Raw genomic sequence first — 72,089 nt, forward strand, 5'->3', positions numbered from 1 at the left:
AGCTCGCCTTACAAGAAACACACTCTGCTTTTGAGAAAACAGCACTCTTCTACTCTACAGTGTTTCCAATAGAGCCAGAAGAGTCAGCTTGCTCAGAACAAAAGAACAGTGCTTCCTACAAACACGGGCCATATCTAGTTCACCTCTGCTTAGGAAACTGACAAGAACAGTAGTTTCTCTTGGGTCCAATACGCTGCACTTGCTGGGAACAGACGTGAGTGCTATTTGCACTGTGTATGGCCAATTGAACACAATAGTGAGTCCTCTTACCAGAAAACAACTCTTGCTGCTAGAAACAGAAACTGCATGTGATTCAACTCCGATTATGGAAGGGAATTCAACTCTAGTTGGCCTTAAAAGAAACACACTCTGCTTTTGTGAATGCAGCACTCTTCTACTCTACTGTGTTTCCTATAGAGCCACAACAGTCAGCTTGCTCAGAACAAAAGAACTGTGCTTCCTACACACACGGGCCATATTTATTTCAACTCTGCTTAGGAAAATGAGAAGAAGAGAAGCTTCACTTTCGTCTAATACACTGTCCTTGCTGGGAACAGACGCGAGTGCTATTTGTACTGTGTATTGCCAATTGAGCACAATAGTGACTCTCAGCAGAAAACAACTCTTGTTGCTAGGACCAGAAGCTACATGTGATTTAACTCCGTTTATGAAAGGGAATTCAACTCTAGCTCGCCTTACAAGAAACACACTCTGCTTTAGAGAAAGCGATACTCTTCTACTCTAATGTGTTTCCTATAGAGCCACAACAGTCAGCTTGCTCAGAACAAAAGAACTGTGCTTCCTACACACACGGGCCATATGTAGTTCAACTCAGATTAGGAAACGGACAAGAACAGTAGGCTCTCTTGCGTCCAATACACTGCACTTGCTGGGAACAGACACGAGTGCTATTTGCACTGTGTATGGCCAATTGAGCACAATAGTGACTCTCCTTACCAGAAAACAACTCTTGCTGCTAGGACCAGAAACTGCAAGTGATTCAACTCCGTTTATGTTACGGAATTCAACTCTAGCTGGCCTTACAAGAAACACACTCTGCTTTAGAGAAAGCGATACTCTTCTACTCTACTGTGTTTCCTATAGAGCCACAACAGTCAGCTTGCTCAGAACAAAGAACTTTGCTTCCTACACACACCGGCCATATCTATTTCAACTCTGCTTAGGAAAATGAGAAGAACAGTAGCTTCTCCTGCGTCCAATACACTGTACTTGCTGGGAACAGACGCGAGTGCTATTTGCACTGTGTATGGCCAATTGAGCACAATAGTGACTCTCCTTTGAAGAAAACAACTCTTGCTGCTAGGACCAGAAACTGCATGTGATTCAGCTCCGTTTATGAAAGGGAATTCAACTCTAGCTCGCCTTACAAGAAACACACTCTGCTTTAGAGAAAGCGATACTCTTCTACTCTAATGTGTTTCCTATAGAGCCACAACAGTCAGCTTGCTCAGAACAAAAGAACTGTGCTTCCTACACACACGGCCATATCTAGTTCAACTCTGCTTAGGAAACTGACAAGAACAGTAGCTTCTCTTGTGTCCAATACACTGCACTTGCTGGGAACAGACGTGAGTGCTATTTGCACTGTGTATGGCCAATTAAGCACAATAGTGAGTCCTCTTACCAGAAAACAACTCTTGCTGCTAGAAACAGAAACTGCATGTGATTCAACTCCGTTTATGGAAGGGAATTCAACTCTAGCTGGCCTTACAAGAAACACACTCTGCTTTTGAGAAAGCAGCACTCTTCTACTCTACTGTGTTTCCTATAGAGCCACAACAGTCATCTTGCTCACTCTTCGACTCTAGTGTGTTTCCTATAGAGCCACAACAGTCAGCTTGCTCAGAATAAAAGAACTCTGCTTCCTACACACACGGCCATTTCTAGTTCAACTCTGCTTAGGAAACTGACAAGAACAGTAGTTTCTCTTGCGTCCAATACACTGCACTTGCTGGGAACAGACGCGAGTGCTATTTGCACTGTGTATGTACAATTGAACACAATAGTGACTCTCCTTACCAGAAAAAAACTCTTGCTGCTAGGAGCAGAATCTCCATGTGATTCAACTCCGTTTATGAAAGGGAATTCAACTCTAGCTCGCCTTACAAGAAACACACTCTGCTTTAGAGAAAGCAGCACTCTTCTACTCTACTGTGTTTCCTATAGAGCCACAACAGTCAGCTTGCTCAGAACAAAAGAACTGTGCTTCCTACACACACGGGCCATATCTATTTCCACTCTACTTAGGAAACTGACAAGAACAGGAGTTTCTCTTGCTTCCAATACACTGCAATTGCTGGGAACAGACGCGAGTGCTATTTGCACTGTGTATGGCCAATTGAGCACAATAGTGACTCTCCTTACCAGAAAACAACTCTTGTTGCTAGGACCAGAAACTACATGTGATTTAACTCCGTTTATGAAAGGGAATTCAACTCTAGCTCGCCTTACAAGAAACACACTCTGCTTTAGAGAAAGCGATACTCTTCTACTCTAATGTGTTTCCTATAGAGCCACAACAATCAGCTTGCTCAGAACAAAAGAACTGTGCTTCCTACACACACGAGCCATATCTATTTCAACTCTGCTCAGGAAACTGACAAGAGCAGTAGCTTCTCTTGCGTCCAATACACTGCACTTGCTGGGAACAGACGCGAGTGCTATTTGCACTGTGTATGGCCAATTGAGCACAATAGTGAGTCCTCTTACCAGAAAACAACTCTTGGTGCTAGAAACAGAAACTGCATGTGATTCAACTCAGTTTATGGAAGGGAATACCAGTCTAGCTGGCCTTACAAGAAACACACTCTGCTTTTGAGAAAGCAGCACTCTTCTACTCTACTGTGTTTCCTATAGAGCCACAACAGTCAGCTTGCTCAGAACAAAAGAACTGTGCTTCCTACACACACGGGCCATATCTAGTTCAACTCTGCTTAGGAAACTGACAAGAACAGTAGCTTCTCTTGCGTCCAATACACTGCACTTGCTGTTGAACAGACGGGAGTGCTATTTGCACTGTGTATGGCCATTTGAACACAATAGTGACTCTCCTTACCAGAAAACAACTCTTGCTGCTAGGAGCAGAACCTCCATGTGATTCAACTCCGTTTATGAAAGGGAATTCAGCTCTAGCTCGCCTTACAAGAAACACACTCTGCTTTAGAGAAAGCAGCACTCTTCTACTCTACTGTGTTTCCTATAGAGCCACAACAGTCAGCTTGCTCAGAACAAAAGAACTGTGCTTCCTACACACACGGCCATATCTAGTTCAACTCTGCTTAGGAAACTGACAAGAACAGTAGCTTCTCTTGCGTCCAATACACTGCACTTGCTGGGAACAGACGCGAGTGCTATTTGCACTGTGTATGGCCAATTGAGCACAATAGTGACTCTCCTTTGAAGAAAACAACTCTTGGTGCTAGGACCAGAAACTGCATGTGATTCAGCTCCGTTTATGAAAGGGAATTCAACTCTAGCTCGCCTTACAAGAAACACACTCTGCTTTAGAGAAAGCGATACTCTTCTACTCTAATGTGTTTCCTATAGAGCCACAACAGTCAGCTTGCTCAGAACTAAAGAACTGTGCTTCCTACACACACGGCCATATCTAGTTCAACTCTGCTTAGGAAACTGACAAGAACAGTAGCTTCTCTTGCGTCCAATACCAGTGTATCTTGGTATCTTGCTGGGAACAGACGTGAGTGCTATTTGCACTGTGTTTGGCCAATTAAGCACAATAGTGAGTCCTCTTACCAGAAAACAACTCTTGCTGCTAGAAACAGAAACTGCATGTGACCAACTCCGTTTATGGAAGGGAATACCATTCTGCTGGCCTTACAAGAAACACACTCTGCTTCTGAGAAAGCAGCACTCTTCTACTCTACTGTGTTTCCTATAGAGCCACAACAGTCAGCTTGCTCACTCTTCTTCTCTAGTGTGTTTCCTATAGAGCCACAACAGTCAGCTTGCTCAGAACAAAAGAACTCTGCTTCCTACACACACGGCCATTTCTAGTTCAACTCTGCTTAGGAAACTGACAATAACAGTAGTTTCTCTTGCGTCCAATACACTGCACTTGCTGGGAACAGACGCGAGTGCTATTTGCACTGTGTATGTACAATTGAACACAATAGTGACTCTCCTTACCAGAAAAAAACTCTTGCTGCTAGGAGCAGAATCTCCATGTGATTCAACTCCGTTTATGAAAGGGAATTCAACTCTAGCTCGCCTTACAAGAAACACACTCTGCTTTAGAGAAAGCAGCAGTCTTCTACTCTACCTTGTTTCCTATAGAGCCACAACAGTCAGCTTGCTCCGAACAAAAGAACTGTGCTTCCTACACACACGGGCCATATCTATTTCCACTCTACTTAGGAAACTGACAAGAACAGGAGTTTCTCTTGCTTCCAATACACTGCACTTGCTGGGAACAGACGCGAGTGCTATTTGCACTGTGTATGGCCAATTGAGCACAATAGTGACTCTCCTTACCAGAAAACAACTCTTGCTGCTAGGACCAGAAACTGTAAGTGATTCAACTCCGTTTATGTTAGGGAATTCAACTCTAGCTCGCCTTAAAAGAAACACACTCTGCTTTAGAGAAAGCGATACTCTTCTACTCTAAGGTGTTTCATATAGAACCACAACAGTCAGCTTGCTCAGAACAAAAGAACTGTGCTTCCTACACACACGGGCCATATCTATTTCAACTCTGCTTAGGAAAATGAGAAGAACAGTAGCTTCTCTTGGGCCCAATACACTGCACTTGCTGGGAACAGACGCGAGTGCTATTTGTACTGTGTATGGCCAATTGAGCACAATAGTGACTCTCCTTAGCAGAAAACAACTCTTGCTGCTATGACCAGAAACTGCATGTGATTCAACTCCGTTTATGAAAAGGAATTCAACTCTAGCTCGCCTTACAAGAAACACACTCTGCTTTTGAGAAAACAGCACTCTTCTACTCTACAGTGTTTCCAATAGAGCCAGAAGAGTCAGCTTGCTCAGAACAAAAGAACAGTGCTTCCTACAAACACGGGCCATATCTAGTTCACCTCTGCTTAGGAAACTGACAAGAACAGTAGTTTCTCTTGGGTCCAATACGCTGCACTTGCTGGGCACAGACGTGAGTGCTATTTGCACTGTGTATGGCCAATTGAACACAATAGTGAGTCCTCTTACCAGAAAACAACTCTTGCTGCTAGAAACAGAAACTGCATGTGATTCAACTCCGATTATGGAAGGGAATTCAACTCTAGTTGGCCTTAAAAGAAACACACTCTGCTTTTGTGAATGCAGCACTCTTCTACTCTACTGTGTTTCCTATAGAGCCACAACAGTCAGCTTGCTCAGAACAAAAGAACTGTGCTTCCTACACACACGGGCCATATTTATTTCAACTCTGCTTAGGAAAATGAGAAGAAGAGAAGCTTCACTTTCGTCTAATACACTGTCCTTGCTGGGAACAGACGCGAGTGCTATTTGTACTGTGTATTGCCAATTGAGCACAATAGTGACTCTCAGCAGAAAACAACTCTTGTTGCTAGGACCAGAAGCTACATGTGATTTAACTCCGTTTATGAAAGGGAATTCAACTCTAGCTCGCCTTACAAGAAACACACTCTGCTTTAGAGAAAGCGATACTCTTCTACTCTAATGTGTTTCCTATAGAGCCACAACAGTCAGCTTGCTCAGAACAAAAGAACTGTGCTTCCTACACACACGGGCCATATGTAGTTCAACTCAGATTAGGAAACGGACAAGAACAGTAGGCTCTCTTGCGTCCAATACACTGCACTTGCTGGGAACAGACACGAGTGCTATTTGCACTGTGTATGGCCAATTGAGCACAATAGTGACTCTCCTTACCAGAAAACAACTCTTGCTGCTAGGACCAGAAACTGCAAGTGATTCAACTCCGTTTATGTTACGGAATTCAACTCTAGCTGGCCTTACAAGAAACACACTCTGCTTTAGAGAAAGCGATACTCTTCTACTCTACTGTGTTTCCTATAGAGCCACAACAGTCAGCTTGCTCAGAACAAAGAACTTTGCTTCCTACACACACCGGCCATATCTATTTCAACTCTGCTTAGGAAAATGAGAAGAACAGTAGCTTCTCCTGCGTCCAATACACTGTACTTGCTGGGAACAGACGCGAGTGCTATTTGCACTGTGTATGGCCAATTGAGCACAATAGTGACTCTCCTTTGAAGAAAACAACTCTTGCTGCTAGGACCAGAAACTGCATGTGATTCAGCTCCGTTTATGAAAGGGAATTCAACTCTAGCTCGCCTTACAAGAAACACACTCTGCTTTAGAGAAAGCGATACTCTTCTACTCTAATGTGTTTCCTATAGAGCCACAACAGTCAGCTTGCTCAGAACAAAAGAACTGTGCTTCCTACACACACGGCCATATCTAGTTCAACTCTGCTTAGGAAACTGACAAGAACAGTAGCTTCTCTTGTGTCCAATACACTGCACTTGCTGGGAACAGACGTGAGTGCTATTTGCACTGTGTATGGCCAATTAAGCACAATAGTGAGTCCTCTTACCAGAAAACAACTCTTGCTGCTAGAAACAGAAACTGCATGTGATTCAACTCCGTTTATGGAAGGGAATTCAACTCTAGCTGGCCTTACAAGAAACACACTCTGCTTTTGAGAAAGCAGCACTCTTCTACTCTACTGTGTTTCCTATAGAGCCACAACAGTCATCTTGCTCACTCTTCGACTCTAGTGTGTTTCCTATAGAGCCACAACAGTCAGCTTGCTCAGAATAAAAGAACTCTGCTTCCTACACACACGGCCATTTCTAGTTCAACTCTGCTTAGGAAACTGACAAGAACAGTAGTTTCTCTTGCGTCCAATACACTGCACTTGCTGGGAACAGACGCGAGTGCTATTTGCACTGTGTATGTACAATTGAACACAATAGTGACTCTCCTTACCAGAAAAAAACTCTTGCTGCTAGGAGCAGAATCTCCATGTGATTCAACTCCGTTTATGAAAGGGAATTCAACTCTAGCTCGCCTTACAAGAAACACACTCTGCTTTAGAGAAAGCAGCACTCTTCTACTCTACTGTGTTTCCTATAGAGCCACAACAGTCAGCTTGCTCAGAACAAAAGAACTGTGCTTCCTACACACACGGGCCATATCTATTTCCACTCTACTTAGGAAACTGACAAGAACAGGAGTTTCTCTTGCTTCCAATACACTGCAATTGCTGGGAACAGACGCGAGTGCTATTTGCACTGTGTATGGCCAATTGAGCACAATAGTGACTCTCCTTACCAGAAAACAACTCTTGCTGCTAGGACCAGAAACTGTAAGTGATTCAACTCCGTTTATGTTAGGGAATTCAACTCTAGCTCGCCTTACAAGAAACACACTCTGCTTTAGAGAAAGCGATACTCTTCTACTCTAAGGTGTTTCATATAGAACCACAACAGTCAGCTTGCTCAGAACAAAAGAACTGTGCTTCCTACACACACGGGCCATATCTATTTCAACTCTGCTTAGGAAAATGAGAAGAAGAGAAGCTTCTCTTTCGACTAATACACTGTCCTTGCTGGGAACAGACACGAGTGCTATTTGCACTGTGTATTGCCAATTGAGCACAATAGTGACTCTCAGCAGAAAACAACTCTTGTTGCTAGGACCAGAAACTACATGTGATTTAACTCCGTTTATGAAAGGGAATTCAACTCTAGCTCGCCTTACAAGAAACACACTCTGCTTTAGAGAAAGCGATACTCTTCTACTCTAATGTGTTTCCTATAGAGCCACAACAATCAGCTTGCTCAGAACAAAAGAACTGTGCTTCCTACACACACGAGCCATATCTATTTCAACTCTGCTCAGGAAACTGACAAGAGCAGTAGCTTCTCTTGCGTCCAATACACTGCACTTGCTGGGAACAGACGCGAGTGCTATTTGCACTGTGTATGGCCAATTGAGCACAATAGTGAGTCCTCTTACCAGAAAACAACTCTTGGTGCTAGAAACAGAAACTGCATGTGATTCAACTCAGTTTATGGAAGGGAATACCAGTCTAGCTGGCCTTACAAGAAACACACTCTGCTTTTGAGAAAGCAGCACTCTTCTACTCTACTGTGTTTCCTATAGAGCCACAACAGTCAGCTTGCTCAGAACAAAAGAACTGTGCTTCCTACACACACGGGCCATATCTAGTTCAACTCTGCTTAGGAAACTGACAAGAACAGTAGCTTCTCTTGCGTCCAATACACTGCACTTGCTGTTGAACAGACGGGAGTGCTATTTGCACTGTGTATGGCCATTTGAACACAATAGTGACTCTCCTTACCAGAAAACAACTCTTGCTGCTAGGAGCAGAACCTCCATGTGATTCAACTCCGTTTATGAAAGGGAATTCAGCTCTAGCTCGCCTTACAAGAAACACACTCTGCTTTAGAGAAAGCAGCACTCTTCTACTCTACTGTGTTTCCTATAGAGCCACAACAGTCAGCTTGCTCAGAACAAAAGAACTGTGCTTCCTACACACACGGCCATATCTAGTTCAACTCTGCTTAGGAAACTGACAAGAACAGTAGCTTCTCTTGCGTCCAATACACTGCACTTGCTGGGAACAGACGCGAGTGCTATTTGCACTGTGTATGTACAATTGAACACAATAGTGACTCTCCTTACCAGAAAAAAACTCTTGCTGCTAGGAGCAGAATCTCCATGTGATTCAACTCCGTTTATGAAAGGGAATTCAACTCTAGCTCGCCTTACAAGAAACACACTCTGCTTTAGAGAAAGCGATACTCTTCTACTCTACCTTGTTTCCTATAGAGCCACAACAGTCAGCTTGCTCAGAACAAAAGAACTGTGCTTCCTACACACACGGGCCATATCTATTTCCACTCTACTTAGGAAACTGACAAGAACAGGAGTTTCTCTTGCTTCCAATACACTGCAATTGCTGGGAACAGACGCGAGTGCTATTTGCACTGTGTATGGCCAATTGAGCACAATAGTGACTCTCCTTACCAGAAAACAACTCTTGCTGCTAGGACCAGAAACTGTAAGTGATTCAACTCCGTTTATGTTAGGGAATTCAACTCTAGCTCGCCTTAAAAGAAACACACTCTGCTTTAGAGAAAGCGATACTCTTCTACTCTAAGGTGTTTCATATAGAACCACAACAGTCAGCTTGCTCAGAACAAAAGAACTGTGCTTCCTACACACACGGGCCATATGTATTTCAACTCTGCTTAGGTCAATGAGAAGAACAGTAGCTTCTCTTGGGCCCAATACACTGCACTTGCTGGGAACAGACGCGAGTGCTATTTGCACTGTGTATGGCCAATTGAGCACAATAGTGACTCTCCTTAGCAGAAAACAACTCTTGCTGCTAGGACCAGAAACTGCATGTGATTCAAATCCGTTTATGAAAAGGAATTCAACTCTAGCTCGCCTTACAAGAAACACACTCTGCTTTTGAGAAAGCAGCACTCTTCTACTCTACAGTGTTTCCAATAGAGCCAGAAGAGTCAGCTTGCTCAGAACAAAAGAACAGTGCTTCCTACACACACGGGCCATATCTAGTTCACCTCTGCTTAGGAAACTGACAAGAACAGTAGTTTCTCTTGGGTCCAATACACTGCACTTGCTGGGAACAGACGTGAGTGCTAATTGCACTGTGTATGGCCAATTGAACACAATAGTGAGTCCTCTTACCAGAAAACAACTCTTGCTGCTAGAAACAGAAACTGCATGTGATTCAACTCCGATTATGGAAGGGAATTCAACTCTAGCTGGCCTTAAAAGAAACACACTCTGCTTTTGTGAAAGCAGCACTCTTCTACTCTACTGTGTTTCCTATAGAGCCAGAAGAGTCAGCTTGCTCAGAACAAAAGAACTGTGCTTCCTACACACACGGGCCATATCTATTTCAACTCTGCTTAGGAAAATGAGAAGAAGAGAAGCTTCTCTTTCGACTAATACACTGTCCTTGCTGGGAACAGACGTGAGTGCTATTTGCACTGTGTATTGCCAATTGAGCACAATAGTGACTCTCAGCAGAAAACAACTCTTGTTGCTAGGACCAGAAACTACATGTGATTTAACTCCGTTTATGAAAGGGAATTCAACTCTAGCTCGCCTTACAAGAAACACACTCTGCTTTAGAGAAAGCGATACTCTTCTACTCTAATGTGTTTCCTATAGAGCCACAACAGACAGCTTGCTCAGAACAAAAGAACTGTGCTTCCTACACACACGAGCCATATCTATTTCAACTCTGCTCAGGAAACTGACAAGAGCAGTAGCTTCTCTTGCGTCCAATACACTGCACTTGCTGGGAACAGACGCGAGTGCTATTTGCACTGTGTATGGCCAATTGAGCACAATAGTGAGTCCTCTTACCAGAAAACAACTCTTGCTGCTAGAAACAGAAACTGCATGTGATTCAACTCAGTTTATGGAAGGGAATACCAGTCTAGCTGGCCTTACAAGAAACACACTCTGCTTTTGAGAAAGCAGCACTCTTCTACTCTACTGTGTTTCCTATAGAGCCACAACAGTCAGCTTGCTCAGAACAAAAGAACTGTGCTTCCTACACACACGGGCCATATCTAGTTCAACTCTGCTTAGGAAACTGACAAGAACAGTAGCTTCTCTTGCGTCCAATACACTGCACTTGCTGTTGAACAGACGGGAGTGCTATTTGCACTGTGTATGGCCATTTGAACACAATAGTGACTCTCCTTACCAGAAAACAACTCTTGCTGCTAGGAGCAGAACCTCCATGTGATTCAACTCCGTTTATGAAAGGGAATTCAGCTCTAGCTCGCCTTACAAGAAACACACTCTGCTTTAGAGAAAGCAGCACTCTTCTACTCTACTGTGTTTCCTATAGAGCCACAACAGTCAGCTTGCTCAGAACAAAAGAACTGTTCTTCCTACACACACGGGCCATATCTCTTTCAACTCTGCTTAGGAAAGTGACAAGAACAGGAGTTTTTCTTGCGTCCAATACACTGCACTTGCTGGGAACAGACCCGAGTACTATTTGCACTGTGTATGGCCTTTTGAGCACAATAGTGAGTCCTCTTACCAGAAAACAACTCTTGCTGCTAGGAACAGAAACTGCATGTGATTCAACTCCGTTTATGGAAGGGAATACCAGCCTAGCTGGCCTTACAAGAAACACACTCTGCTTTAGAGAAAGCGCTACTCTTCTACTCTAATGTGTTTCCTATAGAGCCACAACAGTCAGCTTGCTCAGAACAAAAGAACTGTGCTTCCTACACACACGGCCATATCTAGTTCAACTCTGCTTAGGAAACTGACAAGAACAGTAGCTTCTCTTGCGTCCAATACACTGCACTTGCTGGGAACAGACGTGAGTACTATTTGCACTGTGTATGGCCAATTAAGCACAATAGTGAGTCCTCTTACCAGAAAACAACTCTTGCTGCTAGAAACAGAAACTGCATGTGACCAACTCCGTTTATGGAAGGGAATTCAACTCTAGCTGGCCTTACAAGAAACACACTCTGCTTCTGAGAAAGCAGCACTCTTCTACTCTACTGTGTTTCCTATAGAGCCACAACAGTCAGCTTGCTCACTCTTCTACTCTAGTGTGTTTCCTATAGAGCCACAACAGTCAGCTTGCTCAGAACAAAAGAACTCTGCTTCCTACACACACGGCCATTTCTATTTCAACTCTGCTTAGGAAACTGACAATAACAGTAGTTTCTCTTGCGTCCAATACACTGCACTTGCTGAGAACAGAATCGAGTGCTATTTGCACTGTGTATGGCCAATTGAGCACAGTAGTGATTCCCCTTATTGGAAAACAACTCTTGCTGCTAGGACCAGAAACTGCATGTGATTCAACTCCGTTTATGAAAAGGAATTCAACTCTAGTTCTATTTGCCCTAGATGAGCACAATAGTGACAATCCTTGCCAGAAAACAACTTTTGCTGCTAGGACCAGAAACTGCATGTGATTCAAATCCATTTATGAAAGGGAATTCAACTCCAGCTCGCCTTACAAGAAACACACTCTACTTTTGAGAAAGCAGCACTCTTCTTCTCTACTGTGATTCCTATAGAGCCAGAACAGTCAACATGCTCAGAACCAAAGAACTGTGCTTCCTACACAAAAGGGCCATATCTACTTCAACTCTGCTTAGTAATCTGACAAGAATAGTAGTTTCTCTTGCGTCCAATACACTGCACTTGCTGAGAACAGAATCGAGTGCTATTTGCACTGTGTATGGCCAATTGAGCACAGTAGTGATTCCCCTTATTGGAAAACAACTCTTGCTGCTAGGACCAGAAACTGCATGTGATTCAACTCCGTTTATGAAAGGGAATTCAACTCTAGCTCGCCTTACAAGAAAGTCACTCTGCTTTTGAGAAAGCAGCACTCTTCTACTCTACTGTGTTTCCTATAGAGCCAAAACAGTCAGCTTGCTCAGAACCAAAGAACTGCGCTTCCAACACACAAGGGCCATAACTAGTTCAACTATGCTTAGGAAACTGACAAGAACATTAGTTTCTCTTGCGTCCAATACACTGCACTTGCTGGGAAAAGACGCGAGTGCTATTTGCACTTGGTATGGCTAAATGAGCACAATAGTGACTCCCCTTACCAGAAAACAACTCTTGCTTTTAGGACCAGAAACTGCATGTGATTCAACTCCCTTATTGAAAGAGATTTCAACTCTAGCTCGCCTTACATGAAACACACGCTGCTTTTGAGAAAGCAGTACTCTTGTACTCTACTGTGTTTCCCATAGAGCCAGAACAGTCCGCTTGCTCAGAACCAAAAAACTGTGCTTCCTACACACACGGGTCATATCCAGTTCAACTCTGCTTAGGAAACTGAAAAGAACAGTCGCTTCTCTTGCGTCCAATACACTGCCCTTGCTGGGAACAGACATGAGTGCTATTTCCACTGTTTATGGCATATTGAGCACAATAGTGACTCTCCTTACTAGAAAACAATTCTTGCTGCTAGGACCCGAAACTGGATGTGATTCAACTCCGTTTATTAAAGGGAATTCAAATCTAGCTCGCCCTACAAGAAACACACTCTACTTTTGAGAAAGCAGCACTCTTCTACTCTCCTGTGTTTCCTAGAGAGCCAGAACAGTCAGCTTGCTCAGAACCAAAGAACTGTGCTTCCTACACACACGGGCCATATCTAGTTCATCTCTGCTTAGGAAACTGACAAGAACAGTAGCTTCTCTTGTGTCCAATACACTGCACTTGCTGGGAACAGACGCGAGAGCTATTTACACTGTGTATGGCCAATTGAGCACAGTAGTGATTCCCCTTACCTGAATACAACTCTTGCTGCTAGGACCAGAAAGAAACTGCATGTGATTCAACTCCGTTTATGAAAGGGAATTCAACTCTAGCTCGCCTTACAAGAAATTCACTCTGCTTTTGAGAAAGCAGCACTCTTCTACTCTACTGTGTTTCCTATAGAGCCAGAACAGACAGCTTGCTCAGAACCAAAGAACTGTGCTTCCTACACAAAAGGGCCATAACAAGTTCAACTCTGCTTAGGAAACTGACAAGAACATTAGTTTCTCTTGCGTAAAATACACTGCACTTGCTGGGAACAGACGTGAGTGCTATTTGCACTGGTAAGGCCAAATGAGCACAATAGTGACTCCCCTTACCAGAAAACAACTCTTGCTGCTAGATCCAGAAACTCCATGTGATTCAACTCCGTTTATGAAAGGGAATTCAACTCTAGCTCTATTTGCCATGGATGAGAACAATAGTGACACTCCTTACCAGAAAACAACTTTTGCTGCTAGGACCAGAAACTGCATGTGATTCAACTCCATTTATGAAAGGGAATTCAACTCTAGCTCTATTTGCCTGGATGAGCACAATAGTGACACTCCTTACCAGAAAACAACTTTTGCTGCTAGAACCACAAACTGCATGTGATTCAACTCCATTTATGAAAGGGAAATCAACTCTAGCTCGCCTTACAAGAAAGTCACTCTGCTTTTGAGAAAGCAGCACTCTTCTACTCTACTGTGTTTCCTATAGAGCCAAAACAGTCAGCTTGCTCAGAACCAAAGAACTGCGCTTCCAACACACAAGGGCCATAACTAGTTCAACTATGCTTAGGAAACTGACAAGAACATTAGTTTCTCTTGCGTCCAATACACTGCAGTTGCTGGGAAAAGACGCGAGTGCTATTTGCACTTGGTATGGCTAAATGAGCACAATAGTGACTCCCCTTACCAGAAAACAACTCTTGCTTTTAGGACCAGAAACTGCATGTGATTCAACTCCCTTATTGAAAGAGATTTCAACTCTAGCTCGCCTTACATGAAACACCCGCTGCTTTTGAGAAAGCAGTACTCTTGTACTCTACTGTGTTTCCCATAGAGCCAGAACAGTCCGCTTGCTCAGAACCAAAAAACTGTGCTTCCTACACACACGGGTCATATCCAGTTCAACTCTGCTTAGGAAACTGAAAAGAACAGTCGCTTCTCTTGCGTCCAATACACTGCCCTTGCTGGGAACAGACATGAGTGCTATTTCCACTGTTTATGGCATATTGAGCACAATAGTGACTCTCCTTACTAGAAAACAATTCTTGCTGCTAGGACCCGAAACTGGATGTGATTCAACTCCGTTTATTAAAGGGAATTCAAATCTAGCTCGCCCTACAAGAAACACACTCTGCTTTTGAGAAAGCAGCACTCTTCTACTCTACTGTGTTTCCTATAGAGACAGAACAGTCAGCTTGCTCAGAACCAAAGAACTGTGCTTCCTACACACAAGGGCCATATCTAGTTCAATTCTTTTAGGAAACTGACATGAACAGTAGCTTCTCTTGTGGGAAATACATTGCATTGCTGGGAACATTCGCGAGTGCTATTTGCACTGTGTATGGACAATTGAGCACAATAGAGACTCTCCTTACCAGAAAACAACTCTTGCTTTTAGGACCAGAAACTGCATGTGATTCAACTCCCTTATTGAAACAGATTTCAACTCTAGCTCGCCTTACATGAAACACACTCTGCTTTTGAGAAAGCAGCACTCTTCTACTCTACTGTGTTTCCTATAGAGCCAGAACAGTCAGCTTGCTCAGAACCAAAAAACTGTGCTTCCTACACACACGGGTCATATCCAGTTCAACTCTGCTTTGGAAACTGAAAAGAACAGTCGCTTCTCTTGCGTCCAATACACTGCCCTTGCTGGGAACAGACACGAGTGCTATTTGCACTGTTTATGACAGATTGAGCACAATAGTGACTCTCCTTACTAGAAAACAATTCTTGCTGCTAGGACCCGAAACTGCATGTGATTCAACTCCGTTTATGAAAAGGAATTCAAATCTAGCTCGCCCTACAAGAAACACACTCTGCTTTTGAAAAAGCAGCACTCTTCTACTCTACTGTGTTTCCTAGAGAGCCAGAACAGTCAGCTTGCTCAGAACCAAAGAACTGTGCTTCCTACACATAAGGGCCATAACTCGTTCAACTCTGCTTAGGAAACTGACAAGAACACTAGTTTCTCTTGCGTCCAATACACTGCACTTGCTGGGAACAGACGCGAGTGCTATTTGCACTGGGTATGGCCAAATGAGCACAATAGTGACAACCCTTACCAGAAAACAAATCTTGCTGCTAGGACCAGAAACTCCATGTGATTCAACTCCGTTTATGAAAGGGAATTCAACTCTAGCTCTATTTGCCCTGGATGAGCACAATAGTGACACTCCTTACCAGAAAACATCTTTTGCGGCTAGGACCAGAAACTGCATGTGATTCAACTCCATTTATGAAAGGGAATTCAACTCTAGCTCTATTTGCCCTGGATGAGCACAATAGTGACACTCCTTACCAGAAAAAACTTTTGCTGCTAGGACCAGAAACTGCATATTATTCAACTCCGTTTATGAAAGGGAATTCAAGTCTAGCTCGCCTTATAAGAAACACACTCTGCTTTTGAGAAAGCAGCACTCTTCTACTCTACTGTTTCCTCCTATATAGCCAGAACAGTCAGCTTGCTCAGAACCAAAAAACTGTGCTTCCTACACACACGGGGCATATCCAGTTCAACTCTGCTTAGGAAACTGAAAAGAACAGTCGCTTCTCTTGCGTCCAATACACTGCCCTTGCTGGGAACAGACACGAGTGCTATTTGCACTGTTTATGGCAGATTGAGCACAATAGTGAATCTCCTTACTAGAGAACAATTCTTGCTACTAGGACCCGAAAATGCATGTGATTCAACTCCGTTTATGAAAGGGAAATCAACTCTAGCTCGCCTTACAAGAAACACACTCTGCTTTTGAGAAAGCAGCACTCTTCTTCTCTACTGTGATTCCTATAGAGCCAGAACAGTCAACTTGCTGAGAACCAAAGAACTGTGCTTCCTACACAAAAGGGCTATATCTACTTCAACTCTGCTTAGGAAACTGACAAGAATAGTAGTTCCTCTTGTGTCCAATACACTGCACTTGCTGAGAACAGAATCGTGTGCTATTTGCACTGTGTATGGCCAATTGAGCACAGTAGTGACTCCCCTTACCTGAATACAACTCTTGCCGCTAGGACCAGAAAGAAACTGAATGTGATTCAACTCCGTTTATGAAAGGGAATTCAACTCTAGCTCACCTTACAATAAACTCACTCTGCTTTTGAGAAAGCAGCACTCTTCTACTCTACTGTGTTTCCTATAGAGCCAGAACACTCAGCTTGCTCAGAACCAAAGAACTGTGCTTCCTACACACAAGGGCCATAACTAGTTCAACTCTGCTTAGGAAACTGACAAGAACAGTAGTTTCTCTTGCGTCCAATACACTGCACATGCTGGGAACAGACGCGAGTGCTATTTACACTGGGTATGGCTAAATGAGCACAATAGTGACTCCCCTTACCAGAAAACAACTCTTGCTGCTAGGACCAGAAACTGCATGTGGTTCAACTCCGTTTATGAAAGGGAAATCAACTCTAGCATGCCTTATAAGAAACACACTCTGCTTTTGAGAAAGCAGCACTCTTCTACTCTACTGTGTTTCCTATAGAGACAGAACAGTCAGCTTGCTCAGAACAAAAGAAATGTGCTTCCTACACACAAGGGCCATATCTAGTTCAATTCTTTTAGGAAACTGACATGAACAGTAGCTTCTCTTGTGGGAAATACATTGCACTTGCTGGGAACATTCGCGAGTGCTATTTGCACTGTGTATGGACAATTGAGCACAATAGAGACTCTCCTTACCAGAAAACAACTCTTGCTTTTAGGACCAGAAACTGCATGTGACTCAACTCCCTTATTGAAAGAGATTTCAACTCTAGCTCGCCTTACATGAAACACACGCTGCTTTTGAGAAAGCAGCACTCTTCTACTCTACTGTGTTTCCTATAGAGCCAGAACAGTCAGCTTGCTCAGAACCAAAAAACTGTGCTTCCTACACACACGGGTCATATCCAGTTCAACTCTGCTTAGGAAACTGAAAAGAACAGTCGCTTCTCTTGCGTCCAATACACTGCCCTTGCTGGGAATAGACACGAGTGCTATTTGCACTGTTTATGGCCTATTGAGCACAATAGTGACTCTCCTTACTAGAAAACAATTCTTGCTGCTAGGACCCGAAACTGCATGTGATTCAACTCCGTTTATGAAAAGGAATTCAAATCTAGCTCGCCCTACAAGAAACACACTCTGCTTTTGAGAAAGCAGCACTCTTCTACTCTACTGTGTTTCCTAGAGAGCCAGAACAGTCAGCTTGCTCAGAACCAAAGAACTGTGCTTCCTACACACAAGGGTCATATCTAGTTCAACTCTGCTTAGGAAACTGAAAAGAACAGTCGCTTCTCTTGCGTCTAATGCACTGCCCTTGCTGGGAACAGACACGAGTGCTATTTGCACTGTTTATCGCCTATTGAGCACAATAGTGACTCTCCTTACTAGAAAACAATTCTTGCTGCTAGGACCCGAAACTGCATGTGATTCAACTCCGTTTATGAAAGGGAATTCAATTCTAGCTCGCCCTACAAGAAACACACTCTGCATTTGAGAAAGCAGCACTCTTCTACTCTACTGTGTTTCCTATAGAGCCAGAACATTCAGCTTGCTCAGAACCAAAGAACTGTGCTTCCTACACACACGGGCCATATCTAGTTCAACTCTGCTTAAGAAACAGACAAGAACAGTAGCTTCTTTGTGTCCAATACACTGCACTTGCTGGGAACACACGCGAGGGCTATTTACACTGTGTATGGCCAATTGAGCACAGTAGTGATTCCCCTTACCTGAAAACAACTCTTGCTGCTTAGACCAGAAAGAAACTGCATGTGATTCTACTCCGTTTATGAAAGGATATTCAACTCTAGCTCGCCTTTCAAGAAACTCACTCTGCTTTTGAGAAAGCAGCACTCTTCTACTCTACTGTGTTTCCTACAGAGCCAGAACAGTCAGCTTGCTCAGAACCAAAGAACTGTGCTTCCTACACATAAGGGCCATAACTACTTCAACTCTGCTTAGGAAACTGACAAGAACACTAGTTTCTCTTGCGTCCAATACACTGCACTTGCTGGGAACAGACGCGAGTGCTATTTGCACTGGGTATGGCCAAATGAGCACAATAGTGACAACCCTTACCAGAAAACAAATCTTGCTGCTAGGACCAGAAACTCCATGTGATTCAACTCCGTTTATGAAAGGGAATTCAACTCTAGCTCTATTTGCCCTGGATGAGCACAATAGTGACATTCCTTACCAGAAAACATCTTTTGCGGCTAGGACCAGAAACTGCATGTGATTCAACTCCATTTATGAAAGGGAATTCAACTCTAGCTCTATTTGCCCTGGATGAGCACAATAGCGACACTCCTTACCAGAAAAAAACTTTTGCTGCTAGGACCAGAAACTGCATGTTATTCAACTCCGTTTATGAAAGGGAATTCAAGTCTAGCTCGCCTTACAAGAAACACACTCTGCTTTTGAGAAAGCAGCACTCTTCTACTCTACTGTTTCCTATATAGCCAGAACAGTCAGCTTGCTCAGAACTAAAGAACTGTGCTTCCTACACAAAAGGTCCAAATTTTATTCAACTCTGCTTAGGAAGCTGACAAGAACAGTAGTTTCTCTTGCGTCCAGTACACTGCACTTGCTGGGAGCAGACGCGAGTGCTATTTGCACTGTATGGCCAATTGATTACAATAGTGAATCTCCTTACCAGAAAACAACTCTTGCTGCTAGGACCAGGAACTGCATGTGATTCAACTCCGTTTATGAAACTCTAGCTCGGCTTACAAGAAACACACTCTGCTTTTGAGAAATCAGCACACTTCTACTCTACTGTGTTTCCTATAGAGCCAGAAGAGTCAGCTTGCTCAGAACCAAAAAACTGTGCTTCCTACACACACGGGTCATATCTAGTTCAACTCTGCTTAGGAAACTGAAAAGAACAGTCGCTTCTCTTGCGTCCAATACAATGCCCTTGCTGGGAACAGACAGGAGTGCTATTTGCACTGTTTACGGCCTATTGAGCACAATAGTGACTCTCCTTACTAGAAAACAACTCTTGCTGCTAGGAAGAGAAACTGCATGTGATTCAACTCCGTTTATGAAAGGGAATTCAACTCTAGCTCGCCTTACAAGAAATACACTCTGCTTTTGAGAAAGCAGCACTCTTCTACTCTACTGTTTCCTATATAGCCAGAACAGTCAGCTTGCTCTGAACTAAAGAACTTTGCTTCCTACACACAAGGGCCATATCTAAGTCAACTCTGCATAGGAAACTGAAAAGAACAGTAATTTCTCTTGCGTCCAATACACTGCACTTGTTTGGAGCAGACGCGAGTGCTATTTGCACTGTGTATGGCCAATTGAGCACAATAGTGACTCTCCTTACCAGAAAACAACTCTTGCTGCTAGGACCAGAAACTGCATGTGATTCAACTCCGTTTATGAAAGGGAATTCAACTGTAGCTCGCCTTACAAGAAACTCACTCTGCTTTTGAGAAACAGCACTCTTCTACTCTACTGTGTTTCCTATAGAGCCAGAACAGTCAGCTTGCTCAGAACCAAAGAACTGTGCTTCCTACACACAAGGGCCATAACTAGTTCAACTCTGCTTAGGAAACTGAAAAGAACACTAGTTTCTCTTGCGTCCAATACACTGCACTTGCTGGGAACAGACGCGAGTGCTATTTGCACTGGGTATGGCCAAATGAGCACAATAGTGACTCCCCTTACCAGAAAACAACTCTTGCTGCTAGGACCAGAAACTCCATGTGATTCAACTCCGTTTATGAAAGGGAATTCAACTCTAGCTCTATTTGCCCTGGATGAGCACAATAGTGACACTCCTTACCAGAAAACAACTTTTGCTGCTAGGACCAGAAACTGCATGTAATTCAACTCCATTTATGAAAGGGAATTCAACTCTAGCTCTATTTGCCCTGGATGAGCACAATAGTGACACTCCTTACCAGAAAACAACTTTTGCTGCTAGGACCAGAAACTGCATGTGATTCAACTCCGTTTATGAAAGGGAAATGAACTCTAGCTCGCCTTACAAGAAACACACTCTGTTTTTGAGAAAGCAGCACTCATCTTCTCTACTGTGATTCCTATAGAGCCAGAACAGTCAGCTTGCTCAGAACAAAAGAACTGTGCTTCCTACACAAAAGGGCCATATCTATTTCAACTCTGCTTAGGAAACTGACAAGAATAGTAGTTTCTTATGCGTCCAATACACTGCACTTGCTGAGAACAGAATTGTGTGCTATTTGCACTGTGTATGGCCTATTGAGCACAGAAGTGATTCCCCTTACCATAAAACAACTCTTGCTGCTAGGAAGAAGAATCTGCATGTGATTCAACTCCGTTTATGAAACGGAAATCAACTCTAGGTGGCCTTAGAAGAAAAACCTCTGCTTTTGAGAAAGGAGCAATCTTCTACTCTACTGTGATTCCTATAGAGCCAGAACAGTCAGCTTGCTCAGAATCAAAGAACTGTGCTTCCTACACACAAGGGCCATAACTAGTTCAACTCTGCTTAGGAAACTGACAAGAACACTAGTTTCTCTTGCGTCCAATATACTGCACTTGCTGGGAACAGACGCGAGTGCTATTTGCACTGGGTATGGCCAAATGAGCACAATAGTGACTCCCCTTACCAGAAAACAACTCTTGCTGCTAGGACCAGAAACTCCATGTGATTCAACTCCGTTTATGAAAGGGAATTCAACTCTAGCTCTATTTGCCCTGGATGAGCACAATAGTGACACTCCTTACCAGAAAACAACTTTTGCTGCTAGGACCAGAAACTGCATGTGATTCAACTCCGTTTATGAAAGGGAAATCAACTCTAGCTGGCCTTACAAGAAACACACTCTGCTTTTGAGAAAGCAGAACACTTCTACTCTTCTGTGTTTCCTATAGAGCCAGAACAGTCCGCTTGCTCAGAACCAAAGAGCTCTGCTTCCTACACAAACGGGCCCTATGTAGTTCAACTCAGCTTAGGAAACGGACAAGAACAGAAGCTTCTCTTGCGTCCAATACACTGCTCTTGCTGGGAACAGACGCGAGTGCTGTTTGCACTGTGTATTGCTATTGAGCACAATAGTGACTCTCCTTACCAGAAAACAACTCTGGCTGCTTGGACCAGAAACTGCAAGTGATTCAACTCCGTTTATGTTAGGGAATTCAACTCTAGCTTGCCTTACAAGAAACACACTCTGCTTTTGAGAAAACAGCATTCTTCTACTCTACAGTGTTTCCTATAGAGCCACAACAGTCAGCTTGCTCAGAACAAAAGAACAGTGCTTCCTACACACACGGGCCATATCTATTTCAACTCTGCTTAGGAAACTGACATGAACAGCAGCTTCTCTTGTGTGAAATACATTGTACTTGCTGGGAACATTCGCGAGTGCTATTTGCACTGTGTATGGACAATTGAGCACAATAGAGACTCCCCTTACCAGAAAACAACTCTTGCTTTTAGGACCAGAAACTGCATGTGATTCAAATCCCTTATTGAAAGAGATTTCAACTCTAGCTCCCCTTACAGGAAACACACGCTGCTTTTGAGAAAGCAGCACTCTTCTACTCTACTGTGTTTCCTATAGAGCCAGAACAGTCAGCTTGCTCAGAACCAAAAAACTGTGCTTCCTACACAAACGGGACATATCCAGTTCAACTCTGCTTAGGAAACTGACAAGAACACTAGTTTCTCTTGCGTCCAATACCCTGCACTTGCTGGGAACAGACGCGAGTGCTATTTGCACTGGGTATGGCCAAATGAGCACAATAGTGACTGCCCTTACCAGAAAACAACTCTTGCTGCTAGAAACAGAATCTGCATGTGATTCAACTCCGTTTATGAAAGGATATTCAACTCTAGCTCGCCTTACAAGAAACTCACTCTGCTTTTGAGGAAGCAGCACTCTTCTACTCTACTGTGTTTCCTATAGAGCCAGAACAGTCAGCTTGCTCAGAACCAAAGAACTGTGCTTCCTACACACAAGAGCCATAACTAGTTCAACTCTGCTTAGGAAACTGAAAAGAACACTAGTTTCTCTTGCGTCCAATACACTGCACTTGCTGGGAACAGACGCGAGTGCTATTTGCACTGGGTATGGCCAATGAGCACAATAGTGACTCCCCTTACCAGAAAACAACTCTTGCTGCTAGGACCAGAAACTTCATGTGATTCAACTCCATTTATGAAAGGGAATTCAACTCTAGCTCTATTTGCCCTGGATGAGCACAATAGTGACACTCCTTACCAGAAAACAACTTTTGCTGCTAGGACAAGAAACTGCATGTGATTCAACTCCGTTTATGAAAGGGAAATGAACTGTAGCTCGCCTTACAAGAAACACACTCTGTTTTTGAGAAAGCAGCACTCATCTTCTCTACTGTGATTCCTATAGAGCCAGAACAGTCAACTTGCTCAGAACCAAAGAACTTTGCTTCCTACTCAAAAGGGCCATATCTACTTCAACTCTGCTTAGGAAACTGACAAGAATAGTAGTTTCTCTTGCGTCCAATACACTGCACTTGCTGAGAACAGAATTGTGTGCTATTTGCACTGTGTATGGCCTATTGAGCACAGTAGTGATTCCCCTTACCAAAAAACAACTCTTGCTGCTAGGAAGAAGAATCTGCATGTGATTCAACTCCGTTTATGAAACGGAAATCAACTCTAGCTGACCTTACAAGAAAAACCTCTGCTTTTGAGAAAGGAGCAATCTTCTACTCTACTGTGTTTCCTATAGAGCCAGAACAGTCAGCTTGCTCAGAATCAAAGAACTGTGCTTCCTACACACAAGGGCCATCACTAGTTCAACTCTGCTTAGGAAACTGACAAATACACTAGTTTCTCTTGCGTCTAATACACTGCACTTGCTGGGAACAGACGCGAGTGCTATTTGCACTGGGTATGGCCAAATGAGCACAATAGTGACTCCCCTTACCAGAAAACAACTCTTGATGCTAGGACCAGAAACTCCATGTGATTCAACTCCGTTTATGAAAGGGAATTCAACTCTAGCTCTATTTGCCCTGGATGAGCACAATAGTGACACTCCTTACCAGAAAACAACTTTTGATGCTAGGACCAGAACCTGCATGTGATTCAACTCCGTTTATGAAAGGGAAATCAACTCTAGCTCGCCTTACAACAAACACACTCTGCTTTTGAGAAAGCAGCACACTTCTACTCTACTGTGTTTCCTATACAGCCAGAACAGTCAGCTTGCTCAGAACAAAAAACTGTTCTTCCTACACAAACGGGCCCTATGTGGTTCAACTCAGCTTAGGAAACTGACAAGAACATTAGTTTTTCTTGCGTCCAATACAATGCACTTGCTGGGAACAGACGCGAGTGCTATTTGCACTGGGTATGGCTAAATGAGCACAAAAGTGACTCCCCTTACCAGAAAACAACTCTTTCTGCTAGGACCAAAAACTGCATGTGGTTCAACTCCGTTTATGAAAGGGAAATCAACTCTAGTTTGCCTTACAAGAAACACACTCTGCTTTTGAGAAAGCAGCACTCTTCTACTCTACTGTGTTTCCTATAGAGCCAGAACAGTCAGCTTGCTCAGAATCAAAGAACTGTGCTTCCTACACACACGGGCCATATCTAGTTCAATTCTTTTAGGAAACTGACATGAACAGTAGCTTCTCTTGTGTGAAATACATTGTACTTGCTGGGAATATTCGCGAGTGCTATTTGCACTGTGTATGGACAATTGAGCACAATAGAGACTCTCCTTACAAGAAAACAACTCATGCTTTTAGGACCAGAAACTGCATGTGATTCAACTCCCTTATTGAAAGAGATTTCAACTCTAGCTCGCCTTACATGAAACACACGCTGCTTTTGAGAAAGCAGCACTCTTCTACAATACTGTGTTTCCTATAGAGCCAGAACAGTCAGCTTGCTCAGAACCAAAAAACTGTGCTTCCTACACACACGGGTCATATCCAGTTCAACTCTTCTTAGGAAACTGAAAAGAACAGTCGCTTCTCTTGCGTCCAATACACTGCCCTTGCTGGGAACAGACACGAGTGCTATTTGCACTGTTTATGGCAGATTGAGCACAATAGTGAATCTCCTTACTAGAGAACAATTCTTGCTGCTAGGACCCGAAAATGCATGTGATTCAACTCCGTTTATGAAAGGGAATTCAAATCTAGCTCGCCCTACAAGAAACACACTCTGCTTTTGAGAAAGCAGCACTCTTCTACTCTACTGTGTTTCCTATAGAGCCACAACAGTCAGCTTGCTCAGAACCAAAGAACTGTGCTTCCTACACACACGGGTCATATCCAGTTCAACTCTGCTTAGGAAACTGAAAAGAACAGTCGCTTCTCTTGCGTCCAATACACTGCCCTTGCTGGGAACAGACACGAGTGCTATTTGCACTGTTTATCGCCTATTGAGCACAATAGTGACTCTCCTTACTAGAAAACAATTCTTGCTGCTAGGACCCGAAACTGCATGTGATTCAACTCCGTTTATGAAAGGGAATTCAACTCTAACACGCCCTACAAGAAACAGACTCTGCTTTTGAGAAAGCAGCACTCTTCTACTCTACTGTTTTTCCTAGAGAGCCAGAACTGTCAGCTTGCTCAGAACCAAAGAACTGTGCTTCCTACATATAAGGGCCATAACTACTTCAACTCTGCTTAGGAAACTGACAAGAACACTAGTTTCTCTTGCGTCCAATACACTGCACTTGCTGGGAACAGACGCGAGTGCTATTTGCACTGGGTATGGCCAAATGAGCACAATAGTGACAACCCTTACCAGAAAACAAATCTTGCTGCTAGGACCAGAAACTCCATGTGATTCAACTCCGTTTATGAAAGGGAATTCAACTCTAGCTCTATTTGCCCTGGATGAGCACAATAGTGACACTCCTTACCAGAAAACATCTTTTGCGGCTAGGACCAGAAACTGCATGTGATTCAACTCCATTTATGAAAGGGAATTCAACTCTAGCTCTATTTTCCCTGGATGAGCACAATAGTGACACTCCTTACCAGAAAAAAACTTTTGCTGCTAGGACCAGAAACTGCATATTATTCAACTCCATTTATGAAAGGGAATTCAAGTCTAGCTCGCCTTACAAGAAACACACTCTGCTTTTGAGAAAGCAGCACTCTTCTACTCTACTGTTTCCTATATAGCCAGAACAGTCAGCTTGCTCAGAACTAAAGAACTGTGCTTCCTACACAAAAGGTCCAAATTTTATTCAACTCTGCTTAGGAAGCTGACAAGAACAGTAGTTTCTCTTGCGTCCAGTACACTGCACTTGCTGGGAGCAGACGCGAGTGCTATTTGCACTGTATGGCCAATTGAGCACAATAGTGATTCTCCTTACCAGAAAACAACTCTTCCTGCTAGGACCAGAAACTGCATGTGATTCAACTCCGTTTATGAAACTCTAGCTCGGCTTACAAGAAACACACTCTGCTTTTGAGAAATCAGCACACTTCTACTCTATTGTGTTTCCTATAGATCCAGAACAGTCAGCTTGCTCAGAACCAAAAAACTGTGCTTCCTACACACACGGGTCATATCTAGTTCAACTCTGCTTAGGAAACTGAAAAGAACAGTCGCTTCTCTTGCGTCCAATACAATGCCCTTGCTGGGAACAGACAGGAGTGCTATTTGCACTGTTTATGGCCTATTGAGCACAATAGTGACTCTCCTTACTAGAAAACAACTCTTGCTGCTAGGAACAGAAACTGCATGTGATTCAACTCCTTTTGGAAAGGGAATTCAACTCTAGCTCTATTTACCCTGGATGAGCACAATAGTGACACTCCTTACCAGAAAACAACATTTGCTGCTAGGACCAGAAACTGCATGTGATTCAACTCCATTTATGAAAGGGAATTCAACTCTAGCTCGCCTTACAAGAAAGACACTCTGCTTTTGAGAAAGCAGCACTCTTCTACTCTACTGTTTCCTATATAGCCAGAACAGTCAGCTTGCTCTGAACTAAAGAACTGTGCTTCCTACACACAAGGGCCATATCTAAGTCAACTCTGCATAGGAAACTGACAGAACAGTAATTTCTCTTACGTCCAATACACTGCACTTGTTTGGAGCAGACGCGAGTGCTATTTGCACTGTGTATGGCCAATTGAGCACAATAGTGAATCTCCTTACCAGAAAACAACTCTTGCTGCTAGGACCAGAAACTGCATGTGATTCAACTCCGTTTATGAAAGGGAATTCAACTGTAGCTCGCCTTACAAGAAACTCACTGTGCTTTTGAGAAAGCAGCACTCTTCTACTCTACTGTGATTCCTATAGAGCCAGAACAGTCAGCTTGCTCAGAACCAAAGAACTGTGCTTCCTACACACAAGGGCCATAACTAGTTCAACTCTGCTTAGGAAACTGAAAAGAAGACTAGTTTCTCTTGCGTCCAATACACTGCACTTGCTGGGAACAGACGCGAGTGCTATTTGCACTGGGTATGGCCAAATGAGCACAATAGTGACTCCCCTTACCAGAAAACAACTCTTGCTGCTAGGACCAGAAACTCCATGTGATTCAACTCCGTTTATGAAAGGGAATTCAACTCTAGCTCTATTTGCCCTGGATGAGCACAATAGTGACACTCCTTACCAGAAAACAACTTTTGCTGCTAGGACCAGAAACTGCATGTGATTCAACTCCGTTTATGAAAGGGAAATCAACTCTAGCTCGCCTTAAAAGAAACACACTCTCCTTTTGAGAAAGCAGCACTCTTCTTCTCTACTGTGATTCCTATAGAGCCAGAACAGTCAACTTGCTGAGAACCAAAGAACTGTGCTTCCTACACAAAAGGGCTATATCTACTTCAACTCTGCTTAGGAAACTGACAAGAATAGTAGTTCCTCTTGTGTCCAATGCACTGCACTTGCTGAGAACAGAATCGTGTGCTATTTGCACTGTGTATGGCCAATTGAGCACAGTAGTGACTCCCCTTACCTGAATACAACTCTTGCTGCTAGGACCAGAAAGAAACTGAATGTGATTCAACTCCGTTTATGAAAGGGAATTCAACTCTAGCTCACCTTACAAGAAACTCACTCTGCTTTTGAGAAAGCAGCACTCTTCTACTCTACTGTGTTTCCTATAGAGCCAGAACACTCAGCTTGCTCAGAACCAAAGAACTGTGCTTCCTACACACAAGGGTCATAACTAGTTCAACTCTGCTTAGGAAACTGACAAGAACAGTAGTTTCTCTTGCGTCCAATACACTGCACTTGCTGGGAACAGACGCGAGTGCTATTTACACTGGGTATGGCTAAATGAGCACAATAGTGACTCCCCTTACCAGAAAACAACTCTTGCTGCTAGGACCAGAAACTGCATGTGGTTCAACTCCGTTTATGAAAGGGAAATCAACTCTAGCATGCCTTATAAGAAACACACTCTGCTTTTGAGAAAGCAGCACTCTTCTACTCTACTGTGTTTCCTATAGAGACAGAACAGTCAGCTTGCTCAGAACAAAAGAAATGTGCTTCCTACACACAAGGGCCATATCTAGTTCAATTCTTTTAGGAAACTGACATGAACAGTAGCTTCTCTTGTGGGAAATACATTGCACTTGCTGGGAACATTCGCGAGTGCTATTTGCACTGTGTATGGACAATTGAGCACAATAGAGACTCTCCTTACCAGAAAACAACTCTTGCTTTTAGGACCAGAAACTGCATGTGACTCAACTCCCTTATTGAAAGAGATTTCAACTCTAGCTCGCCTTACATGAAACACACGCTGCTTTTGAGAAAGCAGCACTCTTCTACTCTACTGTGTTTCCTATAGAGCCAGAACAGTCAGCTTGCTCAGAACCAAAAAACTGTGCTTCCTACACACACGGGTCATATCCAGTTCAACTCTGCTTAGGAAACTGAAAAGAACAGTCGCTTCTCTTGCGTCCAATACACTGCCCTTGCTGGGAATAGACACGAGTGCTATTTGCACTGTTTATGGCCTATTGAGCACAATAGTGACTCTCCTTACTAGAAAACAATTCTTGCTGCTAGGACCCGAAACTGCATGTGATTCAACTCCGTTTATGAAAAGGAATTCAAATCTAGCTCGCCCTACAAGAAACACACTCTGCTTTTGAGAAAGCAGCACTCTTCTACTCTACTGTGTTTCCTAGAGAGCCAGAACAGTCAGCTTGCTCAGAACCAAAGAACTGTGCTTCCTACACACAAGGGTCATATCTAGTTCAACTCTGCTTAGGAAACTGAAAAGAACAGTCGCTTCTCTTGCGTCTAATGCACTGCCCTTGCTGGGAACAGACACGAGTGCTATTTGCACTGTTTATCGCCTATTGAGCACAATAGTGACTCTCCTTACTAGAAAACAATTCTTGCTGCTAGGACCCGAAACTGCATGTGATTCAACTCCGTTTATGAAAGGGAATTCAATTCTAGCTCGCCCTACAAGAAACACACTCTGCATTTGAGAAAGCAGCACTCTTCTACTCTACTGTGTTTCCTATAGAGCCAGAACATTCAGCTTGCTCAGAACCAAAGAACTGTGCTTCCTACACACATGGGCCATATCTAGTTCAACTCTGCTTAAGAAACAGACAAGAACAGTAGCTTCTTTGTGTCCAATACACTGCACTTGCTGGGAACAGACGCGAGGGCTATTTACACTGTGTATGGCCAATTGAGCACAGTAGTGATTCCCCTTACCTGAAAACAACTCTTGCTGCTTGGACCAGAAAGAAACTGCATGTGATTCTACTCCGTTTATGAAAGGATATTCAACTCTAGCTCGCCTTTCAAGAAACTCACTCTGCTTTTGAGAAAGCAGCACTCTTCTACTCTACTGTGTTTCCTACAGAGCCAGAACAGTCAGCTTGCTCAGAACCAAAGAACTGTGCTTCCTACACATAAGGGCCATAACTACTTCAACTCTGCTTAGGAAACTGACAAGAACACTAGTTTCTCTTGCGTCCAATACACTGCACTTGCTGGGAACAGACGCGAGTGCTATTTGCACTGGGTATGGCCAAATGAGCACAATAGTGACAACCCTTACCAGAAAACAAATCTTGCTGCTAGGACCAGAAACTCCATGTGATTCAACTCCGTTTATGAAAGGGAATTCAACTCTAGCTCTATTTGCCCTGGATGAGCACAATAATGACATTCCTTACCAGAAAACATCTTTTGCGGCTAGGACCAGAAACTGCATGTGATTCAACTCCATTTATGAAAGGGAATTCAACTCTAGCTCTATTTGCCCTGGATGAGCACAATAGCGACACTCCTTACCAGAAAAAAACTTTTGCTGCTAGGACCAGAAACTGCATGTTATTCAACTCCGTTTATGAAAGGGAATTCAAGTCTAGCTCGCCTTACAAGAAACACACTCTGCTTTTGAGAAAGCAGCACTCTTCTACTCTACTGTTTCCTATATAGCCAGAACAGTCAGCTTGCTCAGAACTAAAGAACTGTGCTTCCTACACAAAAGGTCCAAATTTTATTCAACTCTGCTTAGGAAGCTGACAAGAACAGTAGTTTCTCTTGCGTCCACTACACTGCACTTGCTGGGAGCAGACGCGAGTGCTATTTGCACTGTATGGCCAATTGATCACAATAGTGAATCTCCTTACCAGAAAACAACTCTTGCTGCTAGGACCAGGAACTGCATGTGATTCAACTCCGTTTATGAAACTCTAGCTCGGCTTACAAGAAACACACTCTGCTTTTGAGAAATCAGCACACTTCTACTCTACTGTGTTTCCTATAGAGCCAGAAGAGTCAGCTTGCTCAGAACCAAAAAACTGTGCTTCCTACACACACGGGTCATATCTAGTTCAACTCTGCTTAGGAAACTGAAAAGAACAGTCGCTTCTCTTGCGTCCAATACAATGCCCTTGCTGGGAACAGACAGGAGTGCTATTTGCACTGTTTACGGCCTATTGAGCACAATAGTGACTCTCCTTACTAGAAAACAACTCTTGCTGCTAGGAAGAGAAACTGCATGTGATTCAACTCCGTTTATGAAAGGGAATTCAACTCTAGCTCGCCTTACAAGAAATACACTCTGCTTTTGAGAAAGCAGCACTCTTCTACTCTACTGTTTCCTATATAGCCAGAACAGTCAGCTTGCTCTGAACTAAAGAACTTTGCTTCCTACACACAAGGGCCATATCTAAGTCAACTCTGCATAGGAAACTGACAAGAACAGTAATTTCTCTTGCGTCCAATACACTGCACTTGTTTGGAGCAGACGCGAGTGCTATTTGCACTGTGTATGGCCAATTGAGCACAATAGTGACTCTCCTTACCAGAAAACAACTCTTGCTGCTAGGACCAGAAACTGCATGTGATTCAACTCCGTTTATGAAAGGGAATTCAACTGTAGCTCGCCTTACAAGAAACTCACTCTGCTTTTGAGAAACAGCACTCTTCTACTCTACTGTGTTTCCTATAGAGCCAGAACAGTCAGCTTGCTCAGAACCAAAGAACTGTGCTTCCTACACACAAGGGCCATAACTAGTTCAACTCTGCTTAGGAAACTGAAAAGAACACTAGTTTCTCTTGCGTCCAATACACTGCACTTGCTGGGAACAGACGCGAGTGCTATTTGCACTGGGTATGGCCAAATGAGCACAATAGTGACTCCCCTTACCAGAAAACAACTCTTGCTGCTAGGACCAGAAACTCCATGTGATTCAACTCCGTTTATGAAAGGGAATTCAACTCTAGCTCTATTTGCCCTGGATGAGCACAATAGTGACACTCCTTACCAGAAAACAACTTTTGCTGCTAGGACCAGAAACTGCATGTGATTCAACTCCATTTATGAAAGGGAATTCAACTCTAGCTCTATTTGCCCTGGATGAGCACAATAGTGACACTCCTTACCAGAAAACAACTTTTGCTGCTAGGACCAGAAACTGCATGTGATTCAACTCCGTTTATGAAAGGGAAATCAACTCTAGATCGCCTTACAAGAAACACACTCTGCTTTAGAGAAAGCAGCACTCTTCTTCTCTGCTGTGATTCCTATAGAGCCAGAACAGTCAACTTGCTCAGAACCAAAGAACTGTGCTTCCTACACAAAAGGGCCATATCTTCTTCAACTCTGCTTAGGAAAATGACAAGAATAGTAGTTTCTCTTGCGTCCAATACACTGCACTTGCTGAGAACAGAATCGTGTGCTATTTGCACTGTGTATGGCCAATTGAGCACAGTAGTGATTCCCCTTACCTGAAAACAACTCTTGCTGCTAGGACCAGAAACTGTATGTGATTCAACTCCGTTTATGAAAGGGAATTCAACTCTAGCTCGCCTTACAAGAAACTCACTCTGCTTTTGAGAAAGCAGCACTCTTCTACTCTACTGTGTTTCCTATAGAGCCAGAACAGTCAGCTTGCTCAGAACCAAAGAACTGTGCTTCCTACACACAAGGGTCATAACTAGTTCAACTCTGCTTAGGAAACTGACAAGAACATTAGTTTCTCTTGCGTCCAATACACTGCACTTCCTGGGAACAGACGCGAGTGCTATTTGCACTGGGTATGGCTAAATGAGCACAATAGTGACTCCCCTTACCAGAAAACAACTCTTGCTGCTAGGACCAGAAACACCATGTGGTTCAACTCCGTTTATGAAAGGGAAATCAACTCTAGCTTGCCTTACAAGAAATACACTCTGCTTTTGAGAAAGCAGCACTCTTCTACTCTACTGTGTTTCCTATAGAGACAGAACAGTCAGCTTGCTCAGAACCAAAGAACTGTGCTTCCTACACACACGGGCCATATCTAGTTAAATTCTTTTAGGAAACTGACATGAACAGTAGCTTCTCTTGTGTGAAATACATTGTACTTGCTGGGAACATTCGCGAGTGCTATTTGCACTGTGTATGTCCAATTGAGCACAATAGAGACTCTCCTTACCAGAAAACAACTCTTGCTTTAAGGACCAGAAACTGCATGTGATTCAACTCCGTTATTGAAAGAGATTTCAACTCTAGCTCGCCTTACATGAAACACACGCTGCTTTTGAGAAAGCAGCACTCTTCTACTCTACTGTGTTTCCTAAAGAGCCAGAACAGTCAGCTTGCTCAGAATCAAAAAACTGTGCTTCCTACACACACGGGTCATATCCAGTTCAACTCTGCTTAAGAAACTGAAAAGAACACTCGCTTATCTTGCGTCCAATACGCTGCCCTTGCTGGGAACAGACACGAGTGCTATTTGCACTGTTTATGGCCTATTGAGCACAATAGTGACTCTCCTTACTAGAAAACAATTCTTGCTGCTAGGACCCGAAACTGCATGTGATTCAACTCCGTTTATGACAGGGAATTCAAATCTAACTGGCCTACAAGAAACACACTCTGCTTTTGAGAAAGCAGCACTCTTCTACTCTACTGTGTTTCCTAGAGAGCCAGAACAGTCAGCTTGCTCAGAACCAAAGAACTGTGCTTCCTACAAACACGGGCCATATCTAGTTCAACTCTGCTTAGGAAATTGACAAGAACAGTAGCTTCTCTTGTGTCCAATACACTGCACTTGCTGGGAACAGACGCGAGAGCTATTTGCACTGTTTATTGCCTATTGAGCACAATAGTGACTATCCTTACTAGAAAACAACTCTTGCTGCTAGGACCAGAAAGAAACTGCATGTGATTCAACTCCGTTTATGAAAGGATATTCAACTCTAGCTCGCCTTACAAGAAACTCACTCTGCTTTTGAGGAAGCAGCACTCTTCTACTCTACTGTGTTTCCTATAGAGACAGAACAGTCAGCTTGCTCAGAACCAAAAAACTGTGCTTCCTACACACAAGGGTCATATCTAGTTCTACTCTGCTTAGGAAACTGAAAACAACAGTCGCTTCTCTTGCGTCCAATACAATGCCCTTGCAGGGAACAGACAGGAGTGCTATTTGCACTGTTTATGGCCTATTGAGCACAATAGTGACTCTCCTTACTAGAAAACAACTCTTGCTGCTAGGACCAGAAACTGCATGTTATTCAACTCCGTTTATGAAAGGGAATTCAACTCTAGCTCGCCTTACAAGAAACATACTCTGCTTTTGAGAAAGCAGCACTCTTCTACTCTACTGTTTCCTATATAGCCAGAACAGTCAGCTTGCTCAGAACTAAAGAACTGTGCTTCCTACACACAAGGGCCATATCTAAGTCAACTCTGCGTAGGAAACTGACAAGAACAGTAGTTTCTCTTGCGTCCAATACAATACACTTGCTGGGAACAGACGCGAGTGCTATTTGCAGTGTGTATGGCCTTTGGAGCACAGTAGTGACTCTCCTTACCAGAAAAGAACTCTTGCTGCTAGGACCAGAAACTGCATGTGATTCAACTCCGTTTATGAAAGGAAATTCAACTCTAGCTCTATTTTCACTTTAGGAGCACAATTGTGACTCTCATTACCAGAAAACAAGTCTTGCTGCTAGGACCAAAAACTGCATGTGATTCATCTCCTTTAGGAAAGGGAATTCAACTCTAGCTCGCCTTAAAAGAAACACACTCTGCTTTTGAGAAAGCAGCACTCTTCTACTCTACTGAGCTTCTATAGAGCCAGAAGAGTCAGCTGGCTCAGAACAAAAGAACTGTGCTTCCCACACACACGGGCCATATCTAGTTCAACTCTCCTTAGGAAACTGAGAAGAACAGTATCTTCTCTTGCGTCCAATACCATGCACTTGCTGGGAACAGACTCAAGTGCTCTTTGCACTGTGTATGGCCTATTGAGCACAATAGTGACTCTCCTTACCAGATAACAACTCTTGCTTTTAGGACCAGACTGCATGTGATTCAACTCCTTTTGGAAAGGGAATTCAACTCTAGCTCGCCTTACAAGAAACACACTCTGCTTTTGAGAAAGCAGCACTCTTCTACTCTACTGTGTTTCCTATAGAGCCAGAACAGTCAGCTTGCTCAGAACCAAAGAACTGTGCTTCCTACACACACGGACCATATCTAGTTCAACTCTGCTTAGGAAACTGACAAGAACAGTAGCTTCTCTTGCCTCAAATACACTGCAATTGCTGGGAACAGACGCGAGTGGTATTTGCACTGTGTATGGCCAATTGAGCACAATAGTGACTCTCCTTACCAGAAAACAACTCTTGCTGCTAGGACCAGAAACTGCAATTGATTCAACTCCTTTTATGAAAGCGAATTGAACTCTAGCTCGCCTTACAAGAAACACACTCTGCTTTTGAGAAAACAGCACTCTTCTACTCTACTGTGTTTCAAACTGAGAAAGAACAGTCAGCTTGCTCAGAACAAAAGAGCTGTGCTTCCTACAGACACGGGCCATATCTAGTTCAACTCTGCTTAGGAACGTGAGAAGAACAGTAGCTTCTCTTGCGTCCAATACACTGCACTGGCTGGGAGCCGACGCGAGTGCTATTTGCACTGTGTATGGCCAATTGAGCACAATAGTGACTCTCCTTAACAGAAAACAACTCTTCGTGCTAGGATCAGAAACTGCATGTGATTCAACTCCGTTTATGAAAGGGAAATCAACTCTAGCTTCCCTTACAAGAAACACACTCTGCTTTTGAGGAAGCAGCACTCTTCTACTCTACTCTGTTTCCTATAGAGAAAGAACAGTCAGCTTGCTCAGAACAAAATAACTGTGCTTCCTACACACACGGGCCATATCTAGTTCAACTCTGCTTAGGAAACTGACAAGAACAGTAGCTTCTCTTGCGTCCAATACACTGCACATGCTGGGAAAAGACGCGAGGGCTATTTACACTGTGTATGGCCATATGAGCACAATAGTGTCTCTCCTTACCAAAAAACAACTCTTGCTGCTAGGAAGAAGAATCTGCAGGTGATTCAACTCCGTTTATGAAACCGAAATCAACTCTAGCTGGCCTTAAAAGAAATATACTCTGCTTTTGAGAAGCAGCACTCTTCTACTCTACTGAGCTTCCTATAGAGCCAGAACAGTCAGCTTGCTCAGAACTAAAGAACTGTGCTTCCAACACACAAGGGCCATATCTAGTTCATCTCTGCTTAGGAAACTGACAAGAACACTAATTTCTCTTGCTTCCAATACAATACACTTGGTGGGAACAGACGCTAGTGCTATTTGCACTGTGTATGGCCATTGGAGCACAATAGTGACTCTCCTTACCAGAAAAGAACTCTTGCTGCTAGGACCAGAAACTGCATGTGATTCAACTCCGTTTATGAAAGGAAATTCAACACTAGCTCGCCTTACAAGAAACACACTCTGCTTTCGAGAAAGCAGCACTCTTCCACTCTATTGTGTTTCCTATAGAGAAAGAACAGTCAGCTTGCTCAGAACAAAAGAACTGTGCTTCCTACAAAAACGGGCCATATCTAGTTCAACTCTGCTTAGGAAACTGACAAGAACAGTAGCTTCTCTTGCGTCCAATACACTGCACTTGCTGGGAATAGAGGCCAGGGCTATTTACACTGTGTATGGCCAATTGAGCACAATAGTGTCTCTCTTTACCAAAAAACAACTCTTGCTGCTAGGAAGAAGAATCTGCATGTGATTCAACTCTGTTTATGAAAGGGAAATCAACTCTAGCTGGCCTTACAAGAAATATACTCTGCTTTTGAGAAAGCAGCACTCTTCTACTCTACTGAGCTTCCTATAGAGCCAGAATAGTCAGCTTGCTCAGAACTAAAGAACTGTGCTTCCTACACACAAGGGCCATATCTAGTTCATCTCTGCTTTGGAAACTGACAAGAACAGTAGTTTCTCTTGCGTCCAATACACTGCACTTGCTGGGAACAGACGCGAGTGCTATTTGCACAGTGTACGGTAAATTGAGCACAATAGTGACTCTCCTTCCCAGAAAACAACTCTTGCTGCTAGGACCAGAAACTGCACGTGATTCATCTCCGTTTATGAAAGGGAATTCAACTCTAGCTCGCCTTACAAGAAACACACTCTGCTTTTGAGAAAGCAGCACTCTTCTACTCTACTGTGTTTCCTATACAGCCAGAACAGTCAGCTTGCTCAGAACCAAAGAACTGTGCTTCCTACACACACGGGCCATATCTAGTTCAATTCTTTTAGGAAACTGACATGAACAGTAGCTTCTCTTGTGTGAAATACATTGTATTTGCTGAGAACATTCGTGAGTGCTAGTTGCACTGTGTATGGACAATTGATCACAATAGAGACTCTCCTTACCTGAAAACAACTCTTGATGCTTATACCAGAAACTGCAATTGATTCAACTCCTTTTATGAAAGCGAATTGAACTCTAGCTCGCGTTACAAGAAACACACTCTGCATTTGAGAAAACAGCACTCTTCTACTCTACTGTATTTCCAATAGAGAAAGAACAGTCAGCTTTCCCAGAACAAAAGAACTGTGCTTCCTACAGACACGGGCCATATCTAGTTCAACTCTGCTTAGGAAACTGATAAGAACAGTAGCTTCTTTTTTGTCCAATACACTGCACTTCCTGGGAGCAGACGCGAGTGCTATTTGCACTGTGTATGGCCAATTGAGCACAATAGTGACTCTCCTTACCAGAAAACAACTCTTGCTGCTAGGACCAGAAACTGCATGTGATTCAACTCCGTTTATGAAAGGGAAATCAACTCTAGCTTGCCTTTCAAGAAACACACTCTGCTTTTGAGAAAGCAGCACTCTTCTACTCTACTCTCTTTCCTATAGAGAAAGAACAGTCAGCTTGCTCAGAACAAAATAACTGTGCTTCCTACACACACGGGCCGTATCTAGTTCAACTCTGCTTAGGAAACTGACAAGAACAGTAGCTTCTCTTGCGTCCAATACACTGCACTTGCTGGGAACAGACGCGAGGGCTATTTAAACTGTGTATGGCCAATTGAGCACAATAGTGTCTCTCCTCACCAAAAAACAAATCGTGCTGCTAGGAAGAAGAATCTTCAGGTGATTCAACTCCGTTTATGAAACGGAAATCAACTCTAGATGGCCTTACTAGAAATATACTCTGCTTTTGAGAAAGCAGCACTCTTCTACTCTACTGAGCTTCCTATAGAGCCAGAACAGTCAGCTTGCTCAGAACTAAAGAACTGTGCTTCCTACACACAAGGGCCATATCTAGTTCATCTCTGCTTAGGAAACTGACAAGAACACTAATTTCTCTTGCGTCCAATACAATACACTTGGTGGGAACAGACGCGAGTGCTATTTGCACTGTGTATGGCCATTGGAGCACAATAGTGACTCTCCTTACCAGATAACAACTCTTGTTTTTAGGACCAGAAACTGCATGTGATTCAACTCCGTTTATGAAAGGAAATTCAACTCTAGCTCTATTTTCACTTTAGGAGCACAATTGTGACTCTCATTACCAGAAAACAAGTCTTGCTGCTAGGACCAGAAACTGCATGTGATTCAACTCCTTTAGGAAAGGGAATTCAACTCTAGCTCGCCTTAAAAGAAACACACTCTGCTTTTGAGAAAGCAGCACTCTTCTACTCTACTGAGCTTCCTATAGAGCCAGAAGAGTCAGCTGGCTCAGAACCAAAGAACTGTGCTTCCCACACACACGGGCCATATCTAGTTCAACTCTGCTTAGGAAACTGAGAAGAACAGTAGCTTCTCTTGCGTCCAATTCACTGCACTTGCTGGGAACAGACTCGAGTGCTCTTTGCACTGTGTATGGCCTATTGAGCACAATAGTGACTCTCCTTAACAGAAAACAACTCTTCGTGCTAGGACCAGAAACTGCATGTGATTCAACTCCTTTTATGAAAGCGAATTGAACTCTAGCTCGCCTTACAAGAAACACACTCTGCTTTTGAGAAAACAGCACTCTTCTACTCTACTGTGTTTCCTATAGAGCCAGAACAGTCAGCTTGCTCAGAACCAAAGAACTGTGCTTCCTACACACACGGGCCATATCCTGTTCAACTCTGCTTAGGAAACTGACAAGAACAGTAGCTTCTCTTGCGTCCAATACACTGCACTTGCTGGGAACAGACGCGAGGGCTATTTACACTGTGTATGGCCATATGAGCACAATAGTGTCTCTCCTTACCAAAAAACAACTCTTGCTGCTAGGAAGAAGAATCTGCAGGTGATTCAACTCCGTTTATGAAACGGAAATCAACTCTAGCTGGCCTTACAAGAAATATACTCTGCTTTTGAGAAGCAACACTCTTCTACTCTACTGAGCTTCCTATAGAGCCAGAACAGTCAGCTTACTCAGAACTAAAGAACTGTGCTTCCGACACACAAGGGCCATATCTAGTTCATCTCTGCTTAGGAAACTGACAAGAACACTAATTTCTCTTGCTTCCAATACAATACACTTGGTGGGAACAGACGCTAGTGCTATTTGCACTGTGTATGGCCTTTGGAGCACAATAGTGACTCTCCTTACCAGAAAAGATCTCTTGCTGCTAGGACCAGAAACTGCATGTGATTCAACTCCGTTTATGAAAGGAAATTCAACTCTAGCTCGCCTTACAAGAAACACACTCTGCTTTTGAGAAAGCAGCACTCTTCCACTCTACTGTGTTTCCTATAGAGAAAGAACAGTCAGCTTGCTCAGAACAAAAGAACTGTGCTTCCTACACACACGGGCCATATCTAGTTCAACTCTGCTTAGGAAACTGACAAGAACAGTAGCTTCTCTTGCGTCCAATACACTGCACTTGCTGGGAATAGAGGCGAGGGCTATTTACACTGTGTATGGCCAATTGAGCACAATAGTGTCTCTCTTTACCAAAAAACAACTCTTGCTGCTAGGAAGAAGAATCTGCATGTGATTCAACTCTGTTTATGAAAGGGAAATCAACTCTAACTGGCCTTACAAGAAATATACTCTGCTTTTGAGAAAGCAGAACTCTTCTACTCTACTGAGCTTCCTATAGAGCCAGAACAGTCAGCTTGCTCAGAACTAAAGAACTGTGCTTCCTGCACACAAGGGCCATATCTAGTTCATCTCTGCTTAGGAAACTGACAAGAACAGTAGTTTCTCTTGCGTCCAATACACTGCACTTGCTGGGAACAGACGCGAGTGCTATTTGCACTGTGTACGGTAAATTGAGCACAATAGTGACTCTCCTTCCCAGAAAACAACTCTTGCTGCTAGGACCAGAAACTGCACGTGATTCATCTCCGTTTATGAAAGGGAATTCAACTCTAGCTCGCCTTACAAGAAACACACTCTGCTTTTGAGAAAGCAGCACTCTTCTACTCTAGTGTTTTTCCTATAGAGCCAGAACAGTCAGCTTGCTCAGAACCAAAGAACTGTGCTTCCTACACACACGGGCCATATCTAGTTCAATTCTTTTAGGAAACTGACATGAACAGTAGCTTCTCTTGTGTGAAATACATTGTATTTGCTGAGAACATTTGCGAGTGCTAGTTGCACTGTGTATGGACAATTGATCACAATAGAGACTCTCCTTACCTGAAAACAACTCTTGCTGCTTATACCAGAAACTGCAATTGATTCAACTCCTTTTATGAAAGCGAATTGAACTCTAGCTCGCGTTACAAGAAACACACTCTGCTTTTGAGAAAACAGCACTCTTCTACTCTACTGTATTTCCAATAGAGAAAGAACAGTCAGCTTTCCCAGAACAAAAGAACTGTGCTTCCTACAGACACGGGCCATATCTAGTTCAACTCTGCTTAGGAAACTGATAAGAACAGTAGCTTCTATTCTGTCCAATATACACTGAACTTGCAGTGAACACACACGAGTGCTATTTGCACTGTGTATGGCAATGGGAGCTCACTAGTGAATCTCCTTAACAGAAAATATGTCTTGCTGCTAGGACCAGAAACTGCATGTGATTCAACTCCGTTTATGAAGGGGAAAACAACACTAGCTCGCCTGACAAAAAACACACTCTGCTTTTGAGAAAGGAGCACTCTTCTACTCTACTGTGTTTCCTATAGGTCCAGAACATTGTGATTGCTCAGAACTAAAGAACTGTGCTTCCTACACACTAGTGCCATTTCTATTTCAACTCTGCTTAGGAAACTGACAAGGACAGTAGCTTCTCTTCCCTCCAGTACACTCTCCTTCCTGGGAACAGACGCGAAAATTTTTGCACTGTGTTTGGCAATGGGAGCGCCCTAGTGACTCTCCTTACCAGAAAACAACTCTTGCTCTAGGACCGGAAATTGCATGTGATTCAACTCCTTTTATGAAGGGGAAAACAACACTAGCTCTCCTTACAAGAAACACACTCTGCTTTTGAGAAAGGAGCACTCTAATACTCTACTGGGTTTCATATAGGGCCAGAACAGTGATCTTGCTCAGAACAAAAAAACTGTGCTTCCTACACACATGGGACACTTGTAGTTCAACCCTGCTTGGACACTGACAAGAACAGTAGCTACTCTTCCCTCCAAAACACTGTCCTTGCTGGGAACAGACGCAAGTATGGCAATGGGAGCATAGTAGGGACTCTCCTTAACAGAAAACAACTCTTGCTGCTAGGACCAGAAACTGCACGTGATTCATCTCCGTTTATGAAAGGGAATTCAACTCTAGCTCGCCTTACAAGAAACACACTCTGCTTTTGAGAAAGCAGCACTCTTCTACTCTACTGTGTTTCCTATACAGCCAGAACAGTCAGCTTGCTCAGAACCAAAGAACTGTGCTTCCTACACACACGGGCCATATCTAGTTCAATTCTTTTAGGAAACTGACATGAACAGTAGCTTCTCTTGTGTGAAATACATTGTATTTGCTGAGAACATTCGTGAGTGCTAGTTGCACTGTGTATGGACAATTGATCACAATAGAGACTCTCCTTACCTGAAAACAACTCTTGATGCTTATACCAGAAACTGCAATTGATTCAACTCCTTTTATGAAAGCGAATTGAACTCTAGCTCGCGTTACAAGAAACACACTCTGCATTTGAGAAAACAGCACTCTTCTACTCTACTGTATTTCCAATAGAGAAAGAACAGTCAGCTTTCCCAGAACAAAAGAACTGTGCTTCCTACAGACACGGGCCATATCTAGTTCAACTCTGCTTAGGAAACTGATAAGAACAGTAGCTTCTTTTTTGTCCAATACACTGCACTTCCTGGGAGCAGACGCGAGTGCTATTTGCACTGTGTATGGCCAATTGAGCACAATAGTGACTCTCCTTACCAGAAAACAACTCTTGCTGCTAGGACCAGAAACTGCATGTGATTCAACTCCGTTTATGAAAGGGAAATCAACTCTAGCTTGCCTTTCAAGAAACACACTCTGCTTTTGAGAAAGCAGCACTCTTCTACTCTACTCTCTTTCCTATAGAGAAAGAACAGTCAGCTTGCTCAGAACAAAATAACTGTGCTTCCTACACACACGGGCCGTATCTAGTTCAACTCTGCTTAGGAAACTGACAAGAACAGTAGCTTCTCTTGCGTCCAATACACTGCACTTGCTGGGAACAGACGCGAGGGCTATTTAAACTGTGTATGGCCAATTGAGCACAATAGTGTCTCTCCTCACCAAAAAACAAATCGTGCTGCTAGGAAGAAGAATCTTCAGGTGATTCAACTCCGTTTATGAAACGGAAATCAACTCTAGATGGCCTTACTAGAAATATACTCTGCTTTTGAGAAAGCAGCACTCTTCTACTCTACTGAGCTTCCTATAGAGCCAGAACAGTCAGCTTGCTCAGAACTAAAGAACTGTGCTTCCTACACACAAGGGCCATATCTAGTTCATCTCTGCTTAGGAAACTGACAAGAACACTAATTTCTCTTGCGTCCAATACAATACACTTGGTGGGAACAGACGCGAGTGCTATTTGCACTGTGTATGGCCATTGGAGCACAATAGTGACTCTCCTTACCAGATAACAACTCTTGTTTTTAGGACCAGAAACTGCATGTGATTCAACTCCGTTTATGAAAGGAAATTCAACTCTAGCTCTATTTTCACTTTAGGAGCACAATTGTGACTCTCATTACCAGAAAACAAGTCTTGCTGCTAGGACCAGAAACTGCATGTGATTCAACTCCTTTAGGAAAGGGAATTCAACTCTAGCTCGCCTTAAAAGAAACACACTCTGCTTTTGAGAAAGCAGCACTCTTCTACTCTACTGAGCTTCCTATAGAGCCAGAAGAGTCAGCTGGCTCAGAACCAAAGAACTGTGCTTCCCACACACACGGGCCATATCTAGTTCAACTCTGCTTAGGAAACTGAGAAGAACAGTAGCTTCTCTTGCGTCCAATTCACTGCACTTGCTGGGAACAGACTCGAGTGCTCTTTGCACTGTGTATGGCCTATTGAGCACAATAGTGACTCTCCTTAACAGAAAACAACTCTTCGTGCTAGGACCAGAAACTGCATGTGATTCAACTCCTTTTATGAAAGCGAATTGAACTCTAGCTCGCCTTACAAGAAACACACTCTGCTTTTGAGAAAACAGCACTCTTCTACTCTACTGTGTTTCCTATAGAGCCAGAACAGTCAGCTTGCTCAGAACCAAAGAACTGTGCTTCCTACACACACGGGCCATATCCTGTTCAACTCTGCTTAGGAAACTGACAAGAACAGTAGCTTCTCTTGCGTCCAATACACTGCACTTGCTGGGAACAGACGCGAGGGCTATTTACACTGTGTATGGCCATATGAGCACAATAGTGTCTCTCCTTACCAAAAAACAACTCTTGCTGCTAGGAAGAAGAATCTGCAGGTGATTCAACTCCGTTTATGAAACGGAAATCAACTCTAGCTGGCCTTACAAGAAATATACTCTGCTTTTGAGAAGCAACACTCTTCTACTCTACTGAGCTTCCTATAGAGCCAGAACAGTCAGCTTACTCAGAACTAAAGAACTGTGCTTCCGACACACAAGGGCCATATCTAGTTCATCTCTGCTTAGGAAACTGACAAGAACACTAATTTCTCTTGCTTCCAATACAATACACTTGGTGGGAACAGACGCTAGTGCTATTTGCACTGTGTATGGCCTTTGGAGCACAATAGTGACTCTCCTTACCAGAAAAGATCTCTTGCTGCTAGGACCAGAAACTGCATGTGATTCAACTCCGTTTATGAAAGGAAATTCAACTCTAGCTCGCCTTACAAGAAACACACTCTGCTTTTGAGAAAGCAGCACTCTTCCACTCTACTGTGTTTCCTATAGAGAAAGAACAGTCAGCTTGCTCAGAACAAAAGAACTGTGCTTCCTACACACACGGGCCATATCTAGTTCAACTCTGCTTAGGAAACTGACAAGAACAGTAGCTTCTCTTGCGTCCAATACACTGCACTTGCTGGGAATAGAGGCGAGGGCTATTTACACTGTGTATGGCCAATTGAGCACAATAGTGTCTCTCTTTACCAAAAAACAACTCTTGCTGCTAGGAAGAAGAATCTGCATGTGATTCAACTCTGTTTATGAAAGGGAAATCAACTCTAACTGGCCTTACAAGAAATATACTCTGCTTTTGAGAAAGCAGAACTCTTCTACTCTACTGAGCTTCCTATAGAGCCAGAACAGTCAGCTTGCTCAGAACTAAAGAACTGTGCTTCCTGCACACAAGGGCCATATCTAGTTCATCTCTGCTTAGGAAACTGACAAGAACAGTAGTTTCTCTTGCGTCCAATACACTGCACTTGCTGGGAACAGACGCGAGTGCTATTTGCACTGTGTACGGTAAATTGAGCACAATAGTGACTCTCCTTCCCAGAAAACAACTCTTGCTGCTAGGACCAGAAACTGCACGTGATTCATCTCCGTTTATGAAAGGGAATTCAACTCTAGCTCGCCTTACAAGAAACACACTCTGCTTTTGAGAAAGCAGCACTCTTCTACTCTAGTGTTTTTCCTATAGAGCCAGAACAGTCAGCTTGCTCAGAACCAAAGAACTGTGCTTCCTACACACACGGGCCATATCTAGTTCAATTCTTTTAGGAAACTGACATGAACAGTAGCTTCTCTTGTGTGAAATACATTGTATTTGCTGAGAACATTTGCGAGTGCTAGTTGCACTGTGTATGGACAATTGATCACAATAGAGACTCTCCTTACCTGAAAACAACTCTTGCTGCTTATACCAGAAACTGCAATTGATTCAACTCCTTTTATGAAAGCGAATTGAACTCTAGCTCGCGTTACAAGAAACACACTCTGCTTTTGAGAAAACAGCACTCTTCTACTCTACTGTATTTCCAATAGAGAAAGAACAGTCAGCTTTCCCAGAACAAAAGAACTGTGCTTCCTACAGACACGGGCCATATCTAGTTCAACTCTGCTTAGGAAACTGATAAGAACAGTAGCTTCTATTCTGTCCAATATACACTGAACTTGCAGTGAACACACACGAGTGCTATTTGCACTGTGTATGGCAATGGGAGCTCACTAGTGAATCTCCTTAACAGAAAATATGTCTTGCTGCTAGGACCAGAAACTGCATGTGATTCAACTCCGTTTATGAAGGGGAAAACAACACTAGCTCGCCTGACAAAAAACACACTCTGCTTTTGAGAAAGGAGCACTCTTCTACTCTACTGTGTTTCCTATAGGTCCAGAACATTGTGATTGCTCAGAACTAAAGAACTGTGCTTCCTACACACTAGTGCCATTTCTATTTCAACTCTGCTTAGGAAACTGACAAGGACAGTAGCTTCTCTTCCCTCCAGTACACTCTCCTTCCTGGGAACAGACGCGAAAATTTTTGCACTGTGTTTGGCAATGGGAGCGCCCTAGTGACTCTCCTTACCAGAAAACAACTCTTGCTCTAGGACCGGAAATTGCATGTGATTCAACTCCTTTTATGAAGGGGAAAACAACACTAGCTCTCCTTACAAGAAACACACTCTGCTTTTGAGAAAGGAGCACTCTAATACTCTACTGGGTTTCATATAGGGCCAGAACAGTGATCTTGCTCAGAACAAAAAAACTGTGCTTCCTACACACATGGGACACTTGTAGTTCAACCCTGCTTGGACACTGACAAGAACAGTAGCTACTCTTCCCTCCAAAACACTGTCCTTGCTGGGAACAGACGCAAGTATGGCAATGGGAGCATAGTAGGGACTCTCCTTAACAGAAAACAACTCTTGCTGCTAGGACCAGAAACTGCATGTGAATCAACTATGCTTATGAAGGGGAATGTAACACTAGCTTGCCTTACAAGAAACACACTCTGCTTTTGAGAAAAGAGCACTCTTCTACTCTACTGGGTTTCCTAAAGGGCCAGAGCAGTGAGCTTGCTCAGAACAAAAGAACTGTGCTTCCTACACCCGGGCCACATCTGCTTAGAAAACTGACAAGAAGTAGCTTCTCTTCCCTCCAATATACTCTCCTTGCTGAGAACAGACGTGAGTGCTATTGGCACTGTGTATGGCAATGGGAGCGCACTAGTGACTCTCCTTACCAGAAAAAGAGTCTTGCTGCTAAGACCAAAAACTGCATGTGATTCAACTGCTTTTATGAAGGGGAAAGCAACACTAGCTCGCCTTACAAGAAACACACTCTGCTTTTGAGAAAGGAGCACTCTTCTACTCTACTGTGTTTCCTTTAGGGACAGAACACTGAGCTTCCTCAGAACAAAAGAACTGTGCTTCCTACACACAGTTCATATCTAGTTCAACTTTGCTTAGGAAACTGAAAAGATCAGTAGCATCTCTTCCGTCCAATACACTGTCCTTGCTGGGAACAAATGCGAGTGCTATTTGCACTGTGTATGGAAATGGGAGCGCAGTAGTGACTCTCCTTACAAGAAAATAACTCTTGCTTCTAGGACCAGAACCTGCATGTGATTCAACTCCGTTTATGAAGGGGAAAGCAAGAATAGCTCGCCTTACAAGAAACACACTCTGCTTTTGAGAAAGGAGCACTCTTCTACTCTACTGTGTTTCCTTTAGGCAAGAACAGTGAGTTTGCTCAGAACAAAAGAACTGTGCATCCTACACACACGGGCCATATCTACTTCAACTCTGCATAGGAAACTGACATGATAAGTAGCTTCTCGTCCCTCCAATACACTGTCCTTCCTGGGATCAGACGCGAGTGCTATTTGCACTGTGTATGTCAATGCGAGCGCACTAGTGACTCTCCTTACCAGAAAAAAACTCTTGCTGCTAGGTCCAAAAACTGCATGTGATTCAACTCCGTTTATGAATGGGAAAGCAACACTAGGTCACCTTACAAGAAACATAGTCTGTTTTTGAAAATGGAGCACTCTTCTACTCTACTGTGTTTCCTAGAGGGACAGAACAGTGAGCTTGCTCAGAACAAAAGAACTGTGCTTCCTACACACAGGTGTACATGGAGATTTTTCCTGTCCCACAGTCAGGACAAACCTCCTCACCTGCCAGTCCCACAGCCGTTCAAACCCGACCAAGTAAACACAGAGACTTATATTGGTTACAAACTGTATGGCCGTGTCAGGCTTCTTGCTAACTGTTCTTACAGCTTAAATTAATCCATTTCCATTATTCTATACCTTGCCACATGGCTGTGTCTTACCGGCATCGTCACATGCTGTTTGTCATCATGGCGGCGGGCAGTCTCTCTGTGACTCAGCCTTACACTTGCCAGCTTTATTCTCCTCCTTTTCCCGCATACACTTCCTGCCTAGCCAATGGCCAAAGAGAGTTTTATTTATTGACTAATTAGCAACACATTTGCCATACAGAACATCCCACAGCACACGGGCATATATATTTCAAATCTGCTTAGGAAACTGACAAGAACAGTAGATTCTCTTCTGTCCAATACAGTGAACTTGCTGTGAACAGACGTGAGTGCTATTTGCACTGTGTATGTCAATGGGAGCTCACTAGTTAATCTCCTTAAAAGAAAACATCTCTTGCTGCTAGGACCAGAAACTGCATGTGATTCAACTGCTTTTATGAAGGGGAAAGCAACACTAGCTCGCCTTACAAGAAACACACTCTGCTTTTGAGAAAGGAGCACTCTTCTACTCTACTGTGTTTCCTTTATTGCCAGAACAGTGAATTGTCTCAGAACAAAAGAACTGTGCTTCCTACACACACGGGCCATATCTAGTTCAACTCTACTTAGGAACCGACAAGAACAGTAGCTTCAATTCCCCAATACACTGGCCTTGCTGGGAACAAACGAGTGTGCTATTTGCACTGTGTTTGGCAATGGGAGCGCACTAGTGACACTCCTTAACAGAAAAAAACTCTTGCTGTTAGGACCAGAGACTGCATGTGATTCAACTCCGTTTATGAAGGGGAAAGCAACACTAGCTCCGCTTACAAAAAACACACTCTGCATTTGAGAAAGGAGCACTCTTCTACTCTACTGTGTTTCCTATAGGGCCGACTGTGTTTCCTTAAGTGCCAGAAGAGTGAGCTAACTCAGAACAAAAGAACTGTGCTTCCAACATATGGGCCATATCTAGTTCAACTTTGCTTTAGAAACTGACAAGAACAGTAGCTTCTCTTCCCTCCAATACACGGTCCTTGCTTGGAACAGACACGGGTGCTATTTGCACTGTGTATTGCAATGGGAGCACACTAGTAACTCTCCTTACCAGAAAACAACTATTGATGCTAGGACCAGAAACTGCATGTGATTCAACTCCTTTAATGAAGGGGAAAGCAACACTAGCTCGCCTTACAAGAAACACACTCTGCTTTTGAGAAAGGAGCACTCTTCTACTCTACTGTGTTTCCTTTATTGCCAGAACAGTGAGTTTCCTCAGAACAAAAGAACTGTCCTTCCTACACACACGGGCCATATCTAGTTCAACTCTGCTTAGGAAACTCACAGGAACAGTAGTTTCTCTCCCCTCCAATACACTGTGCTTGCTGGGAACAGAGGCGAGAGTTATTTGCACTATGTATGGCAATGGGAGCACACTAGTGACTCTCCTTACCAGAACACAACTCTTGAAGCTAGGACCAGAAACTGCATGTGATTCAACTCCGTGTATGATGGGGAAACAACACTAGCTCGCCTTATAAGAAACACACTGGGTTTTTGAGAAAGGAGCAGTCTTCTACTCTACTGTGCTCCTTTTGGGCCAGAACAGTGAGCTTGCTCAGAACAAAAGAACTGTGCTTCCTACACACATGGGCCATGTCTAGTTCAACTCTGCTTAGGAAACTCAGAAGAACTGTATCTTCTCCTCCCTCCAATATACTGTACTTGCTGGGAACAGACGCGAGTTCTATTTGCACTGTGTATGGCAATGGGAACACACTAGTGACTCTCCTTACCAGAAAAAAACTCTTCTGCTAGGACCAGAAACTGCACGTGATTCAACTCCGTTTATGAAGGGGAAACAAATACTAGCTCACCTTACAAAAAACACACTCGGCTTTTGATAAAGGAGCTCTCTTCTTCTCTATTGTGTTTCCTATAGGTCCAGAACACTGAGCTTTCTCTAAACAAAATATGTGCTTCCTACACACATGGGCCATATCTAGTTCAACTCTGCATAGGAAACTGAGAAGAACAGTATATTCTCTTCCCTCTGCAATGCACTGTACTTGCTGGGAACAGAAGCGAGTTCTATTTGCACTGTGTATGGAAATGGGAGCACACTAGTGACCCTCCTTACAAGAAAACAACTCTTGTTGCTAGGACCAGAAACTGCATGTGATTCAACTCTGTATTTGAAGGGGAAACAAACACTAGCTCGCCTTATAAGAAACACACTGTGTTTTTGAGAAAGGAGCACTCTTCTTCTCTACTGTGTTTCTTTTAGGCCAGAACAGTGAGCTTGCTCAAAACAAAAGAACTGTGCTTCCTACACACATGGGCCATGTCTAGTTCAACTCTGCTTAGGAAACTGAGAAGAACTGTATCTTCTCCTCCCTCCAATACACTGTACTTGCTGGGAACAGACACGAGTGCTATTTGCACTGTGTATGGCAATGGGAATACACTAGTGGCTCTCCTTACCAGAAAAAACCTTTTCTGCTAGGACCAGAAACTGCATGTGATTCAACTCCGTTTATGAAGGGAAACAAAAACTAGCTCGCCTTAAAAGAAACACACTCGGCTTTGAGAAAGGAGCACTCTACTACTCTACTGTTTTTCCTATACGGCCAGAACATGAGCTTGCTCAGAACAAAAAACTGTGCTTCCTACACATATGGGCCATATCTAGTTCAACTCTTCTTAGGAACCTGACAAGAACGGTATCCTTTCTTCCCTCCAATACACTGTCCTTCATGGGAACAGACACGAGTGCTTTTTTCACTGTGTATGGCAATGGGAGCATATTTGTGACTCTCTTTACCAGAACACAACTCTTGCAGCTAGGACCAGAACCTGCATGTGATTCAACTCCGTTTATGAAGGGAATAGAAAGAATAGCTCGAGTTTACAAGAAACGCACTCTGCTTTTGACAAAGGAGCACTCTGCTACTCTACTGGGTTTCCTATAGTGCCAGAGCAGTGAGCTTGCACAGAACAAAAGAACTGTGTTCCCTACACACACGGGCCATATCTAGTTCAACTCTGCTTAGGAAATGGACAAGAACAGTAGCTTCTCTTTCCTCCAATACACTGTCGTTGATGGGAATAAAAGCGAGAGCTATTTGCACTGTGTTTGGCAATGGGAGCGCACTAGTAACTCTCCTTACCAGAAAACAACTCTTGCTGCTAGGACCAGAAACTGCATGTGATTCAACTCCCTTCATGAAGGGGAAAGCAACACTAGCTCACCTTACAAGAAACACACTCTGCTTTTGAGAAAGGAGCACTCGTCTGCTCTACTGGTTTTCCTGTAGGGCTGGAACATTGAGATGGCTCAGAAATAAAGAACTGAGCTTCCTTCACACACGGGCCTTATCTAGTTCAACTCTGCCTAGGAAACTGACAAGAACAGTAGCTTCTCATCCCTCCAATACACTGTCTTGCTGGGAACAGATGCGAATGCTTTTAGCACTGTGTTTGGAAATGGGTGCACACTAGTGACTCTCCTTACCAGAAAACAACTCTTGCTGCTAGGACCAGAAACTGCATGTGATTCATCTCCATTTATGAAGGGAAAAGCAACACTAGCACCAGCTTACAGAAAACACACTCTGCTTTTGAAAATGGAGCCCTCTTCTACTTTACTGTGTTTCCTAGAGGATCAGAATAGTGAGCTTGCTCAGAACAAAAGAACTGTGCATCCTACACACAGGTGTAGATAGAGTTTTTCCTGACCCAAAGTCAGGACAAACCTCCTCATCTGCCAGTCCCACAGCCGTTCAAAAACGACCAAGTAAACACAGAGACTTATATTGGTTACAAATTGTATGGCCGTGTCAGGCTTCATGCTAACTGTTCTTACAGCTTAATTTAATCCATTTCCATTAATATATCCCTTGCCACATGGAATGGGGCTTACTGGCATCTTCACATGCTGTTTGTCATCCTGGCGCCTGGCAGTGTCTCTGTGACTCAGCCTTCCAATTGTCAGCTTTATCTTATCCTTTTCCCGCCTAAACTTCCATGCCTAGCCAATTGCCAAACAGAGTTTTATTTATTGACGAATTACCAACACATTTGCAATACAGAATATCCCAGAGCACACGGGCCATATCTATTTTACCTCTGCTTAGGAAACTGACAAGAACAGTAGCTTCTCTTCTGTCCAATACATGAACTTGCTCTGAAAGGATGCGAGTGCTATTTGCACTGTGTACAGCAATGGGAGCGCACTAGTGACTCTCCTTACCAGAAAAAGAGTCTTGATGCTAGGACCAGAAAATGCATGTGATTCAACTCACTTTATGAAGGGGAAAGCAACACTAGCTCACCTTAAAAGAAACACACTCTGCTTTTGAGAAAGGAGCACTCTTCTACACTACTGTATTTCATTTAGGGCAAGAAGAGTGAGTTTGCACAGAACAAAAGAACTGTGGTTCCTACACACACGGGCCATATCTAGTTCAACTCTGTATAGGAAACTGACAAGAAGAGTAGCTGCTCTTCCCTCCAATACACTGTCCTTGCTGCGAGGAGACGCGAGTGCTATTTGTACTGTGTATGGAAATGGGAGCGCACTAGTGACTCTCCTTACCAGAAAACAACTCTTTCTGGTAGGTCTAAAAACTGTATGTGATTCAGCTCTGTTTATGAAGGGGAAACAACACTAGCTTGCCTTACAAGAAACACACTCTGTTTTTGAAAAAGGAGTACTCTTCTACTCTACTGTGTTTCCTAGAGGGACAGAACAGTGAGCTTGCTCAGAACAAAAGAACTGTCCTTCCTACACACACGGTCCATATCTAGTTGAACTCTGCTTAGGACACTGACAAGAACAGCAGCTTCTCTTCCTGCCAATACACTGTCCTAGCTGGGAACAGACGCGAGTGCTATTAGTACTGTTTTTGGTAATGGGATCGCACTAGTGACTCTCCTTACCAGAAAACAACTCTTGCTGCTAGCACCAGAATCTGCATGGGATTCAACACCACTCAGGAGGGGGAAAGCAACACTAGATCGCCTTACAAGAAACACTCTGCTTTTGAGAAAGGAGCACTCTTCTACTCTACTGGGTTTTCTATAGGGCCAGAACAGTGAGCTTGCTCAGAACAAAAGAACTGTGCTTCCTACACACACGGGCCATATCTACTTCAACTCTGCTTAGGAAACTGACAAGAACAGTAGATTCCTTCCCTCCAATACACTGTCCTTGCTGGGAACAGACCTGAGTGCTATTTGAACTGTGTATGGCAATGGGAGCCCACTAGTGACTCTCCTTACCAGAAAACAAATCTTGCTGGTAGGTCCAAAACTTGCTCGTGATCCAACTCCGTTTATGAAGGGGAAAGCAACACTAGCTCGTCTTACAAGAAACACACTCTGCATTTGAAAATGGAGCACTCTTCTACTCTACTGTGTTTCCTAGAGGGCCAGAACAGTGAGCTTGCTCAGAACAAAAGAACTGTGCTTCCTACACACAGGTGTAGCTAGAGTTTTTTTCCTGTCCCACAGTCAGGACAAATCTCCTTCACCTGCCAATCCCACAGACGCTCAAACCTGACCAAGTAAACACAGGGACTTATACTGATTACAAAGTGTATAGCCGTGTCAGGCTTCTTGCTAACTGTTCTTACAGTTTAAATTAATCCATTTCCATTAATCTTTACCTTGCCACATGGCTCTTTCTTACCAGCATCTTTGCATGCTGTTTGTCATCCTGTGGACTGGCAGTGTCTCTGTGACTCAGCCTTCTACTTGTCAACTTTATTCTCCTCCTTGTCCCGCCTACACATCCTGCCTAGCCAATGGCCAATTACAGTTTTATTTATTGACTAATTACCAACACATTTGCCATACAAAACATCCCACAGCACACCGAACCATATCTAGTTCAAATCTGCTTAGGAAACTGACAAGAACACTAGCTTCTCTTCTGTCCAATACAGTGAACTTGCTGTGAACAGACGCAAGTGCTATTTGCACTGTGTATGGCAATGGGAGCTCACTAGTTAATCTCCTTAAAAGAAAACATCTCTTGATGCTAGGACGAGAAACTGCATGTGATTCAACTGCTTTTATGAAGGGGAAAGCAACACTAGCTCACCATACAACAAACACACTCTGCTTTTGAAAAGGAGCACTCTACTACTCTACTGGGTTTCCTAAGGGGCCAGAACAGTGAGCTTGCTCAGAAAAAAACAACTGTGCTTCCTACAGTCATGGGATATTTCTAGTTCAGCTCTGCTTGGAAACTGACAAGAACAGTAGCTTCTCTTCCCTCCAATATCTGTCCTTGCTGGGAAAAGACCCCAGTGCTGTTTGCATGGTGTATGGCAATGGGAGCACACTAGTGACTCTCCGTACCATAAAATATCTCTTGCTGCTAGGACCAGAAACTGCATGTGATTCAACTACGTTTATGAAGGGAAAGCAACACTAGCTCGCCTTACAAGAAACAAACTGTGCTTTTGAGAAAGGAGCACTCTTCTACTCTACTGTGTTTCCTTTAGGACCCGAACAGTGAGCTTCCTCAGAACATAAGAACTGTGATTCCTACACACACGCGCCATATCTAGTTCAACTTTGCTTAGGAAACTGACAAGAACAGTAGCTTCTCTTCCATCCAATACAATGTCCTTGTTGGGAACAGATAAGAGTGCTATTTTCACTGTTTATGTCAATGGGAGCACACAGGTGACTCTCCTTTCCAGAAAACAACTCTTGCTGCTAGGAACAGAACCTGCTAGTCATTCTATTCCGTTTATGAAGGGGAAAGAAAGAATATCTCGCCTTACATAAAACACACTCTGCTTTTGAGAAAGGAGAACTCTTGTACTCTACTGTGTTTCCTATAGGGCCAGGACAGTGAGCTTGCTCAGAACAAAGAACTGTGCTTCCTAAACACATGGTCCATATCTAGTTCAACTCTCCTTAGGAAACAGACAAGAACAGGAGCTTCTCTTCCCTCCAATACACTGTCATAGCTGGGAACAGACACCAGTGCTATTTGCACAGCTTATGGCAATGGGAACGCACTAGTGACTCTCTTTACCATAAAACAACTCTTGCTGCTAGGACCAGAAACTTCTTGTGATTCATGTCCATTTACGAAGTGCAAAGCAACACTAGGTCACCTACAAGAAATATACTCTGTTTTGAGAAAGGAGCACTCTTCTACTCTACTGGGTTTCCTGTAGGGCCAGAACAGTGAGCTGACTCAGAGAAAAATAACTGTGCTTCCTACACACACGGTCCATATCTAGTTGAACTCTGCTTAGGAAACTGACTAGAACAGTAGCTTCTCTTCCTGCCAATACACTGTCCTTGCTGGGAACAGACGCGAGTGCTATTAGTACTGTTTTTGGAAATGGGAGCCCACTAGTGACTCTTCTTATCAGAAAACAACTCTTGCTGCTAGCTCCAGAATCTGCATGGGATTCAACTCCATTCATGAGGGGGAAAGCAACACTAGATCACCTTACAAGATACACTGTGCTTTTGAGAAAGGAGCACTCTTCTACTCTACTGGGTTTCCTATAGGGCCAGAACAGTGAGCTTGCTCAGAACAAAAGAACTGTGCTTACGACACACAGGTGTAGCTAGAGTTTCTTTTCTGTACCACAGTCAGGACAAATCTCATTCACCTGCCAGTCCCACAGCCGTTCAAACCCCACCAAGTAAACACAGAGACTTATACTGGTTACAAATTGTATGGCCGTGTCAGGCTTCTTGCTAACTGTTCTTACAGCTTAAATTAATCCATTTCCATTAATCTTTACCTTGCCACGTGGCTCTTGCTTACCGGTATCTTCACATGCTGATTGTCATCCTGTCGGCTGACAGTGACTCTGTGACTCAGCCTTCAACTTGTCAGCTTTATTCTCCCCCTTGTCCCGCCTACACTTCCTGCCTAGCCAATGGCCAAAGAGAGTTTTATTTATTGACTAATTACCAACACATTTGCCATACAGAACATCCCAGAGCACACGGGCCATATCTAGTTCAACTCTGCTTAGGAAACTGACAAGAACTGTAGATTCACTTCTGTCCAATACAGTGAACTTGCTGTGAACAGACGTGAGTGCTATTTGCACTGTGTATGGCAATGGGATCTCACTAGTTAATTTCCTTAAAAGAAAACATCTCTTGCTGCTAGGACCAGAAACTGCATGAGATTCAACTGCTTTTATGAAGGGGAAAGGAACACTATCTCGCCATACAAGAAACACACTCTGCTTTTGAGAAAGGAGCACTCTTCTACTCTACTGTGTTTCCTTTAGGGCCAGAACAGTGAGCTTCCTCAGAACAAAAGAACTGTGCTTCTTACACACACGGGCCAGATCTTGTTCAACTCTGCTTAGGAAACTGACAAGAATAGTATCTTCTCTCCCCTCCAGTACACTCTCCTTGCTGGTAACAGACGCGTGTGCTATTTGCAATGTGTATGGCTATGGGAGCACACTAGTGACTCTCCTTACCAGAAAACAACTCTTGCTGCTAAGTCCAAACACTGCATGTGATTCAACTCCGTTTATGAAGGGGAAAGCAACAGTAGCTCGCCTTACAAGAAACACACTCTGATTTGGAGAAAGGAGCACTCTTCTACTCTACTGTGTTTCCTAGAGTGACAGAACAGTGACCTTGCTCAGAACAAAAGAACTGTGCTTCCTACACACAAGTGTAGCTAGAGTTTTTTCCTGTCCCACAGTCAGGACAAATCACTTTCACCTGCCAGTCCCACAGCCGCTCAAACCCGACCAAGTAAACACAGAGACTTACATTGGTTACAAACTATATGGCTGTGGCAGGCTTCTTGCTAACTGTTCTTACAGCTTACATTAATCCATTTCCATTAATCTATACCTTGCCACATGGCTCGTGGCTTACCGGCATCTTCACATGCTGTTTTTCATCCTGGCGGCTGGCTATGAATCTGTGACTTAGCCTTCCACTTGCCAGCTTTATTCTCCTCCTTCTCCCGCCTACCCTTCTGCCTAGCCAATTGACAAACAGAGTTTTGTTTATTGACTAATTACTAACACATTTGCCATACAGATCATCCCACAGCACATGGGCCATATCTATTTCAACTCTGCTTAGGAAACTGACTAGACCTGTAGCTTCTCTTCTGTCCAATACAGTGAACATGCTGTTAACAGACACGAGTGCTATTTTCACTGTGTATGGCAATGGGAGCTCACTAGGAATCTCCTTAAAAGAAAACAACTCTTGCTGCTAGGACCAGAAACTTCATGTGATTCAATTCCATTTATGAAGCACAAAGCAAAACTAGCTCACCTACAAGAAATATACTCTGCTTTTGAGAAAGGAGCACTCTTCAACTCTACTAGGTTTCCTGTAGGGCCAGAACAGTGAGCTGGCTCAGAAAAAAAGAACTGTGCCTCCCACACATGGGCCATATCTAGTTCAACTCTGCTTAGGAAACTGAGATGAACAGTAGCTTCTCTTATTGCCAATATACTGTCCTTCCTGAGAACAGACGCGAGTGCTATTAGCACTGTGTTTGGTAATGGGAGCACACTAGTGACTCTCCTTACCAGAAAACAACTCATGCTGCTAGGACCAGAATCTGCATGGGATTCAACTCCATTCATGATGGGGAAAGCAACACTAGATCGCCTTACATGATACACTCTGCTTTTGAGAAAGGAGCAATCTTCTACTCTACTGGGTTTCCTATAGGGCCAGAAGAGTGAGCTTGCTCAGAACAAAAGAACTGTGCTTCCTACACACACGGGCCATATCTACTTCAACTCTGCTTAGGAAACTGACAAGAACAGTAGCTTCTCTTCCCTCCAATACACTGTCCTTGCTGGATACAGAGGTGATTGGTTTTGCCCTGTGTATGTCAATGGGAGCACACTATTGACTCTCCTTACCAGAAAACATGTCTTGTTGCTAGGACCAGAAACTGCCTGTGATTCAACTCCGTTTATGAAGGGGAAAGCAACACTAGCTCGCCTTACAAGAAACACACTCTGCATTGAGAAAGGAGCACTCATCTACTCTACTGTGTTTCCTAGCGTGACAGAACACTGAGCTTCCTCAGAACAAAGAACTGTGCTTCCTACACACATGGGCCATATCTAGTTCAACTCTGCTTAGGAAACTGACAAGAACTGGAACTTCTGTTCCCTCCAATACACTGGCCTTGCTAGGAACATATGCGAGTGCTATTTGCACTGTGTATGGCAATGGGAGCGCACTCGTTACTCTCCTTACCAGAAAACATCTCTTGCTGGTAGGTCCAAAACCTGCATGTGATTCAACTCCGTTTATTAAGGGGAAAACAACACTAGCTCGACTTACAAGAAACACACTCTGCATTTGAAAATGGAGCACTCTTCTACTCTACTGTGTTTCCTAGAGGGCCAGAACAGTGAGTTTGCTCAGAACAAAAGAACTGTGCTTCCTACACACAGGTGTAGCTAGAGTTTCTTTCCTTTCCCGCAGTCAGGACAAATCTCTTTCACCTGCCAGTCCCACAGCCGTTCAAAACCCACCAAGTAAACAGAGACTTTTAATGGTTACAAAATGTATGGCTGTGTCAGGCTTCTTGCTAACTGTTCTTACAGCTTAAATTAATCCATTTCCATTCATCTTTACCTTGCCACGTGGCTCTTGTTTACCGGTATCTTCACATGCTGATTGTCATCCTGTCGGCTGACAGTGTCTCTGTGACTCAGCCTTCAACTTGCCAGCTTTATTCTCCCCCTTGCCCGCCTACACTTCCTGCCTAGCTAATGGCCAATGAGAGTTTTATTTATTGCTAATTACCAACACATTTGCCATACAGAACATCCCAGAACACACGGGCCATATCTAGTTCAACTCTGCTTAGGAAACTGACAAGAACAGTAGCTTCTCTTCTGTCCAATACAGTGAACTTGCTGTGAACATACGTGAGTGCTATTTGCACTGTGTATGGCAATGGGAGCTCACTAGTTAATCTCCTTAAAAGAAAACATCTCTTGCTGCTAGGACCAGAAACTGCAAGAGATTCAACTGCTTTTATGAGTGAGAAAGCAACACTCTCTCGCCATACAAGAAACACAATCTGTTTTTGAGAAAGGAGCACTCTTCTACTCTACTGTGTTTCCTTTAGGGCCAGAACAGTGAGCTTCCTCAGAACAAAAGAATTGTGCTTCTTACACACACGGGCCATATCTTGTTCAACTCTGCTTAGGAAACTGACAAGAATAGTATCTTCTCTCCCCTCCAATACACTCTCCTTGCTGGTAACAGACGCGAGTGCTATTTGCAATGTGTATGGCTATGGGAGGGCACTAGTTACTCTCCTTACCAGTAAACACCTCTTGCTCCTAGGACCAGAAACTGCATGTGATTCAACTCCGTTTATGAAGGGGAAAGCAACACTAGCTTGCCTTACAAGAAACACACTCTGCTTTTGAGAAAGGAGTACTCTTCTACCCTACAGGATTTCCTACAGGGCCAGAACAGTGATCTTGCTCAGAACAAAAGAACTGTGCTTCCTACACACAGGTGTAGCTAGAGTTTTCCTGCCTGTCCCACAGTCAGGACAAATCTCTTTCACCTTTCAGTCCCACAGCCGCTCAAACCCGACCAAGTAAACACAGAGACTTATATTGGTTACAAACTGTATGGCCGTGTCAGGCTTCTTGCTAACTGTTCTTACAGCTTAAATTAATCCATTTCCATTAATCTATACCTTGCCACAGGCTCGTGGCTTACCGGCAACTTTACATGCTTTTTGTCATCCTGTCAGCTGGCAGTGTCTCTGCGACTCAGCCTACCACTTGCCAGCTTTATTTTCCTCCTTGTTCCGCCTACACTTCCTGCCTAGCAAATGGCCAAACAGAGATTTATTTATTGACTATTTACCAACACATTTGCCATACAGAACATCCCACACCTCACGGGTCATACCTAGTTCAACTCTGGTTAGGAAACTGACAAGAACAGTAGCTTCTCTTCTGTCCAATACACTGAACTGGCTGTGAACAGACGTGAGTGCTATTTGCACTGTGTATGGCAATGGGAGTTCACTAGTGAATCTCCTTACCAGATAACAACTCTTGCTGCTATGACCAGAAACTGCATGTGATTCAACTTCGTTTATGATGGGGAAAGCAACACTAGCTCAATGCCGTTTGTGAAGGGGAAAGCAACACTAGCTCACCTTACAAGGAACACATTCTGCTTTTAAGAAAGGAGCACTCTTCTACTGTACTGGGTTTCCTATAGGGCCAGAACAGTAAGCTTGCTCAGAACAAAAGAACTCTGCATCCTACACACACGGGCCATATCTAGTTCAACTCTGCTTAGGAAACTGACAAGAACAGTACTTCTCTTCCCTCCAATACACTGTCAGTGCTGGGAACAGAAGAGAGTGCTATTTGCACTCTGTATGGCAATGGGATCACCTTAGTGACTCTCCTTACCAGAAAATAACTCTTGATGCTAGTACCAGAAACTGCATGTGATTCCACTCCGTTTATGAACGGGAAAGCAACACAATTTTGCCTTACAAGAAATACACTCTGCATTTGAGAAAGGAGCACTCTACTGTGTTTCCTATAGGGCCAGAACAGTGAGCTTGCTCAGAACCAAAGAACTGTGCTTCTTTCACACGGGCCAAATCTAATTCAACTCTGCTTAGGAAACTGACAAGAAAAGTAGATTCTCTTCCCTCCAATACACTGTCCTTGCTGGGAACAGACGCGAGTGCTATTTGCACTGTGTATGGCAATGGGAGCGCACTAGTGAGTCTCTTAACCAGAAAACAAGTCTTGCTGCTAGGGCCAGAAACTGCATGTGATTCAACTCCGTTTATGAAGGGGAAAGTAACACTATTTCGCCTTACAAGATACACACTCTGCTTTTGAGAAAGGAACACTCTTCTACTCTACTGGGTTTCCTATAGGGCCAGAACAGTGAGCTTGCTCAGAACAAAAGAACTGTGCTTCCCAAAAACACGGTCCATATCTAGTTCAACTCTGCTTAGGAAACTGAAAAGATCTGTAGCTTCTCTAACTTCCAATACACTGTCCATGCTAGGAACAGACGCGAGTGCTATTTGCACTGTGTATGGCAATGGGAGCCCACTAGTGCCTCTCCTTAACAGAAAACAACTCTTGCAACTAGGACCAGAAACTGCATGTGATTCGACTGCGTTTATGAAGGGGAAAGCAACACTTGCTCACCTTACAATAAACACATTCTGCTTTTGAGAAAGGAGCACTCTTCTACTGTACTGTGTTTCCTATAAGGCCAGAACAGTGAGCTTGCTCAGAACAAAAGAACTGTGCTTCCTACACACACGGGCCATATCTAGTTCAACTCTACTTTTGAAACTGACAAGAACAGTAGCTTCTCTTCCCTCCAATTCACTGTCCTTCCTGGGAACAGACGCGAATGCTATTTGAACTGTGTATGGTAATTGGAGCCCACTAGTGACTCTCCTTACCAGAAAACAACTCTTGCTGCTAGGACCAGAAACTGTATGTCATTCAACTCCGTTAATGAAGGGGAAAGCTACACTAGCTCACCTTACAAGAAACACACTCTGCATTTGAGAAAGGAGCACTCTTCTACTCTACTGGGTTTCCTATAGGGCCAGAACAGTGAGCTTGCTCAGAACAAATTACTGTGCTTCCTACACACACGGGCCATATCTAGTTCAACTCTGCTTAGAAACCTGACAAGAACTGTATCTTCTCTTCCTTCCAATACACTGTCCTTGCTGAGAACAGACGCGAGTGCTATTTGCACTGTGTATGGCAATGGTAGCACACTAGTGACTCTGTCGCGGACTGGGTCTCTGTAGGAACACCAGACCGAGGGAGAACAGGTTGAAGGTACTCAGGATAAGTGGGATTCGGCGAATGACAGACAGACACAGACACCAAGTAAGCTGTGAACTGCTGCAATTTTACTCAGATCAAGCAGTGTTTTTTATACAATCATTTGAAGAAAACAAGGCAATCGGCCAGTGGGGCAATAGACATAGAATCAACAATGTGGTCACACAATTTTCTCAGAATGATTAATAGATCTCATGAGTACAGGTGCTATTACCTCTATAGTGATTCCTCATCCAGAGAACATTACAGCACTATCTGAATTTTTTCCTTCTACATAGTTATTAGACCTCTGTTTTGTATCAAAAGTAAACCCTTCCCACCATCGTTCTAATCATCGTTTCATTTGTGTGAAAATATTTAACCTTTTCTTGCAGGTGAGAAGGCACCAGGGGGGTTGGGACCTAGCTATTCTTTCCATGAACTGTAACTTATGCCATTCTGTTTTCATACTATTATGATTCACCCATTGGTTCCCATGTTTATCATAAGCTCCCGTAAAGGGCAATGGTTCCAAATAATTATTATATCTAGGATTAATGTTAGGGGGCTGCCACCACTGACCCTTGATGAGAAACTCTATTTGTCCCTTGATAATTCTTGTAGGACTGGTTAGTTCCTGTAACTGCTTCCTTGCAGCTGCTGTTGGCTGGGCGTGTGGATTGCTTATGAGTTCCTGGACTTTTACTTTCATCTCTCCTCGGTAAAATCTTTGTCCCTCTGAGTCATGAGTTCCTTTTGCTCTAAATCATTCATAAATTCCCCCAAACTTCTAGGACCCTCTTTAACTGTTTGCCTAAAAGCTTGAATTATAGGTGGTGGTATTGAGGCCACTTTTGAGGAATCATTATTCTCTTTATGGGGCACATCAGAAACATTGAGAGCTAACTCCCTGAAATCAGTACACAAGGAAACAGCAATAGTCACAGCTGCAAAGAGAAAAAAGCAGAATGCCAGCCAGCCTCTGCAAGCAGATTTTGCGTGGTTCCATGTAGCCTGGCACCATGATTCAGGCAGATTGATAAGGTGTCGCCGGGGGCATAGACCCGAGGGCCACGAGCCCCCCTTTCCCATGTAACCACCTCATCCAAGGCATTTGTCACGCGGGTGACATCATCGTGGGTGTGGCAGTTGCCCCTTTTTTGTTTTTAAGGTGGAAGGCATACAGGTCCTCACGTACACTGCCCAGAGATCTGGTTATTTTCCTGAAAATACAAGGAAAATCACAATAACACAAACTACAATTAAGGCAAGAATACCTATGAAAATAAAATATTGCATCCAATCTAAGGGATTCATGGCCTTAAGGTCTTCTTGTAATCCTTGTGCTAAGGCATTTATTGAGCCAGCTTGTATATGAGCTTGGCTCATGACCGATATGTCTTTTTGAATAGCCTCTAAATCATGAGTAATGGAAGAATCCTTCCATACCCCTAACAAATGATGCTTTATCCCAATTCTCAGAGGAATTGTAGGGAAGCAGAGTCACACAAATAGCTTTGTATTCTTGATGACATCTAGTTTCCATAAGTTTCTTAATATTGGCCACATCTTGTCCTAAGACTAACACTACTTCCTCTAATATATTACTTTTTGCCTCTAATTTCTTATCAATAATTTCTTGTTCAGATAATGCAAAGGAAATATTCTTATTTAAATCATTTACAAATTGAGCTGTATGAATCTCTTGAACCAGGGCGGTGGTGGCAATGCCAAAAGTAGTAATAATAGATATTAATGCTGTTATCCCTAATATCAGCGCTGCAACAAATCTTTTTGGCCTTATTAATTCATGAAGCTGTCTAAGTACCTGTAAAGCTGAATTATCATACCAAGTCATGTTACGTAATTGCACGGGCATCATTATAAAAGGTGGTGTTTTCGCAATCATCATAATCTGCATTTTTTGTCTTTCCCTTGGTGAAATACAATTAGTGATAATGCATCTAAAGCAAGTTACATGATATGAGTTAGACCCAAGAGCAGAGATATTTACATGGGCAGCAGAGCCTAGTAGCAGAGCAAAAGGATAGGAAATACATGCTCTAACCACAATGGGAGATGGGGTAGTTTCTTTGGGTCTTTTTTGAGACACTGGGCCTGAAGCGGCAACAAGCCGAAACAAGTCTGGATGTTTTCTCATGTTTCTGGAGGGGGTTCTAGCGACCCACACTGGCTCAACATACCCAGGTGAAAACCACCTAGTGATTTTCTCTCCATGACCCATAAATGTATAATTATGGAACTTATCTTTATTTTTTGAGATATAATCTTTATACTTTTTTTCTCCAGAAGAGGCAGAAAAATCCCAAATAAGTAATTTAGACAGTAAAGGATTGTAGGAGGAGGCTGCGTGAGGAAACCCACAACGCAACCAAGTAGGAAAGGCGGTAACACCATCATCCCAAAATTGATTCTTATCCCGATACTTAGTAATACAGGAATCAAGAGGCATAAAATTGACAGACTTAAAAGTTTCATTCATAGTGGGAAGTCCCAGACTAAGCAGTTGAGTCTCCCAGATCCATCTAGGATCTCCTTTCTTACCGGTAGAGCTGGGGGCATCAGTTAAAATGGTTCTGTAGCTGGTAGAGAGATACCCGGGAGGAGCTACTCCTTCCAGGGCGAAGCAAATTGGTAATGAATCTGAGCTTCCTGCAAAGTTTATAAATGAGGAAGCACTTGCCCTTTCATCTGATTCTTGGAAACCCCCGATGATCTCCGTCTGATTGCTCAATACCTTATAAGTCTCATCATCCAACCACCCCACTACATGTAAAAGGGGAGGACGAGGAACATAAGCCCAATAGGTAGAAGGACTGGTAGAGGCCGTAGTAGGCCCAACAGCAATCAAGGGCAACATGGCTACAAATAGCATTTCTAAAGGAGGGTTAGAACATTGTTGTGAGGCAAGTGCTTTTGCTTCCTTCGCCAGATGTTTTAGCTGGGTCCATGTTGGAAGCTTCTGCCGCTTCAGGGTCAGCTTCTTCATTTCCTGAATGAGCCAGGCCGTCGCTAACTTTTCCTTTCGCTTTTGCAGTTTTCTGCGGCGCCGGCCTGATGAGTCTGTCTGGAATCCATATGGGTGATTACGCATCCTGTGGAAAGATACAAGCATACCCTCACCCCGAAGTTATCAGAGGGTCGGGTCCTTTCCAGGATCCCAAAAGCAAGTCTCTCCATAGTACTTGTGGCAATGATGATGCTGTCTCTTTTACTGCCCAATGCTTAAGAGCAGAGGAATTATTATTTGAGTCCATGTTCAAATGGTTTAATACAAACAGAGAATGACTTAAAACATGATGGGGGGACATATATGAGTTAGCATTCTGTAATCTTTCTACTTGTAATTTTAATGTCTGATGAGTTCTTTCTATGATGGCCTGTCCTTGTGGGTTATAGGGAATTCCTGTCGTGTGACTAATCCCCCATTGTGCTAAAAATACCTCAAAAGATTTTGAGGTGTAGGCAGGTCCATTATCAGTTTTGATATGCATGGGTTTCCCCATGATCATGAAACATTGTACCAGATGCTGAATCACATCCTTTACTGCTTTCCTGATCTGGCAGACGCATGGATAAAATGAGAGAATGTATCCACTGTTACATGAACATACTTCATCTTCCCAAAGGAAGGAATATGGGTTACGTCCATCTGCCATAATGCAAGAGGCTTCAATCCCCTAGGATTGACTCCCATCTTTAAACTCTGATTTTGCGGAGGGCAATGGGCACACTCCTTAACTATATGTCTAGCTTGTTCTCTACTTATCTGAAAAGCTTGTTTTAATGCATTAGCATTCTGATGATGCAGAGCATGACTTTCTTGTGCCTCCTGTACTGTAAGGAGATTAATTCTAGTTAATAAGTCAGCCATGTGATTACCATGGCTCAGGGGTCCTGGTAACCCTGTATGACCCCGAATATGTCCTATGAAAAGTTTCTCTGTTCTTTGCCATAACAGAGCTTGCAATTCCTTAAGCAGAGGCTTAATAGTAGAAGAACCTGTTAAACTCGCTGTTTCTATGGCAGGAAATAAATTAACCACATATTTTGAATCTGTATAAAGGTTAAGGGTCTGGGGAAAATGTCTAAGTGCAAGCAGAACTGCACGTATTTCTGCTTGCTGGGCTGTTATCTGCGGTACAATTTCTATTAAAGGTTCCTCCCCTTCCGAGTATACCGCAGACCTCCCATTTGCTGACCCATCTGTAAAAACCACAATACCCTCTGTTAGGGGTTGAGAAACACATATCTTTGGAAATATAAGAGGAACTTCTTTTATGAATTCAATAAGAGGGTCTTTGGGGTAATGAAAGGTGATTTGTCCTTGGTATCCCATTAAGGAGAGACACCAATCTTCTGATTCTTGTAATAAGAGCTCTAATTGTTCTTTATTATAGGGTATAATTACAAAGGCCAGTTCCTTGCCAAACAATTCTCTAGACCTAATTCTGCCCTTTTATATAAGTTGTGCACAAAGAGAGGGACAAGATATAAGTACCTTCTTATGTGTGTGTGGTAGGTGTAGCCACTCCAATACACCTCCCTGCCATAGGCAAGCTGTTGGAGTATAATCTGTGGCAAAAACAATTAAATATCATGGAATCAAATAGTCTACTTGATGTACTTTAGCTCTTTCTAAAGCCTGCTCTATATGTTTTAAAACCTGCAAGGCTTCAGGAGTTAAGTGTCTTATTGACCTTGGGTGAGCTTCTCCATATAATATTTGATACAGGGGGTTTAATTGACCTGTTGTGACATTTAAATATTTTCTTACCCAATTTATATTTCCCAACAATTTTTGAAAATCATTGAGGGTCTTTAATTTATCTACTCTGATAGATGCCTTTTGGGTTGTTATATAATTATCCCCTATCCATTGTCCCAGATATCTAAGTGGCCTATTTTTCTGAATTTTTTCTGGAGCCACGACAAGGCCATAAGCTGTTAGACTACTAATTGTCTCTTTGAGAATTTTCTCTGTTGTATCTTTATTTTCATGAGCCAATAATATATCATCCATATAATGAATAATATGTGCAGAGGGAAAAGTTTTTCTTATTGGTAAAAGGGCCATATCCACCAATTTTTGACATAATGAAGGACTGTTCTTCATTCCTTGGGGTAATACATTCCAATGAAACCGTCTATAGGGTCTCTTAAAATTAACTGAGGGTATGCTAAAGGCAAATCTAGGGCAATCCTGAGGCTGTAATCTTATTGTAAAAAAGCAATCTTGTAGATCAATGACTATAATGTGCCAGTCCTTTGGTATGGCCACAGGGGATGCGAGTCCTGGTTGTAGGGCCCCCATATCCTCCATTGTAGCATTTACTGCTCTTAAATCTTGTAGTAGTCTCCATTTTCCTGATTTCTTTTTTATGACAAATACAGGAGTATTCCACTGCATAGAGATCCTTTGCAGTGGCCCCTATGTAAAATGCTGCTCCAGCTCAGAACTTCCTGTTACTAAATGCACATCAAGTGACTCCATTAAGTCTCTTCCCCATAGGGTAAATGGTAGAGAGGGTAGCATATAAGGTTGTATAAACCCTTCTTTACTGTCTGTTTGCCATTTAAAAAGCTTTGAACTCTGCATTACTCCGGAAGCCATCCCTATTCCCATAAGGGAGGATCCTGTTCTGTGTGTTGGCCAAGAAGAAGGCCAATCCTTTCCTGCTATGCAGGTCCTGTCAGCACTTGTGTCCAAGAGTCCTTGGAAGCTCCTGCCATCCAGGATGATTGTCTTAAAGGGTCGTTGCCCTAATTCTTGTACCCAATTGACTCCTTCTACGGAGTCTGAAGAGCCAAACTGTCCTGAACCCCTATGGCTTTTCATAATAGGGTTAGGCATTTTTATGTAGGGGAGTAGAACAACCTGTGCGATTCTCTGTCCCTTGTGTAATTGAATGGTTTCTTTTAAAGGCCTGATCATCACCTTTATTGTACCTAAGGTATCTGCATCTAGCACTCCAGGGAGTACTTCAAAGCTGGTAGCAGTATTAGAGCTTCTCCCCAAAATTAATCCTACCATTTGTGGTGGCAGGCTTCCTGTAATTTTTGTATCTATGACTGTTACCCCATCCCACAGGGAGAGGAGCAAGTCCTGAGGACATGATATATCTAATCCAGCACTCTCTGGAGTAGCTCTAGGCAGGTTATGGACAGTGAATTCTGGCGCAGCAGGGTTTAGCCCTGGTGTTAACTGTACTTCCTTTTGGACATTCCCCTTTTCTTTCTCGGGGCTAAGGGGGAGCACCGAAGCTAGTTTTTTGTCTGACTGTCAGGCTTGAGGGGAACTCCCTCCTTAGTGAACCTTGACTTGCATTCATTTCTCCAATGCTTTCCTTTTTTGCATCGTGGGCAAATGCCAGAAGGAGCTCTTCCTCCTCTATTCTCAGCATTTGGGCATTCCTTTTGCATATGCCCTGATTTTCCACACTTATAACAGGTCGGGGAGCTATCAGCCCCTCCGCTACTTATTTTCTTAACATTGGCGCTAAATCGTTGTCCTTTCATTGCTGCAGCGTAGGCCATTCCTTGCAATACGGCTGGTGAGGCATCCATGCATGCTTTTATATAATCCTGTAATGAGCCTGTCTTCCTGACGGGCCTAATTAAGTCTTTACAACGAGTATTGGCATTTTCTCAGGCTAACTGTTTCAGAAGCATGTCCATCCCCTCTGAAGGGGGAAAGCATTCTATATATTGCTTCCTCAAATCTAGAGATGAAGGCTTGATATGTTTCTTCATTCCCTTGTATAATCCCTGATAACACCATGCTCTTTGTCCCAGGAGGCAGAATGCGACGCCAAGCAGCGACTGCATTGCTAGTAATAGCCTCCAAGACATCACGAGGCAAAGCAGACTGAGACTGAGGCGTTCTTTTCCCTTTTCTTTTGTATATCTGTGCATAGCCTTCCCTACCTTCCTCCATTCCGTCAGTGTCAGGCTGCCATCCTCTGTGAGCCAGGGACACAATTCCTTCACGAGTTTAAGGAATTCTGCCAAGGCCTCTGGTGTTACCTTCAAGCCCTTTTCTACCAACATATGTCTTATAACAGATGCAAATAATTTGTCCTCCTTTGAGAGGTGGTGCCCCATGCTTACCTTCTGGATTACCTGTGCTTAACCGGTGAGCGTTTACCGGTGGGACTGCAGAACCCTGACAGGAGCCGATCCCTACTTATGAAAAGAGAGAAAGAAGAGAGAAAATTACCTGTCCTTCATGTCCCTGTTCGGAGCACCACCTGCTGCGGACTGGGTCTCAGTAGGAACACCAGACCGAGGGAGAACAGGTTGAAGGTACTCAGGATAAGTGGGATTCGGCGAATGACAGACAGACACAGACACCAGAGTATGCTGTGAACTGCTGCAATTTTACTCAGATCAAGCAGTGTTTTTTATACAATCATTTGAAGAAAACAAGGCAATCAGCCAGTGGGGCAATAGACATAGAATCAACAATGTGGTCACACAATTTTCTCGGAATGATTAATAGATCTCATGAGTACAGGTGCTATTACCTCTATAGTGATTCCTCATCCAGAGAACATTACAGCACTATCTGAATTTTTTCCTTCTAAGTAGTTATTAGACCTTTGTTTTGTATCAAAAGTAAACCCTTCCCACCATCGTTCTAATCATCGTTTCATTTGTGTGAAAATATTTAACCTTTTCTTGCAGGTGAGAAGGCACCAGGGGGGTTGGGACCTAGCTATTCTTTCCATGAACTGTAACTTATGCCATTCTGTTTTCATACTATTATGATTCACCCATTGGTTCCCATGTTTATCATAAGCTCCCGTAAAGGGCAATGGTTCCAAATAATTATTATATCTAGGATTAATGTTAGGGGGCTGCCACCACTGACCCTTGATGAGAAACTCTATTTGTCCCTTGATAATTCTTGTAGGACTGGTTAGTTCCTGTAACTGCTTCCTTGCAGCTGCTGTTGGCTGGGCGTGTGGATTGCTTATGAGTTCCTGGACTTTTACTTTCATCTCTCCTCAGTAAAATCTTTATCCCTCTGAGTCATGAGTTCTTTTTGCTCTAAATCAATCATAAATTCCCCCAAACTTCTAGGACCCTCTTTAACTGTTTGCCTAAAAGCTTGAATTATAGGTGGGGGTATTGAAGCCACTTTTGAGGAATCATTATTCTCTTTATGGGGCACATCAGAAACATTGAGAGCTAACTCCCTGAAATCAATACACAAGGAAACAGCAATAGTCACAGCTGCAAAGAGAAAAAAGCAGAATGCCAGCCAGCCTCTGCAAGCAGATTTTGCGTGGTTCCATGTAGCCTGGCACCATGATTCGGGCAGATTGATAAGGGGTCGCCGGGGGCATAGACCCGAGGGCCGCGAGCCCCCCTTTCCCATGTAACCACCTCACCCAAGGCATTTGTCACGCGGGCGACACCATCGTGGGTGTGGCAACTCTCCTTATAGAAAACATCTCTGGCTGCTAGGAGAAGAAAGGGCATGTGATTCAACTCGGTTTATGAAGGGGAAAGCAACACTAGCTCGCCTTACAAGAAACACACTCTGCTGTTGAGAAAGGAGCACTCTTCTACTCTACTGGGTTTCCTATAGGGCCAGAACAGTGAGCTTGCTCAGAACAAAAGAACTGTGCTTCCAACACACACGGGCCATGTCTAGTTCAACTCTGCCTAGTAAACGGACAAAAACAGTAGCTTCTCTTCCCTCCAATACACTGTACTTGCTGGGAACAAACGTGAGTGCTATTTGCACTGTGTATGGCAATGGGAGCACACTAGTGACTCTCCTTACGAGAAAACAACTCTTGCTGCTAGGAACAGAAACTGCATGTGTTTCAACTCCGTTTATGAAGGGGAAAGCAACGCTAGCTCACCTTACAAGAAACCCACTCTGCTTTTGAGAAAGGAGCACTCTTCTACTCTACTGAGTTTCCTATAGGGCCAGAACAGTGAGCTTGCTCAGAACAAAAGAACTGAGCTTCCAACTCAAACTGGCCATATCTAATTCAACTCCACTTAGGAAACTGACAAGAACAGTAGCTTGAATTCCCTCCAATACACTGTCCTGGCTTGGTATAGAGGCGAGTGCTATTTACACTGTGTATGGCAATGGGAGCACACTAGTGACTCTCCTTAGTAGAAAACAACTCTTGCTGCTAGGACCAGAAACTGCATGTGATTCAACTCCGTTTATGAAGGGGAAAGCAACACTAGCTCACCTTACAAGAAACACACTCTGCTTTTGAGAAAGGAGCACTCATCTACTCTACTGTGTTTCCTATAGGGACATATCAGCGAGCTTGATCAGAACAAAAGAACTGTGCTTCCTACACACACAGGCCATATCTAGTTCAACTCTGTTTAGGAAACTGACAAGGACAGTTGCTTCTCTTCCCTCCAATACACTGTCCTTGCTGGGAACAGACGCGAGTGCTATTTGCACAGTGTATGGCAATGGGAGCACACTAGTGTCTCTCCTTACAAGAAAACAACTCTTGTTGCTAGGACCAGAAACTGCATGTGATTCAACTCAGTTTCTGAGTGGGAAAGAAACACTATCTTGCCTTACAAGAAACACACTCTGCTTTTAAGAAAGGAGCACTCATATTCTCTACTGTGTTTCATTTATGGCCAGAAAAGTGACCTTGCTCAGAACAAAAGAACTGTACTTCCTACACACACGGGCCATATCTAGTTCAACTCTGCATAGGAAACTGACAAAAACAGTAGCTTCTCTTCCCTCCAATACACTGTCCTTGCTGGGAACAGACGTGAGTGCTATTTGCACTGTGTATGGCAATGGGAGCACAATAGTGACTCTCCTTACCAGAAAACATCTCTTGCTGCTAGGACCAGAAACTGCATGTGATTCCACTCCGTTTATGAAGGGGAAAGCAACACTAGCTCGCCTTACAAGAAACACACTCTGCTTTTGAGCAAGGAGCACTCATCTTCTCTACTGTTTCCTATAGGGCCCCAACAGTGAGCTTGCTCAGAACAAAAGAACTGTGCTTCCTACACACATGGGCCATATCTAGTTAAACTCTGCATAGGAATCTGAAAAAAACAGTAACTTCTCTTCCCTCCAATACACTGTCCTTGCTGGGAACTGACGCGAGTGGTATTTGTACTGTGTATGGCAATGGGAGGACACAAGTGACTCTCCTTACCAGAAAACAACTCTTGCTGCTAGGACCAGAAACTGCATGTGATTCAACTCCGTTTATGAAGTGGAAAGCCACACTAGCTCGCCTTACAAGAAACACACTCTGCTTTTGAAAAAGGAGTACCCTTCTACTCTACTGTGTTTCCTATAGGGCCAGAAAATTGAACTTGCTCAGAATAAAAGAACTGTGCTTCCTACACACCGGCCATATCTAGTTCAACTCCGCTTAGGAAACTGACAAAAACAGTAGCTTCTCTTCCCTCCAATATACTGTACCTGCTGGGAACAGCCTCGAGCGCTATTTGCACTGTGTGTGGCAATGGGAACACACTAGTTACTCTCCCTACCAGAAGACAACTCTTGCTGCTAGGACCAGAAACAGCATGTTATTCAACTCAGTTTATGAAGGGAAAGCAACACTACCTCACCTTACAAGAAACACACTCTGCTTTTGAGACAGGAGCACACTTCTACTCTAATGTGTTTCCTATAGGGCCACATCAGTGAGGTTGCTCAGAACAAAAGAACTGTGCTTCCTACACCCACGGGTGTAGATGTATCCAACCTTCTTATTAAATAAGAAACACAGAACCAATGCAAAGAAGAAAGCCAAGAGGTCAGAGCTAAGAGCTAAAACTTTACCCTTCCTCCTTTGGTTGTCCTACCTTTCCGATCCAGAGCTACCCCTGTGTTAAAGTCTTTATATAGATTTCCTCTCCTGCCTTCTCATTTTTTGTGAACCCTACCACATGACCGTCTCCTCACAGCCTGTCTTTATAGGCCTCCAGGTTTTCCATGATTGGTGTTAAGATTAAAGGCATGTGTATCCAATAATGGCTGTATCCCTGAACACACAGAGACTTACCCAGCTCTGCCTAGCAAGTGCTGGAATTACAAGCGTACACTACCACTGCCCTGCTTTCCTATGGCTTGCTAATAGCTCTGACCCCTGGGCAACTTTATTTATTAACATACAAATAACATTTTAATACAAATAAAATATCACCATATTTCCCCTTTTCTATTTTAATAAAATGGAAAAAAAGAAAAAGCTTATAACTAATATAAGAAAAACTATATACAAAAGTACAATAACTATATACAATATATACAAGTAATAAATACTTAAATAATGTCTAGTCCATTTGTATTTGAGAAATTCAGATAAAATAATTT

This window comes from Peromyscus californicus, unplaced genomic scaffold, assembly GCF_007827085.1.
Source record: "Peromyscus californicus insignis strain IS unplaced genomic scaffold, ASM782708v3 Scaffold_15__1_contigs__length_86483966, whole genome shotgun sequence".
NCBI classification, from domain to species: Eukaryota; Metazoa; Chordata; class Mammalia; order Rodentia; family Cricetidae; genus Peromyscus; species Peromyscus californicus.